Source organism: Hypanus sabinus, unplaced genomic scaffold (genome assembly GCF_030144855.1).
Source record: "Hypanus sabinus isolate sHypSab1 unplaced genomic scaffold, sHypSab1.hap1 scaffold_352, whole genome shotgun sequence".
Classification (NCBI taxonomy): Eukaryota; Metazoa; Chordata; class Chondrichthyes; order Myliobatiformes; family Dasyatidae; genus Hypanus; species Hypanus sabinus.
In genome coordinates, this window is record NW_026781253.1 from 232,399 (window position 1) to 304,487 (window position 72,089).

General features: G+C 49.8%; 1 protein-coding gene across 1 annotated transcript; it reads left to right on the forward strand.

Moving 5' to 3' along the window:
* Window positions 1-4,528: 4,528 nt before the first annotated feature.
* LOC132388571 (C-type lectin domain family 12 member A-like) lies at window positions 4,529-49,634 on the forward strand. Its single transcript, XM_059960947.1, has 10 exons — window positions 4,529-4,577; window positions 15,088-15,217; window positions 15,797-15,868; window positions 16,943-17,050; window positions 41,321-41,437; window positions 44,511-44,705; window positions 46,783-46,925; window positions 47,406-47,470; window positions 48,554-48,748; window positions 49,485-49,634. Exons 2-9 carry the CDS (start codon window positions 15,151-15,153, stop codon window positions 48,741-48,743), a joined length of 957 nt encoding a protein of 318 aa, XP_059816930.1. The 5' UTR covers window positions 4,529-4,577; window positions 15,088-15,150; the 3' UTR covers window positions 48,744-48,748; window positions 49,485-49,634.
* Window positions 49,635-72,089: the final 22,455 nt, after the last annotated feature.

Below are 72,089 nucleotides of genomic sequence, written 5' to 3' on the forward strand. Positions count from 1 at the left end.
CTATTCACATAGGGCATGCTCCCCATTCCAGGCAACATCATTGTAAATCACCTCTTCTATCTTTTTATGGCTTCCTCATCCGTTCTTCAGTGAGGCGAAAACAACTGAGCACAGTACTCCAATGGTTTGACCAGGGACCTATATAGCTGCAACATTACCTCTGGGCTTCTAAATTCAGTTCCACGATTGATGAAACCAATACACCAAGCGCCTTCTGAACCACTTTGAGCTGCTTTGAGCGTCCGATGGACTCGGACCCCAAGGTTCCTCTGATCCTCCACACTGCCAAGATTCTTACCATTAATACTATATTCTGCCGTCATATCTGACCTACCAAAATGAACCACTTCACACTTCCCTGTATTGATATCCATCTGCCACTTCTCAGCCCAGTTTTGCTTCACATCAAGGTCCCGTTGTAAACTCTGACAGCTCTCCACACTGTACATAACACCCCTAACCTTTGTGTCAGCAGCAAACTTCCAACCCAACCGCCACCTCCTCATCCAGGTCATTAAAAAAACATCTCTAAGTGTTAGGGTCCCTGAGGCACACTCCACTGCTGACCGACTTCCATGCAGAATATGATACGTCTACAATCACACATACCTTCTGTGAGCCAGTTTTGGATGCACAAAACAATGTCCCCTTGGTTCCCATGCCTCCTTATTTTCTCAATTATCATTACCTGGAGTACCTTATCAAATGCCTTGCTGAAATCCATATACACGACGTCTACTGCTCTTCCTTCAATCAATGTGTTTAGTCACATCCTCAAAAAATTCAATCAGGCTCGTAAGGCACACCTGCCCTTGACAAAGCCATGCTGACTATTCCTAATCATATTATACGTCTGAAAATGTTCAAAATCTTGTCTCTCAGGATTTCCTCCATCAATGTACAACCAGTGAGTGAAGACTCAATGGAATTATAATTCCTGGGCTATCTCTGCTCCCTTTCTTGACTAAAGGATCAATATTCGCAATTCTCCAAGCCTCCCGAACCCTTCCCGTCTCCATTGATGATGCAAGGATCATCGCCAGAGCTCAGCATCTCCTCCCTCGCCTGTCATTGTAGCCTGGTGCACATCTCATCCGGTCCCGATGAATTATTCCTTAATCCTGCCCAGCAAGGCTTCAGATGGCCCCTTCTGGCCCTCCTATTTACCTTATTAAGATCCTTCCTGTTAGCCTTAGAATCTTTTAGATATTACCTATCTTCCGAAACTTTTGCAAATTTCTCTTTTCTCCTTGACAGAGTTTCGCCTCTCCCTGATCTCTTCCGAACGAGACCAGCTGACTCTTGTGGAACAATATCAGGAGATGAACAGGACCCGGAGCCAATGTCGACTAAATGACCTTGAGTTGTATTCGTCCCTTGAATCCAGGACAATCGTGATTTCCCTTCTGGACTTATGCCAGATAACCTGTCTCAGGAATACGTGCATCGTCCAACAGAACAGCTCTATCCCCGAATGCAAATTATTCTGCCAACGTTGACCTGCAGGAAAGGTGAGGTGAAATCCCCCATTCCCCCGACGTACTCTCAAGGAGAGAGGAGAGAGAGAGAGAGAGAGAGAGAGAGAGAGAGAGAGAGAGAGAGGAGAGAGAGAGAGAGAGAGAGAGAGAGAGAGAGAGAGAGAGAGAGAGAGAGAGAGAGAGAGAGAGAGAGAGAGAGAGAGAGAGGAGAGAGAGGTTCAACCCGCTTGAACCCCATTCTCAAGGGAGAGACAGAGATGCGAAAGAGAGACAGAGAGAGGGGGGAGAGACAGAGGGAGACGTTGAGGAGAGAGATGGGCAGTCAGAGCGAGAGATAGAGAGAGATAGGATTACTCAGTCTGTGTTCTGGGCTATGCGTCTTGGGTCGATGTGGTGGGCATCACATCTATTGTCTGACTCCGCCAGACTAAGCCTCTGGAAGTTTATGAGGATCTATCTATGAAAATTGGACAAGTGGAGTCAGTGGATGTCGTGTACCTGGACTTTCAGTTAGCCTTTAATAAGGTCCCACTCAGGAGATTATTGGGCAAAATTAGAGCACATGGTATTGGGGGTAGAGTACAGAAATCGATAGAAAATTGTTTTGCTGCCAGAAAACAAAGAGTCGGGTTTAACGGGTCATTTTCAGAACGGCAGACAGTGACTAGTGGGGTACCGCAAGGCTCAGTGTTTGGGACCGCATCTATTTACAATATACGTTAATGATTCAGATAAAGGGATTAAAAGTAGCATTAGTAAATTTGCAGATGACACAAAGCTGGGTGGCAGTGTGGAAATATGAGGAGGATGTAAGGAGAATGCAGGGTGATTTGGACAGGTTGGGTGATTGGCCTGATGTATGGCAGATGCAGTTTAATGTGGATAAATGTGAGGTTATCCACTTTGGTGACAAGAGCAGGAAGGCAAATTACTATCTGAATGGTGTCAAGTTAGGAAAAAGGGAAGTACAATGAGATCTAGGTGTTCTTGTACATCAGTCAATGAAAGCAAGCATGCAGGTACAACAGGCAGCGAAGAAGCTAATGGCATGCTGGCCTTTATAACAAGGGGGAGTTGAGTATAGGAGCAAAGAGGTCTTTCTGCAGTTGCACACGAGCTCCTCGTGAGACCACATCTAGCGTACTCTTTGTTCAGGTTTTGGTCTCCAAATTTGAGAAAGGACATTCTTCCTATTGAGTGAGTGCAACATAGCTTCACGAGGTTGATTCACGGGATTGCGGGACAGTCGGGTGATGAAAGATTGGGAGAAACTGGACTTGTATACGTTGGAATTTAGAAGGATGAGAGGGGATCTGATTGAAACGTATTTGATTATTCAGGGATTGGTCACGCTAGAGGCGGAGGAACATTTTCCCGATGATGGGGGAGTGCAGAACCAAAGGCCACATTTTAAGGAGTAGCAGATTTAGAACGGAGTTCAGGAAAAAAAAATCACCCAGTGTGTTGTGGATCTATGGAATGCTGTGCCTCAGAAGGCAGTGGAGGCCAATTCAGTTAATGCTTTCAAGAAAGAGTTAGGTAGAGCCCTTAATGATAGCGCCGTCACGGGATATTGGGATAGCGCCGTCACGGGATATGGGAGAAGGCAGGAACAGAGTATTGATTGTGGATGTTCAGCCCTGATCACATTGAATGGCGGTGCTGCCTCGAAAAGACCAATGGCCCACTCCTGCATCTATTGTCTACTTCTAGAAGAATAGATTATAGGAGCAGGGGTGTTGATGTTGAAGCTCTATAAGGCACTGGTTAAGAACTCAGTTGGAGTGCTGTGTGCAGTTTTAGCCTCCTTATTTAAGAAAGGATGTGCTGACGTTGGCGAGGGTTCAGGGAAATTTCACTAGAATGAGTCCGGGAATAAGAGGGTAACATATGAGGAACGTTTGCCCGCTCTTGCACTGTAATCCTTGGAATTTAGAAGAATGAGGGGGACCTTATTGAACCATTTCGAATGTTGAAAGGCATGGACAAAGTGGATCTTGCAAAGTTGTTTCCCATGGTGGGGGAGTCCTATTACGAGAGGACATGACTGAAGTATTGAAAGGCGTCCATTCAGAACAGAGATGAGAAGAAATTCTAATAGCCAGAGGGTGTTGAATCTCTGGAATTTGATGTTACGGGCGGCAGTGGAGGCGGTCATTGGGTGTATTTAGGCAGAGATTGATAGGTATCTGAGTAGCCAGGGCATCAACGGTTATGATGAGAATTCGGGAGAAGTAGGACTAAATAGGTGAATGGGTCAGCTCATGATAAAATAGCGGAGCAGACTAGAAGGGCCCGAATGGCGAGCTCTGCTCCTGAGTGTTATGGTCTTAAATGTATCCAGCTGCAGCTTTAACACTCCGCGTTGAGGAGTTGGAAATGGAACTGGATGAACTCAGGGTCATTCGGGATGCCGAGGGTGTGATGGAAGGACCTATTGGGGAGGAAAGTTAAGCTGCAAAGTAATTCCAAAACATTCGAAAACACTTCTCTCTGTATGCATAACACCCTCCCTCTGCAAAATCCCTCTAAACCCCGTCAAACGTTCTCCCCTACACTCATTCCCGTCACCGTCACACACTGTCTGCAATGCACCACTCCCGTCTCTGTCATCCATCACTCCGTTCCAAGCAATCCCGTCTCCCAAACCCGTCTCCCGTGACCCAAACCCCCTCCTGCACACTTCGCCGTCTCCATCATTCCGTACGTACTCATATGTCCCATCCCAATCTCGGTGATACAGTCCTTGTGCTAAACGTTTCCCATATACGTCGTCTCTCCACTCTCCTCCCACTATGTGACACAGTTAATTGTGGGGTGTATTAGGAGGGATCATAGTTGGTGTTACACCTCCCCCCGTTCCAATGGGGCATCTATCACCAGGATCTGAATCTCTCCACTACTCTGCATGCACGGGGCCGGTCATGTGATTCCACACCACTTGCAACAGTGTTTGCAAACTCACCACCCTTTCCCTGGCCTCCTCTCTCCTCCCCTTCCTTCCTCTAACGGCAGCACACAGTCCGCTCACTCACACACACCATCTCCGAGAGACACACGCAATTCGAGACTGCTGGAAAGCCGAAAGGCTGGGTATTGGTGAGTAGGGGAACCGGAGGAGGGAGAGGGTTTCATACCTTTTCTGATTCTAGTAGAGTGTGCTGCGATGGTGTGGGAGGTACTTCATATGTCTAACCCAGAGAGTGAGATGGTATAATATTTAGAGAGATTCGCTGTTTCTCTGACCCCGGGAGTGTGTGACGGCTCGGCGTGGACTGAGCTTCACTCCTTGTAAGACCCCGGAGTGTGTGTTGGGACAATGTGGAGGGAACTGCACTCTGTGTGTGACCCCAGCAGTGTGTAATAGACCGTCGTTGTGGAGGGAGCGTTACTCAGTGTATTTTTCAAGGAGTGTGTGATGGGATAGTATGGAGGGATTCTTGCTCTGTCTGTGACTGCTAGTCAGTGGATTTCGGCGTATTAACATACTCCAATCAGGGATAAGGAGCATGAAAATGGTAACTCACATATTCTGCTGTAAAAGATGCAATCTGAACACCCTTTCTGTGTCTCCATTCTCCGCCCTCTCCTTTCTCTTTTCTCAGCACACCATTCCTTCTCTATGATTCTTAAGTAAGTGAGTAAGCAGCATATATCTACAAATGAAAAGTGTATGTATGGGAAGGTGGTTTTGCAAAGTGAGGTCAGGGATTTAGCTATTAAAGTCCAGGACCACTGGACTGGAGAGTTGCTGAAATTGAGTTGCAGGGGGATGGGATTCAGAACTCCAGAGCAGAGCAGAGCAGAGTCGATTTGGAGGCAGAAGTTGATACCGCAGAAATACTCAGATATCAAGAGTTTATGCATAATGGGACTGGTGCACTAAGCTCCATATATTTCAATGCAATAAATTATAAAAAAAGGCGTTTGAACTCAGGGAATGAACTAATACAGCGAATTATAAAATTGTGGACATTGCTGAGAATTGGGTGTCGGAGGAGCAAGCAGGAGAGCACGATATCTCTGGTATCCCTATTTTAGTCGTGAGAAAGAGGAAGGAATTAAAGGAGGAGGAGTGACATTACTGGGCTGAGAAAATATTACCGAAGTCAACAGTCAGGACAGGCAAGAAAATTCGTCTAACTGAGGCTTTATGGGTGGTAATAACAAATAAGAATTGTATTGTAATGTTATAACATAGAACACGGAATAGAACAACTCAGTACAGGCAACTGAGCACACAATGCTGTGCCGACCCTTAAACCATGCCCCCCTTCATATAACCCCACACCTTAAATTCTGCCATTTCCCTGTCTAGTAGTCTCTTAAATTTCACTGGTGTATTTGCCTCCACCTCTAACTCAGGCAGTGCATTCCACGCACCAACCACTCTCTGAGTAAAAGCACCTTCCTCTAATATTCCCTTTGAAATTCCAAACCCTTACCTTAAAGCCATGTCCTTTTGTATTGAGCAGTGGTGCCCTGGGGAAGAGGCGCTGGCTGTCCCTCTATCTATTCCTCTTAATATCTTGTATTCCTCAATCATTTCTCCTCTCGTCCCCCTTCACTCCAAAGGGTAAAGCCCCAGTTCACTTAATCTCTGATCATAATGCATACCATCTAAACCAGGGAGCATCCTGGAAAATCTCCTCCGTACCCTAGCCAATGCTTCCACATCCTTTCTATAGTGAGTCAACAAGACTGTACACAGTTCTCCATTTTTTTTGTTGCATTTCTTTGTTTTTTTTTCCAAGGAAGGTGGGATCTTTATAACCATATAACCCTAATGCGAGGATAAAGCAGTGGATGTTGTCTATATGGACTTTAGTAAAACCTTTGACATAGATCCCTGAGGCACACCACTGGTCACCGGCCTCCAACCTGACAAACAGTTATCCACTACTACTCTCTGGCATCTCCCATCCAGCCACTGTTGAATGTATTTTACTACTTCAATATTAATACCTAACGATTGAACCTTCCTAACTAACCTTCCATACGGATCCTTATCAAAGGCCTTACTGAAGTCCAAATAGACAACTTCCACTGCTTTACCCTAGTCAACCTTCCTCGTAACCTCTTCAAAAAATTCAATAAAATGTGTCAAACATGAGCAGCTTCCACGCAGAAATCCATGCTGACTATTCCTAATCAGACCCTGTTTATCCAGATAATTATATACACCATCTCTAAGAATACTTTCCATTAATTTACCCACCACTGACGTCAAAAGGACAGGATTGCCCACAGAAGGCTTGTTGCAGAAGGGTCATATTCTGCATGGAGGTCGGATAGTGCGGAGAGCCGTCAGAGGTTACAGCGGGGTATCGATTGCATTTTGAGGAAATTACAAGTAGGAGCCTATGGAATTACGGGAAATTGTAGGGCATTGAAGAATTCAGTAGAACAGATTGATCTAGGAATATTGGTGCATAGTTCCCCGAAGGTAGAATCTCATGTGGATAGGGAGGTGAAGAAAACTTTTGGTATGCTGGCCTTTATAAATCGGAGCATTGATTATAGGTGTTGGAATGTAATGTTAAAATTGTACAAGGCATTTGTAAGGCCGAATTTGATGTATTGTGTACAGTTCTGGTCACCGAATTATAGGAAAGATGTCAGCAAAATAGAGTTAGTACAGAGATTTACAACAATGTTACCTGGGTTTCAGCACATAAGTTATAGGGAAAGGCTGAACAAGTTAGGTCTTTATTCTTTCGAGCGTAGAATGTTGTGAAGGGGGGACTTGATAGAGATATTTACAATTATGAGAGGGAAAGATCAAGTTGACTTGGATAGGCTTTTTTCATTGAGAGTAGGGGATATTCAAACAAGAGGACATGATTTGAGAGTTCGGGGGCAAAAGTTTCAAGGTTACACGAGGACGAATTTCTTTACTCAGAGAGTGGTCGCTGGGTGGAATGAGCTTCCAGTAGAAGTGGTAGAGGCAGATTCGATATTATCATTTAAAACAAAATTGAATAGGTATATCGACAGGAAAGGAATGGAGGCTTATGGGCTGAGTGCGGGCCACTGGGACTAGTTGTGTGTAAGCGACAGCACGGACTAGAAGGGCCTTGATGGCCTGTTTCTGTGCTGTGATTTTTGTATGGTTATCTGGTTAAATAAACGGGCAGAATATTATATAAATAAGGAGAAAATTCAAAATTCTGAGATTCAACAGGATTTGGGTGTCCTCATGAAGGATACCCTTAATGTTATCCTCCAGGTTGAGTCAGTGGTGAAGAAGGCAAAAGCAATGTTGGCATTTATTTCTTGAGGAATAGAGTATAGGAGCAAGGATGCGATGTTGAAGCTCTATAAGGCACTGTTAAGACCTCACTTGGAGTACTGTGTGCAGTTTGGGTATACTTATTTAAAAAAAGTTTGAGCTGACTTTGGAGTGGTTTCAGAGAAGCTTCACTACAGTGATTCCGGGAATGAAAAGGGTTAACATATGAGGAACGTTTGGCCGCTCTTGGACTGTACTCCTTGGAGATTAAAAAAATAAGGGGGGGTGGAATTATAGAAACATTTCTAATGTTAAAAGGCATGGACAGAGTGGTGGTGGCAAAATTGTTTTCCATGTTGGGAAAGTCCAGTACGAAGAGGCATGAATTAAGGATTGAAGGGCCTCCCTTCAGAACAGAGATATTTTTTTTATATTCCAGAGGGTGGTGAATCTGTGGAATTTGATGCCACGGGCGGCAATGGATTTCAAGTAATTGGGTGTAATTAAGTCAGAGATTGATAGTCATCTAAATTCCCAGGGCATCAAATTATAAGGTGAGAATGCGGGGGAGTGGCACTAAATGAGATTAGCTCATGATAATATGGCGGAGCAGACTCGATGGGCCGAATGACCAACTTCTGCTCCTTTGTCTTATGGTCTTTTGGATGAAAAACTGGGCTCAGAATTGGCGGATTGCGTTCCACCCAGGTAAGTGGGAGGTGGTTCATTTGTGTAGGTTAAGTATAATGGCAGGATATATTACTAATGGTAAACCTTGCAGTGTGGACGATCAGAGGGATCTTGGAGTCCGAGTCCATCAGACACTCAGAGCTGCTGCGCAGTTTGACTCTGCGTTTAAGGTCCGATGCATTGGTAATCATCAACCGTGGAATTGAGTTCAACAGCGACAGGTAATGTTGCAGCCCGATAGCACACCGGTCAGACCCACTCCCCCCCACCCCCACCCCACCTTGGAGAACTGTGCTCAGTTCTCGTCAACACACAAGGATAATGGGGAACCTGTAGGAATGGTGCAGAGGAGCTTTACAAGGATTTGTGCATGGATTGGGGATCATGCCGTCTAGTAATAGTTTCAGTGAACTCGGAGTTCTCTCCTTGCAGCGACGGCGGATGTGAGGTGACCTGACAGAGGTGTATAAATGATGAGAGGCATTGTTCGTGTGGATAGTTAGAGACAACGCCACCAACATCATTCTCTTCGGCAAGGTTACTCACAGCTCCTTCTACATTCTCATACAAACCGCCACAAAGCAGAACGCAATCAAACTTCTCAGAGAGGTGTTCGCGGGTTCCACATCATCCTTCAATGTGGTCTGCAAACTGGACCTTGTCAAAAGCCTTGTTAAATTCCATGCAAGTTACATCTTCTATCCGTGCTTGATCTCCCTTCCCCGGTCAAATCAGACCGACTACTTTCCCTGCGTCTCACGCCATCTGGCACCTCCCTCCCCCTTCAATGTTCCACGCTCCCAATCTCCTCCTCTCTTTCCCTCTCTCACCACTCCAGTTCATGTCCGTCTCTCCCAATCTTCCATCTCCTTGGGTTTCTACCATCTGATATATTCTTAATGGACATGTCTGTGTTTATTGCACATAACAACTGAAAAACTAGCTCCTACACAATCAAATCAGCCGGTCATCTCTCCCTGTGTCCCACATCATTATTCCCGAAGGATTTACCCTGTTTTACAGAATTGGACTGTAATAGAATTTATCCCGGGATTAAACAGAAATAAAGACGCAAACCTCGGTGTACGGTTTACCGCTCAATAGGTGATCACGTTGCCTTACGACTCCACCAATGTCAAGTTATCTATTAAATGTATACAGTGAATTTTGGGCAACAGCCAACAGACAAAAATACTCAGTGAGCGATTTCAAGAAGCACTTGTTAGATATCATCTAGTTTACGAATGCTACCGGGAGGTGGACAAATTTAGAACTGCACGTCTACAGTCAGTTCCTCTTTTACCAAGACAGTGTGGGATTAAAGTGAACATTACCTCATTTTTGGTATGCAATGCTGCTAGCTTTTGTTAGCTCGCACAAGCAAGGCAGCGTCTGCAACTTATCCTGTGACCTTCGTGACCTCAGTCTTCAGCTAGTCCAGCTTGGCAAAATCATTTTTTTTTTCACATTCAAACAAAGTAACTTACCATGCGAACGTAGGATTTAGGAGCAGAATTAGACCATTTGTCTCATTTAGTCTGCTCCAGCATTTCAGCGTGCCTTATCTAATTTACTTCTCAGCCTCAATCCCATCCCCTCTTCCAGTATTCAAGAATCTCTGCCATAAATATATACAAGAAGAAAGCTTTGGCCTCCAAGGCCGGCTGTGGCAAAGAAATCCACAAATTCACCACAGTCTGGCTAAATAAATGTCTCCTTGTCCCCGTTCCAGAAGGACGCGCTGCTCTTCTAAGTATTTGTCCTCTGGTCTTCAACTCCCCCACCATAGAAAAAAATCCTCGCCACACCACCTCGATCAAGGCAGTTATATTTTCAATAGATTTCAATGGGATCGCTCTTCTTCCTTCTAAATTCCAATGGGTGCAGGCCTAGAGATTTCCAGCGCTTCTAATCTGGCGCCATTCAATCATGGAATCATTTTTGTGAACCTCGTTTGAACCATCTCCACTTTGAGCACCATCTTTCTAAGATAAGAGGCCCAAAACTGTTCACAATACTCCAGGTGAGGCCTCACCAGTGCTTTATAAAGTCTCAGCAACGCACCTTTCCTTTTAAATTCGAGTCGAAATGCTGACATGCATTTGCCCTCCTCACCACAGACTCAACCTGAGAAAGTTACATCATCGGCACGACATTGTGGGCGGAGTGGCCGGGAACGTGCTGTAGATTTCTGTCTGCAACCTGCAAATTGTCCTTTAGGGAATCCCGCACAAGGGTTTTAATGTCCCCGTGAATCTCAGATTTGTTTTCTTTGTGTTTTCTCTCCATTTAGAAAATATTCAACTCTTCAATTTTCTCCCAAAGAGCATGACCATACATCTTTTAACGCAGCAGTACATCTGCCATTTCTTTGCCCTGTCTAAGCCCTTCTGCAGCCTGTCTACTTCCTCAAAACTACGTGCCTCTCCACTTATCCTCATACCGTCTGGAAACTATGGAGCCATGTTCATGGAGCTACAAACACGGACCGTAAGATCCCTCTGCTCATCGGCACTGTCTTGTCTTTAATAGTGTGCTTTATCTTTCTATTTGTCCGGGTTGAACCCATCTGCCACTTCACCAAACATATCTGCAAGGGATTTCAACAGTGCAGCAATTGTTTTCGTTTCTAGGAAAAGATGAGGAAGTTGCAGGACCTGTGTATTCCAAAAATGAAGAAGTTATCAGTAGTCAAGAAGTATTCGATTTTGGCTGAAAAGGGAACTCAAAACTCTTGTAAAAGCTAAAGAAGGGGCTTACTAGAAAATAATAATGCAATCACCGGTTCGGCTCGCGTCTTCATCCGGGTGATGGTAGCCCCCGGCCCGAGAAACTTACGAAATCTCGTTTGGGTGGACGTTGTACTATGTTTACAAACAGTACACGATATGAGAGTAAACGATTCAGCTTTATAATTTGTCCATATGGTTTGTAAAGCAACATGTAAAAGGGGCATATTCTCATGAAACAGTCTAATGTGCAAACGTTGGAGCTGACAGTGTCGTCCATTTGTTCCCGTTGACCTTTTGCGAGCTTAGCCGACCCCCGGATCCACGCTCTTCAGACCACTCCGTCCACAGGTCCTAGAAACATAGAAACACATAATTCCTACAGCACAATAGAGGCCCTTCAGCCCACAAACTCTGTGATCATGTCCTTATCTTTGAAATTCCCTAGGGTAACCCATTGCCCTCTATTTGTCCCTGAGCTACATTTAGCTGTCTACGAGACTGTTAAAAGAGGCTGTCGTACCGGCCTCCACCAACATCGCCGGAAGAGCATTCCGCGTACTCAGCACTCTCTCCGGACAAAAAAACATACCCATGGATTCCCCTCTGTTCCTACTGCCAAGCACCTTAATACTGGGCCCTCTAGAGCTATCTATTTCAGCCCTGGGAAAAGCCCTCTGACTATCCACAAAATCAAAGCCTCTCATCATCTGATACACCTTATCATATCGTCAGTTATCTTCCGTCTCTCCAAGGAAAAATGGCCAGGATCGCTCAACCTATTCTCTTAAGGCATGCTCACGAAACCAGGGAACATCCTTGCAAATATCCTCTGCATCCTTTCCATCGTTTCCACACCCTTCCCTTAGAAAGGCGACCAGATCTGAACACAGTCCTCCAGGGAGCGTCTGGCCAGGATCCTATAAATTTGCAACATTGACACTCGGCTCCTAAACTCAATCTCACGATTGATGAAGGTCAATACACCGTACGCTTTCTTAACCACAGAGACAACCTGTGCAGCTGCTTTGAGCGTCCTATGGACTCGATCCCAAAGATCTCTCTGATCCACCACACTGCCAATAGTCTGACCATTAATACTATATTCTGTCATCATATTTGACCTACAAAAGTAAAAGCCTGTCGCCTACCCGAGTTGAATTCCATCTGCCAGTTCTCTGCCCAGATTTGCATCCTATGAATGACCCGCTGTCAGCTCTGACAGACCTAATAATTGGGGGTATCTACAACACCGCGAACCTTTTCATCTTCCACAAATTTAAGAACCACAGCTCCAGATCCCCATTCAAATCATTCATGCAATCACGTAGAGTTGAGGTCCAAGACCAGATCGCTGAGGAACCCCACTGTTCGCCGGCTTCCATGCAGAATATAACACGACTGCAACCTCTCTTTGCCTTCTGAGGGCAAGCCAGTTCTGGATCCACAAAGCAATGTCTCCGTCGGCGACGTGTCTCCTTACACGGGATACATCATCAAATGTGTAGATAAGCCCACAAAAGGAAAGGCTGCAATTCATTAGCTATTGGGAAATAAAACTGGTCAGGTGTTACACTTCTCAATCGGAGAGATTTTTGGAGATAGTGATCATTATCTCCTTTACGATGGCACTGGAGTGAGATCGGAACAGACAAGGTTTTTGTTGGAGTAAAAGGAATTATCAGGCTATCGGATAGGAAACTGCAAGATTAACTTGGAAACAGATTTTCTCAGGGAGAGGCATTGCAGAAATGAGGCAAATGTTCAGGGGATATTTGTGTGGAGCTCTGCATAGAAGAATATGAACTATCAAGTGTGACAGTCGCAAAGTCTGTAAGGAACCAGAGGAAATAGCAGAAACATAACGAATATTTTGCTTCAATATTCACTATGGAAAATGATCTGCGTGACAGTAGCAATCACTTGCAGCATGTTGGTATTAAGAAAGAGGATGAGCTGCAGCTTCTGGAAAGCATCAAGTTAGTAAGTCGCCGGGACCGGACGAGATGTACCCCAGGCTACTGTGGATGCGAGGGAGAAAATTACTGAACCTCCGGCGAATATCTTTGCAACATCAAGGGGGACGGGAAAGGTTCCAGAGGATTGGAGGGTTGCGGATGTTGCTCCTTTATTCCAGAAAGTGTTCGAGATAGCTCAGTGAATTATAGACCATGAGTCTTAACTCAGTGGTTAGTAAGTGGATGGAGATGATCCTGAGAGGCAGGATTTATGAACGTTTGGAGAGATATAAAATGATTGGGAATAGTCAGTATAGTGTTGTACGGCAGACCGTGCATAACGAGCCTGTTTCAATATTTTTAAGATGTGACTAAACACTTTGATGAAGGAAGAGAAGTAGATGTAGGGTAAATGAATTTCAGCAAGGCATTTGATAAGGTGTCCCTGGAGGGATTATTGAGAAAGTCAGGAAGCATGGAACACAGAGAGAACGAAGAAGTGAAGGAATAAGTGAGGTGGATGAAGAGGAGGAAATAGAGCATTTAATTTCGTTAAAGAAAGGTGTAGAGGAGAGGGGAAGTGGAGAGGGATGCTGTTTGATATGGAAGTCGTTGAGGTGGGGGAGGTGAGAGGGACAGAATGAGCCAGTGCCAGGCGAGGTAGGGAGAAGGAAGAGAGAGACAGGGAAACGAGAGGAAGAGGAAGATTGGGACAAGGGAGGAGGAAGGTGAGGTGGGAGACAGCGGGAAGCCCGGAGTGAAGGGAGGAGCGGAGGAAGGGACTGGGGAGATGGGCCGAAAGACATGTACCGTCGCAAGGGACGGGGGAATACAGTAAGCATCTTTGAGTGTGTAAGCACATCTGCGTTTCAGGGCGACAGGAGTCGGTCGTGGAGAGAAGAAAAAGAGAGGGGCAGATGGGGGAGAGAGTGGAATAAGATAATGGGGATGAGGAGACAGAGGGGCAAAGGTGGGCGAGAGGAGGTAGAGAAAAGAGCAAGGGTTGACGGGGGAGGGATATACGAACGAAAGAAAGAGAGAATGGTGGAGGGAAAGCGGAGAATGAAAAGGGGAGAGTTGGGAAAGCTTGTCGAAGGAGAACGAGAGGAAGAGACAGAGAGTGCCAGGAATAAGGAGAGAGAGAGAGAGAGAGAGAGAGTGAGAGAGAGAGAGAGAGAGAGAGAGAGAGAGAGAGAGAGAGAGAGAGAGAGAGAGAGAGAGAGAGAGAGAGAGAGAGAGAGAGAGAGAGAGAGAGAGAGAGAGAGAGAGAGAGAGAGAGAGAGAGAGTGTCACTGGACGAGGAAAGCGAGGAAAGCCTGTGGAGGGAACGAGTTTCGAGGTGAATTGTTCACCTCACTCGGAGGGAGTGTGGTAACGTCCAATGCGTAGAACAGGAACCAGCTGGGGGTGCATCAGTCCTGGCTAATTGAGGCTCTGTATGAGTGTAATAATCCCTCGGACTTTCTCTCCCTCATTCCTACCCTCCATCACAACTTACCTCCAACAAATCATTTCCTTTCTCTGTTCCTACTTCGATTCCTCAGTCCTCCCAGAATCCCTCTTCCATCTCCACCGCGCTCTCCATCAATCCTCTCCTCCTCTCCGCTGTCTTGCTCCATCCTGACCTCACTCGCTTAACTCCGTTCACAGACCCTCTCTCCCCAATCACTCTCCAAACCTCCCGCCTTCATTTCTCCGTCTGACACTCTCTCCGCTCACATTTCCCCATCTCCATCACTCCTTCCGCTCTCCTCTCTCCACACACACCTTCTCAAGTTCCCTTCTCCCCAGTCTGTTCATTGTCACCCTCCTCTCTATCTCTACCCGACCCTGAATCCTCCCCTATTTTTCACCACTCTCATTACTCTCCCCGCAACCACTCTCATTTCTCACGACCTCCCTCTGCAACACGCCATTCCTCCCTCTGCTCTCGCTCTCTAAATGTATCAGTTCTTCATCCGGCGTTGGTTGTTACCGGTCTAACCCGCTTGTTAACACAGGTTTCCTCAGACAACGGTTGCTTCCCCTTTCTGAGCTCAGAGACGCAGAGAATCCTCGGCAGGATGGACCGCAGCGAGAGCTACGTAACTGTGAAGTTGGGAAAAAAGGACACACGGTCTCCTTCCCGAGGTGAGTGCGGCACAGAGACAGGCGACTGATCCTTCTTCAGGTTATCCTGGTGTGTGTGACCAACTGGTGGAGGGAATTTCACACTACGTCAGCCCGGGAGTGTGTGATGAGTCAGTGTGGAGAGAACTTCACTCTGTGTTTGACCCCGGGAGTGTGTGATGGGACGGTGTGGAGGGTTTTTCACTCTCTGTCTGATCCACTGTGTGTGTGATCGGACTGGTGGAGGGAGTTTCACTCTGTATCTGACCCCGGGAGTGTGTGATGGGACGGTCTGGAGGGAGATCCACTCTGGGTCTGACCCAGGGAGTGTGTGATGGGACGGTGTGGAGGGAGTTTAAATCTTGTGTCTGATCCCGGGAGTGTGTGATGGGACGGTCTGGAGGGAGATTCACTCTGTGACTGACCCTGGGAGTGTGTGATTGGACGTTGCGGAGGGAGATTCACTCTGTGTCTGATGCCGGGAGTGTGCGATGGGAGGTTGGGCGGGAGCTTCACTCTAAGCCAGACTCTGGGAATGTGTGATGGGACGGTGTGTAGGGATCCTCAATCGGTCTCTGACCCTCTCTGTTCTGTCCCCAGCTGAACCTGATGTATTATACGCGCAAGTTAATTTCAAGACCCCCTCGGCGTCTCGGGTCCAGACAGATAGAGGTCAGTTTCATCTTTGTTTGTTTGACCGTGTTTAGCTGATGTTTTCAATCTTGTCGAGAGATCGCAGGGCAAAAGTACCTAATGATTGCCTGGCTGAGCATAAGACGGAGGGAACGCGTGGGAGAGAAGATGGGGGACTGTGGGGATGGTGCCGTGGGATGATTTGAGGAGAATGTGCTGTGAGAAGGGTCGGTGAGGGGAGATCGCATGGGATGTGCCGTGTGGAGGAAGGGGCGATGAGGAGCGAGCACTGTGGGACGGGGTTGGGGAGATCAGTGAGCACCGTGTCCGTGTGGTGAGGAGGGAACGCGGTATGAATTCATAACCCTCTCACACTTTTCTTAACCCCACTCACTTTCCCTTCTTTCCACTTATCTCCCCTTCCTCACCTCCTCACACCCTCTCCGCTCTCCCTCTCTCCCCTCCTAATTCTCCCCGTTTTCCCCACTGTCTACCACTGTCCCGTTCTCTTCGCCTCCAATTGCCCCCTCTCCCTCCCGTCTCTCCCACTCGCGCTCGTTCCCTCTCTCTCCGCTCCGTCTCATATTTCCCAGTCCGCCCCTCCCGGTCTTCCAACCTCGCTCTGTCCCTAATGTTGTTCCTCAACTCCTGTCAAGCCCTCTGCTCCTCTCTATCCCCGTCGCTTTTCCTTTCCCCGACGCTCTCTCCCCTCGCATCTCTCTCTCTCTCTCAAATTCTCTTCTTCTCTCTTCCCCATCCCTGTCCCACTTTTCCACCCCTCATTCTCCCTTCTCAATCCCCCTCTCTTTCTCTCTCTCTCACACCTCTCCCTGCCCTCTCACTGTTCCCGACTCTCTCCCGTGTACCTCACCCTCTGTCTCAGCCTCTCATTCCCATTCTTTCTGTTACATCTTCCCCCCATCGCCCCTGTCGATTTCTCCTACTCTTTCCTACATCGCCCTCCTCTGCTGACTCCTGTATCTCTCCTCTCTCTACCCTTATCCCTCATCCTCACTCTTCTGTCACCCCTCTCTCTTCTCTTTCTTCCCGAAACCCTACTCCATTCTGACCGCTCTCACTCTCTCACTTATCTGCTCTCTCTCCCTCTCCCAGACGGTCTGAACTCCACCTACTCAGATCTGAACTTTCAGAGAAAGGAAACCCGCATCGATGAGGGCGAAGGTCCTCCCATTGCCTCGGGATCCAGCACAGCACAAAAAGGTCAGAGTTCAGAACGATGTCGTCATCTGGATGAGTCACGTATCAAACTCCCAAGTGTCCAAATTTCTAATGCATCCGCTTCGACCACTCCCTCTGTCAGCTCGTCCCATAGACTGACCACAAGCTTGTGACTCGGCTCCCTAATTAAATCCCACTAGCCTCTCACCTCAGACTTTTGCGCTCTGGTCCTCGATTCTCCACGTCTACGGAAAGTAACTGTACACACTCACCACTCTTGGTTTCCTACGTCTCTCTAAGGTCACCCCTACACACCAAGGAATAAAGTCACAAATTGCCCGACCTCTAGCCATTAATTCCTCACTCCAATCCGGCAACATCCTTGTTCTCCTCCTTCTCTCACTCCCCAATCGTCCCGCACTACTCACCTCACTCTCTCTGTCCGTCTCCTCCTCTACTCGGTTCCCGATTCTCCGCAACCACTCTCCTACAAGTCTTTCGTCATCTAGCCCTTCTTTCTCCCCAGTCTTCCCCCTCCGCCCCACTCTGTCCGTTTCTCCTCCCATTCCCTCCCCCTCATTTTCAATGTTCCCCTCTCCCGCCCCGTCTATCTCCTTCAGTCTCCCGCCCACATCTCTCTCCTTCTACGCCACCCACTCTTACCTTAATCCTCTGTCCTTTGGTTACCTATACCCCAGACCTGAGGAACGTCTGTGCTCTTTCACCCTACGTATGTCCCTTGTGGTTTTATACAACTCTGTACGGTCACCATTGCCATTCACGGAATTAAATCCCGACCTCCCTGATCACTCGCCATGCCTCACTCCCCCGAGTCCAACATCCTCGTGAACCTTCCAGCACAGTAGCCTTTCCTATATCAGGGCGACCGACACCGAACAAGAGCGGCGTCACTGAACATCTACCACGTGACCTCCCGACTCCTGAACCATCATCTTCCAAAACAGTTTAACATCTGAGACCTTGTTAAAGTCCAGGTAGATTACATCTACACCCCGTGCTTCGTCTGTCTTTCCCGATCATATTAGCCCGATAAATCTATGGGTCTCAGGCCATCCAGTATCTCCCTCCCTCCTCCATCTTCCACACTCCGGATCTCCCCCCTCCCCTTTCTCACCGCTCCTTTCTTTCACCGTCTCTCCTTCCCTGTCTCTCTTCAATCTCCCAGAGTGATCTACTATCAGGGATATTTTGTCAGTATTTGTTAAATTCAGTGTACATTTTATCTAACGATCAAGACAAACTGGTCCTCCGCAATCAAATCAGTCAGTCTAATCAACCCTGGCCCCACCCCTTTACGCAGAGCAGCCCAACAATAGATCATGAAGTCCCTATCCATCACGTCTAGTACACTGCCCGAATCAGTCTAATCTCCCCTGCCCCCCCCCCCTTACGCAGAGCAGCCCAACAATAGATCATGAAGTCCCTATCCATCCACGTCTAGTACACTGCCCAAATCAGTCTAATCTCCCCTGGCCCCACCCCCTTACGCAGAGCAGCCCAACAATAGATCATGAAGTCCCTATCCATCCACGTCTAGTACACCGCCCGAATCAGTCTAATCTCCCCTGGCCCCACCCCCTTACGCAGAGCAGCCCAACAATAGGTCATGAAGTCCCTATCCATCCACGTCTAGTACACTGCCCGAATCAGTCTAATCTCCCCTGCCCCCCCCCCCTTACGCAGAGCAGCCCAACAATAGATCATGAAGTCCCTATCCATCCACGTCTAGTACACTGCCCGAATCAGTCTAATCTCCCCTGGCCCCACCCCTTTACGCAGAGCAGCCCAACAATAGATCATGAAGTCCCTATCCATCCACGTCTAGTACACTGCCCGAATCAGTCTAATCTCCCCTGGCCCCACCCCTTACGCAGAGCAGCCCAACAATAGATCATGAAGTCCCTATCCATCCACGTCTAGTACACTGCCCGAATCAGTCTAATCTCCCCTGGCACCACCCCCTTACGCAGAGCAGCCCAACAATAGATCATGAAGTCCCTATCCATCCACGTCTAGTACACTGCCCGAATCAGTCTAATCTCCCCTGGCCCCACCCACTTACACAGAGCAGCCCAACAATAGATCATGAAGTCCCTATCCATCGTCGTCTAGTACACTGCCCAAATCAGTCTAATCTCCCCTGGCCCCCACCCCCTTACGCAGAGCAGCGCAACAACAGATCATGAAGTCCCTATCCATCCACGTCTAGTACACTGCCCGAATCAGTCTAATCTCTCCGGGCCCCACCCCCTTACGCAGAGCAGCCCAACAACAGATCATGAAGTCCCTATCCATCCACGTCTAGTACACTGCCCGAATCAGTCTAATCACTCCGGGCCCCACCCCCTTACGCAGAGCAGCCCAAGAACTGATCATGAAGTCCCTATCCATCCACGTCTAGTACACTGCCCGAATCAGTCTAATCACTCCGGGCCCCACCCCCTTACGCAGAGCAGCCCAAGAACTGATCATGAAGTTCCTATCCATCACGTCTAGTACACTGCCCGAATCAGTCTAATCTCTCCGGGCCCCACCCCCTTACGCAGAGCAGCCCAACAACAGATCATGAAGTCCCTATCCATCACGTCTTGTACACTGCCCGAATCAGTCTAATCTCCCTTGGCCCCATCCCCGTACGCAGAGAAGCCCAACAATAGATCATGAAGCCCCTATCCATCACGTCTAGTACACTGCCCGAATCAGTCTAATCACCCCTGGCCCCACCCCCTTACGCAGAGCAGCCCAGCAATAGATCATAAAGTCCCTATCCATCCACATCTAGTACACTGCCCGAGTCAGTCTAATCTCACCGGGCCCCACCGCCTTACGCAGAGCGGCCCAACAATAGATCATGAAGTCCCTATCCATCGTCGTCTAGTACACTGCCCGAATCAGTCTAATCTCCCCTGGCCTCACCCCCTTACGCAAAGCAGCCCAACAATAGATCATGAAGTCCCTATCCATCCAAGTCTAGTACACTGCCCGAATCAGTCTAATCTCTCCGGGCTCCACCCCCTTACGCAGAGGAGTCCAACAATAGATCATGAAGTCCCTATCCATCACGTCTAGTACACTGCCCGAATCAGTATAATCTCCCCTGGCCCCACCCCCTTACGCAGAGCAGCCCAACAATAGATCATGAAGTCCCTATCCATCCACGTCTAGTACACTGCCCGAATCAGTCTAATCTCTCCGGGCCCCACCCCCTTACGCAGAGCAGCCCAACAATAGATCATGAAGTCCCTATCCATCACGTCTAGTACACTGCCCGAATCAGTCTAATCTCCCCTGGCCCCACCCCCTTACGCAGAGCAGCCCAGCAATAGATCATGAAGTCCCTATCCATCCACGTCTAGTACACTGCCCGAGTCAGTCTAATCTCACCGGGCCCCACCCCCTTACGCAGAGCGGCCCAACAATAGATCATGAAGTCCCTATCCATCGTCGTCTAGTACACTGCCCGAATCAGTCTAATCTCCCCTGGCCTCACCCCCTTACGCAAAGCAGCCCAACAATAGATCATGAAGTCCCTATCCATCCAAGTCTAGTACACTGCCCGAATCAGTCTAATCTCTCCGGGCCCCACCCCCTTACGCAGAGGAGTCCAACAATAGATCATGAAGTCCCTATCCATCACGTCTAGTACACTGCCCGAATCAGTCTAATCTCCACTGGCCCCACCCCCTTACGCAGAGCAGCCCAACAATAGATCATGAAGTCCCTATCCATCCACGTCTAGTACACTGCCCGAATCAGTCTAATCTCTCCGGGCCCCACCCCCTTACGCAGAGCAGCCCAACAATAGATCATGAAGTCCCTATCCATCACGTCTAGTACACTGCCCGAATCAGTCTAATCTCCCCTGGCCCCACCCCCTTACGCAGAGCAGCCCAGCAATATATCATGAAGTCCCTATCCATCACGTCTAGTACACTGCCCGAATCAGTCTAATATCTCCGGGCTCCACCCCCTTACGCAGAGCAGCCCAACAATAGATCATGAAGTCCCTATCCATCCACGTCTAGTACACTGCCCGAATCAGTCTAATCTCTCCGGGCCCCACCCTCTTAAGCAGAGCAGCCCAACAATAGATCATGAAGTCCCTATCCATCACGTCTAGTACACTGCCCGAATTAGTCTAATCTCCCCTGGCTCACCCCCTTACGCAGAGCAGCCCAACAATAGATCATGAAGTCCCTATCCTTCCACGTCTAGTGCACTGCCCGAATCCGTCTAATCTCCCCTGACCCCACCCCCTTACGCAGAGCAGCCCAACAATAGATCATGAAGTCCCTTTCCATCACGTCTAGTACACTGCCCGAATCAGTCTAATCTCCCCTGGCCCCACCCCCTTACGCAGAGCAGCCCAACAATAGATCATGATGTCCCTATCCATCACGTCTAGTACACTGCCCGAATCAGTCTAATCTCCCCTGGCCCCACCCCCTTACGTAGAGCAGCCCAACAATAGATCATGAAGTCCCTATCCATCCACGTCTAGAACACTGCCCGAATCAGTCTAAACTCTCCGGGCCCGACCCCCTTACGCAGAGCAGCCCATCAATAGATCATGGTGTCCCTATCCATCACGTCTAGTACACTGCCCGAATCAGTCTAATCTCCCCTGGCCCCACCCCCTTACGCAGAGCAGCCCAACAATAGATCATGAAGTCCCTATCCATCACGTCTTGTACACTGCCCGAATCAGTCTAATCTCCCTTGGCCCCATCCCCGTACGCAGAGAAGCCCAACAATAGATCATGAAGCCCCTATCCATCACGTCTAGTACACTGCCCGAATCAGTCTAATCACCCCTGGCCCCACCCCCTTACGCAGAGCAGCCCAGCAATAGATCATAAAGTCCCTATCCATCCACATCTAGTACACTGCCCGAGTCAGTCTAATCTCACCGGGCCCCACCGCCTTACGCAGAGCGGCCCAACAATAGATCATGAAGTCCCTATCCATCGTCGTCTAGTACACTGCCCGAATCAGTCTAATCTCCCCTGGCCTCACCCCCTTACGCAAAGCAGCCCAACAATAGATCATGAAGTCCCTATCCATCCAAGTCTAGTACACTGCCCGAATCAGTCTAATCTCTCCGGGCTCCACCCCCTTACGCAGAGGAGTCCAACAATAGATCATGAAGTCCCTATCCATCACGTCTAGTACACTGCCCGAATCAGTATAATCTCCCCTGGCCCCACCCCCTTACGCAGAGCAGCCCAACAATAGATCATGAAGTCCCTATCCATCCACGTCTAGTACACTGCCCGAATCAGTCTAATCTCTCCGGGCCCCACCCCCTTACGCAGAGCAGCCCAACAATAGATCATGAAGTCCCTATCCATCACGTCTAGTACACTGCCCGAATCAGTCTAATCTCCCCTGGCCCCACCCCCTTACGCAGAGCAGCCCAGCAATAGATCATGAAGTCCCTATCCATCCACGTCTAGTACACTGCCCGAGTCAGTCTAATCTCACCGGGCCCCACCCCCTTACGCAGAGCGGCCCAACAATAGATCATGAAGTCCCTATCCATCGTCGTCTAGTACACTGCCCGAATCAGTCTAATCTCCCCTGGCCTCACCCCCTTACGCAAAGCAGCCCAACAATAGATCATGAAGTCCCTATCCATCCAAGTCTAGTACACTGCCCGAATCAGTCTAATCTCTCCGGGCCCCACCCCCTTACGCAGAGGAGTCCAACAATAGATCATGAAGTCCCTATCCATCACGTCTAGTACACTGCCCGAATCAGTCTAATCTCCACTGGCCCCACCCCCTTACGCAGAGCAGCCCAACAATAGATCATGAAGTCCCTATCCATCCACGTCTAGTACACTGCCCGAATCAGTCTAATCTCTCCGGGCCCCACCCCCTTACGCAGAGCAGCCCAACAATAGATCATGAAGTCCCTATCCATCACGTCTAGTACACTGCCCGAATCAGTCTAATCTCCCCTGGCCCCACCCCCTTACGCAGAGCAGCCCAGCAATATATCATGAAGTCCCTATCCATCACGTCTAGTACACTGCCCGAATCAGTCTAATATCTCCGGGCTCCACCCCCTTACGCAGAGCAGCCCAACAATAGATCATGAAGTCCCTATCCATCCACGTCTAGTACACTGCCCGAATCAGTCTAATCTCTCCGGGCCCCACCCTCTTAAGCAGAGCAGCCCAACAATAGATCATGAAGTCCCTATCCGTCACGTCTAGTACACTGCCCGAATTAGTCTAATCTCCCCTGGCTCACCCCCTTACGCAGAGCAGCCCAACAATAGATCATGAAGTCCCTATCCTTCCACGTCTAGTGCACTGCCCGAATCCGTCTAATCTCCCCTGGCCCCACCCCCTTACGCAGAGCAGCCCAACAATAGATCATGAAGTCCCTTTCCATCACGTCTAGTACACTGCCCGAATCAGTCTAATCTCCCCTGGCCCCACCCCCTTACGCAGAGCAGCCCAACAATAGATCATGATGTCCCTATCCATCACGTCTAGTACACTGCCCGAATCAGTCTAATCTCCCCTGGCCCCACCCCCTTACGTAGAGCAGCCCAACAATAGATCATGAAGTCCCTATCCATCCACGTCTAGAACACTGCCCGAATCAGTCTAAACTCTCCGGGCCCGACCCCCTTACGCAGAGCAGCCCATCAATAGATCATGGTGTCCCTATCCATCACGTCTAGTACACTGCCCGAATCAGTCTAATCTCCCCTGGCCCCACCCCCTTACGCAGAGCAGCCCAACAATAGATCATGAAGTCCCTATCCATCCACGTCTAGTACACTGCCCGAATCAGTCTAATCTCCCCTGGCCCCACCCCCTTACGCAGAGCAGCCCAACAATAGATCATGAAGTCCCTATCCATCCACGTCTAGTACACTGCCCGAATCAGTCTAATCTCTCCGGGCCCCACCCCCTTACGCAGAGCAGCCCAACAATAGATCATGAAGTCCCTATCCATCCACGTCTACTACACTGCCCGAATCAGTTTAATCTCTCCGGGCCCCACCCCCTTACGCAGAGCAGCCCAACAATAGATCATGAAGTCCCTATCCATCACGTCTAGTACACTGCCCGAATCAGTCTAATCTCCCCTGGCCCCACCCCCTTACGCAGAGCAGCCCAACAATAGATCATGAAATCCCTATCCATCCACGTCTAGTACACTGCCCAAATCAGTCTAATCTCTCCGGGCCCCACCCCCTTACGCAAAGCAGCCCAACAATAGATCGTGATGTCCCTATCCATCACGTCTAGTACACTGCCCGAATTAGTCTAATCTCCCCTGGCCCCACCCCCTTACGCAGAGCAGCCCAGCAATAGATCATGAAGTCCCTGTCCATCACGTCTAGTACACTGCCCGAATCAGTCTAATCTCCCCTGGCCCCACCCCCTTACGCAGAGCAGCCCAACAATAGGTCATGAAGTCCCTATCCATCCACGTCTAGTACACTGCCCGAATCAGTCTAATCTTTCCGGGCCCCACCCCCTTACGCAGAGCAGCCCAACAATAGATCATGAAGTCCCTGTCCATCCACGTCTCGTACACTGCCCGAATCAGTCTAATCTCCCCTGGCCCCACCCCCTTACGCAGAGCAGCCCAACAATAGATCATGAAGTCCCTTTCCATCACGTCTAGTACACTGCCCGAATCAGTCTAATCTCCCCTGGCCCCCACCCCCTTACGCAGAGCAGCGCAACAACAGATCATGAAGTCCCTATCCATCCACGTCTAGTACACTGCCCGAATCAGTCTAATCTCTCCGGGCCCCACCCCCTTACGCAGAGCAGCCCAACAACAGATCATGAAGTCCCTATCCATCCACGTCTAGTACACTGCCCGAATCAGTCTAATCTCTCCGGGCCCCACCCCCTTACGCAGAGCAGCCCAAGAACTGATCATGAAGTTCCTATCCATCACGTCTAGTACACTGCCCGAATCAGTCTAATCTCTCCGGGCCCCACCCCCTTACGCAGAGCAGCCCAACAACAGATCATGAAGTCCCTATCCATCACGTCTTGTACACTGCCCGAATCAGTCTAATCTCCCCTGGCCCCATCCCCGTACGCAGAGAAGCCCAACAATAGATCATGAAGCCCCTATCCATCACGTCTAGTACACTGCCCGAATCAGTCTAATCTCTCCGGGCCCCACCCCCTTACGCAGAGGAGTCCAACAATAGATCATGAAGTCCCTATCCATCACGTCTAGTACACTGCCCGAATCAGTATAATCTCCCCTGGCCCCACCCCCTTACGCAGAGCAGCCCAACAATAGATCATGAAGTCCCTATCCATCCACGTCTAGTACATTGCCCGAATCAGTCTAATCTCTCCGGGCCCCACCCCCTTACGCAGAGCAGCCCAACAATAGATCATGAAGTCCCTATCCATCACGTCTAGTACACTGCCCGAATCAGTCTAATCTCCCCTGGCCCCACCCGCTTACGCAAAGCAGCCCAGCAATAGATCATGAAGTCCCTATCCATCCACGTCTAGTACACTGCCCGAGTCAGTCTAATCTCACCGGGCCCCACCCCCTTACGCAGAGCGGCCCAACAATAGATCATGAAGTCCCTATCCATCCACGTCTAGTACACTGCCCGAATCAGTCTAATCTCTCCGGGCCCCACCCCCTTACGCAGAGCAGCCCAACAATAGATCATGAAGTCCCTATCCATCACGTCTAGTACACTGCCCGAATCAGTCTAATCTCCCCTGGCCCCACCCCCTTACGCAGAGCAGCCCAGCAATATATCATGAAGTCCCTATCCATCACGTCTAGAACACTGCCCGAATCAGTCTAATATCTCCGGGCTCCACCCCCTTACGCAGAGCAGCCCAACAATAGATCATGAAGTCCCTATCCATCCACGTCTAGTACACTGCCCGAATCAGTCTAATCTCTCCGGGCCCCACCCTCTTAAGCAGAGCAGCCCAACAATAGATCATGAAGTCCCTATCCATCACGTCTAGTACACTGCCCGAATTAGTCTAATCTCCCCTGGCTCACCCCCTTACGCAGAGCAGCCCAACAATAGATCATGAAGTCCCTATCCTTCCACGTCTAGTGCACTGCCCGAATCCGTCTAATCTCCCCTGGCCCCACCCCCTTACGCAGAGCAGCCCAACAATAGATCATGAAGTCCCTTTCCATCACGTCTAGTACACTGCCCGAATCAGTCTAATCTCCCCTGGCCCCACCCCCTTACGCAGAGCAGCCCAACAATAGATCATGATGTCCCTATCCATCACGTCTAGTACACTGCCCGAATCAGTCTAATCTCCCCTGGCCCCACCCCCTTACGTAGAGCAGCCCAACAATAGATCATGAAGTCCCTATCCATCCACGTCTAGAACACTGCCCGAATCAGTCTAAACTCTCCGGGCCCGACCCCCTTACGCAGAGCAGCCCATCAATAGATCATGATGTCCCTATCCATCACGTCAAGTACACTGCCCGAATCAGTCTAATCTCCCCTGGCCCCACCCCCTTACGCAGAGCAGCCCAACAATAGATCATGAAGTCCCTATCCATCCACGTCTAGTACACTGCCCGAATCAGTCTAATCTCCCCTGGCCCCACCCCCTTACGCAGAGCAGCCCAACAATAGATCATGAAGTCCCTATCCATCCACGTCTAGTACACTGCCCGAATCAGTCTAATCTCTCCGGGCCCCACCCCCTTACGCAGAGCAGCCCAACAATAGATCATGAAGTCCCTATCCATCCACGTCTACTACACTGCCCGAATCAGTTTAATCTCTCCGGGCCCCACCCCCTTACGCAGAGCAGCCCAACAATAGATCATGAAGTCCCTATCCATCACGTCTAGTACACTGCCCGAATCAGTCTAATCTCCCCTGGCCCCACCCCCTTACGCAGAGCAGCCCAACAATAGATCATGAAATCCCTATCCATCCACGTCTAGTACACTGCCCAAATCAGTCTAATCTCTCCGGGCCCCACCCCCTTACGCAAAGCAGCCCAACAATAGATCGTGATGTCCCTATCCATCACGTCTAGTACACTGCCCGAATCAGTCTAATCTCCCCTGGCCCCACCCCCTTACGCAGAGCAGCCCAGCAATAGATCATGAAGTCCCTGTCCATCACGTCTAGTACACTGCCCGAATCAGTCTAATCTCCCCTGGCCCCACCCCCTTACGCAGAGCAGCCCAACAATAGGTCATGAAGTCCCTATCCATCCACGTCTAGTACACTGCCCGAATCAGTCTAATCTTTCCGGGCCCCACCCCCTTACGCAGAGCAGCCCAACAATAGATCATGAAGTCCCTGTCCATCCACGTCTCGTACACTGCCCGAATCAGTCTAATCTCCCCTGGCCCCACCCCCTTACGCAGAGCAGCCCAACAATAGATCATGAAGTCCCTTTCCATCACGTCTAGTACACTGCCCGAATCAGTCTAATCTCCCCTGGCCCCCACCCCCTTACGCAGAGCAGCGCAACAACAGATCATGAAGTCCCTATCCATCCACGTCTAGTACACTGCCCGAATCAGTCTAATCTCTCCGGGCCCCACCCCCTTACGCAGAGCAGCCCAACAACAGATCATGAAGTCCCTATCCATCCACGTCTAGTACACTGCCCGAATCAGTCTAATCTCTCCGGGCCCCACCCCCTTACGCAGAGCAGCCCAAGAACTGATCATGAAGTTCCTATCCATCACGTCTAGTACACTGCCCGAATCAGTCTAATCTCTCCGGGCCCCACCCCCTTACGCAGAGCAGCCCAACAACAGATCATGAAGTCCCTATCCATCACGTCTTGTACACTGCCCGAATCAGTCTAATCTCCCCTGGCCCCATCCCCGTACGCAGAGAAGCCCAACAATAGATCATGAAGCCCCTATCCATCACGTCTAGTACACTGCCCGAATCAGTCTAATCACCCCTGGCCCCACCCCCTTACGCAGAGCAGCCCAGCAATAGATCATAAAGTCCCTATCCATCCACGTCTAGTACACTGCCCGAGTCAGTCTAATCTCACCGGGCCCCACCGCCATACGCAGAGCGGCCCAACAATAGATCATGAAGTCCCTATCCATCGTCGTCTAGTACACTGCCCGAATCAGTCTAATCTCCCCTGGCCTCACCCCCTTACGCAAAGCAGCCCAACAATAGATCATGAAGTCCCTATCCATCCAAGTCTAGTACACTGCCCGAATCAGTCTAATCTCTCCGGGCCCCACCCCCTTACGCAGAGGAGTCCAACAATAGATCATGAAGTCCCTATCCATCACGTCTAGTACACTGCCCGAATCAGTATAATCTCCCCTGGCCCCACCCCCTTACGCAGAGCAGCCCAACAATAGATCATGAAGTCCCTATCCATCCACGTCTAGTACACTGCCCGAATCAGTCTAATCTCTCCGGGCCCCACCCCCTTACGCAGAGCAGCCCAACAATAGATCATGAAGTCCCTATCCATCACGTCTAGTACACTGCCCGAATCAGTCTAATCTCCCCTGGCCCTACCCCCTTACGCAGAGCAGCCCAGCAATAGATCATGAAGTCCCTATCCATCCACGTCTAGTACACTGCCCGAGTCAGTCTAATCTCTCCGGGCCCCACCCCCTTACGCAGAGCAGCCCAACAATAGATCATGAAGTCCCTATCCATCACGTCTAGTACACTGCCCGAATCAGTCTAATCTCTCCGGGCCCCACCCCCTTACGCAGAGCAGCCCAACAACAGATCATGAAGTCCCTATCCATCCTTGTCTAGTACACTGCCCGAATCAGTCTAATCTCTCCGGGCCCCACCCCCTTACGCAGAGCAGCCCAACAACAGATCATGAAGTCCCTATCCATCCACGTCTAGTACACTGCCCGAATCAGTCTAATCTCTCCGGGCCCCACCCCCTTACGCAGAGCAGCCCAAGAACTGATCATGAAGTTCCTATCCATCACGTCTAGTACACTGCCCGAATCAGTCTAATCTCTCCGGGCCCCACCCCCTTACGCAGAGCAGCCCAACAACAGATCATGAAGTCCCTATCCATCACGTCTTGTACACTGCCCGAATCAGTCTAATCTCCCCTGGCCCCATCCCCGTACGCAGAGAAGCCCAACAATAGATCATGAAGCCCCTATCCATCACGTCTAGTACACTGCCCGAATCAGTCTAATCACCCCTGGCCCCACCCCCTTACGCAGAGCAGCCCAGCAATAGATCATAAAGTCCCTATCCATCCACGTCTAGTACACTGCCCGAGTCAGTCTAATCTCACCGGGCCCCACCGCCTTACGCAGAGCGGCCCAACAATAGATCATGAAGTCCCTATCCATCGTCGTCTAGTACACTGCCCGAATCAGTCTAATCTCCCCTGGCCTCACCCCCTTACGCAAAGCAGCCCAACAATAGATCATGAAGTCCCTATCCATCCAAGTCTAGTACACTGCCCGAATCAGTCTAATCTCTCCGGGCCCCACCCCCTTACGCAGAGGAGTCCAACAATAGATCATGAAGTCCCTATCCATCACGTCTAGTACACTGCCCGAATCAGTATAATCTCCCCTGGCCCCACCCCCTTACGCAGAGCAGCCCAACAATAGATCATGAAGTCCCTATCCATCCACGTCTAGTACACTGCCCGAATCAGTCTAATCTCTCCGGGCCCCACCCCCTTACGCAGAGCAGCCCAACAATAGATCATGAAGTCCCTATCCATCACGTCTAGTACACTGCCCGAATCAGTCTAATCTCCCCTGGCCCCACCCCCTTACGCAGAGCAGCCCAGCAATAGTTCATGAAGTCCCTATCCATCCACGTCTAGTACACTGCCCGAGTCAGTCTAATCTCACCGGGCCCCACCCCCTTACGCAGAGCGGCCCAACAATAGATCATGAAGTCCCTATCCATCACGTCTAGTACACTGCCCGAATCAGTATAATCTCCCCTGGCCCCACCCCCTTACGCAGAGCAGCCCAACAATAGATCATGAAGTCCCTATCCATCCACGTCTAGTACACTGCCCGAATCAGTCTAATCTCTCCGGGCCCCACCCCCTTACGCAGAGCAGCCCAACCATATATCATGAAGTCCCTATCCATCACGTCTAGTACACTGCCCGAATCAGTCTAATCTCCCCAGGCCCCACCCCCTTACGCAGAGCAGCCCAGCAATATATCATGAAGTCCCTATCCGTCACGTCTAGTACACTGCCCGAATCAGTCTAATATCTCCGGGCTCCACCCCCTTACGCAGAGCAGCCCAACAATAGATCATGAAGTCCCTATCCATCCACGTCTAGTACACTGCCCGAATCAGTCTAATCTCTCCGGGCCCCACCCTCTTAAGCAGAGCAGCCCAACAATAGATCATGAAGTCCCTATCCATCACGTCTAGTACACTGCCCGAATTAGTCTAATCTCCCCTGGCCTACCCCCTTACGCAGAGCAGCCCAACAATAGATCATGAAGTCCCTATCCTTCCACGTCTAGTGCACTGCCCGAATCCGTCTAATCTCCCCTGGCCCCACCCCCTTACGCAGAGCAGCCCAACAATAGATCATGAAGTCCCTTTCCATCACGTCTAGTACACTGCCCGAATCAGTCTAATCTCCCCTGGCCCCACCCCCTTACGCAGAGCAGCCCAGCAATAGATCATGAAGTCCCTGTCCATCACGTCTAGTACACTGCCCGAATCAGTCTAATCTCCCCTGGCCCCACCCCCTTACGTAGAGCAGCCCAACAATAGATCATGAAGTCCCTATCCATCCACGTCTAGAACACTGCCCGAATCAGTCTAAACTCTCCGGGCCCGACCCCCTTACGCAGAGCAGCCCATCAATAGATCATGATGTCCCTATCCATCACGTCTAGTACACTGCCCGAATCAGTCTAATCTCCCCTGGCCCCACCCCCTTACGCAGAGCAGCCCAACAATAGATCATGAAGTCCCTATCCATCCACGTCTAGTACACTGCCCGAATCAGTCTAATCTCCCCTGGCCCCACCCCCTTACGCAGAGCAGCCCAACAATAGATCATGAAGTCCCTATCCATCCACGTCTAGTACACTGCCCGAATCAGTCTAATCTCTCCGGGCCCCACCCCCTTACGCAGAGCAGCCCAACAATAGATCATGAAGTCCCTATCCATCCACGTCTACTACACTGCCCGAATCAGTTTAATCTCTCCGGGCCCCACCCCCTTACGCAGAGCAGCCCAACAATAGATCATGAAGTCCCTATCCATCACGTCTAGTACACTGCCCGAATCAGTCTAATCTCCCCTGGCCCCACCCCCTTACGCAGAGCAGCCCAACAATAGATCATGAAATCCCTATCCATCCACGTCTAGTACACTGCCCAAATCAGTCTAATCTCTCCGGGCCCCACCCCCTTACGCAAAGCAGCCCAACAATAGATCGTGATGTCCCTATCCATCACGTCTAGTACACTGCCCGAATCAGTCTAATCTCCCCTGGCCCCACCCCCTTACGCAGAGCAGCCCAGCAATAGATCATGAAGTCCCTGTCCATCACGTCTAGTACACTGCCCGAATCAGTCTAATCTCCCCTGGCCCCACCCCCTTACGCAGAGCAGCCCAACAATAGGTCATGAAGTCCCTATCCATCCACGTCTAGTACACTGCCCGAATCAGTCTAATATTTCCGGGCCCCACCCCCTTACGCAGAGCAGCCCAACAATAGATCATGAAGTCCCTGTCCATCCACGTCTCGTACACTGCCCGAATCAGTCTAATCTCCCCTGGCCCCACCCCCTTACGCAGAGCAGCCCAACAATAGATCATGAAGTCCCTTTCCATCACGTCTAGTACACTGCCCGAATCAGTCTAATCTCCCCTGGCCCCCACCCCCTTACGCAGAGCAGCGCAACAACAGATCATGAAGTCCCTATCCATCCACGTCTAGTACACTGCCCGAATCAGTCTAATCTCTCCGGGCCCCACCCCCTTACGCAGAGCAGCCCAAGAACTGATCATGAAGTTCCTATCCATCACGTCTAGTACACTGCCCGAATCAGTCTAATCTCTCCGGGCCCCACCCCCTTACGCAGAGCAGCCCAACAACAGATCATGAAGTCCCTATCCATCACGTCTTGTACACTGCCCGAATCAGTCTAATCTCCCCTGGCCCCATCCCCGTACGCAGAGAAGCCCAACAATAGATCATGAAGCCCCTATCCATCACGTCTAGTACACTGCCCGAATCAGTCTAATCACCCCTGGCCCCACCCCCTTACGCAGAGCAGCCCAGCAATAGATCATAAAGTCCCTATCCATCCACGTCTAGTACACTGCCCGAGTCAGTCTAATCTCACCGGGCCCCACCGCCTTACGCAGAGCGGCCCAACAATAGATCATGAAGTCCCTATCCATCGTCGTCTAGTACACTGCCCGAATCAGTCTAATCTCCCCTGGCCTCACCCCCTTACGCAAAGCAGCCCAACAATAGATCATGAAGTCCCTATCCATCCAAGTCTAGTACACTGCCCGAATCAGTCTAATCTCTCCGGGCCCCACCCCCTTACGCAGAGGAGTCCAACAATAGATCATGAAGTCCCTATCCATCACGTCTAGTACACTGCCCGAATCAGTATAATCTCCCCTGGCCCCACCCCCTTACGCAGAGCAGCCCAACAATAGATCATGAAGTCCCTATCCATCCACGTCTAGTACACTGCCCGAATCAGTCTAATCTCTCCGGGCCCCACCCCCTTACGCAGAGCAGCCCAACAATAGATCATGAAGTCCCTATCCATCACGTCTAGTACACTGCCCGAATCAGTCTAATCTCCCCTGGCCCCACCCCCTTACGCAGAGCAGCCCAGCAATAGATCATGAAGTCCCTATCCATCCACGTCTAGTACACTGCCCGAGTCAGTCTAATCTCTCCGGGCCCCACCCCCTTACGCAGAGCAGCCCAACAATAGATCATGAAGTCCCTATCCATCACGTCTAGTACACTGCCCGAATCAGTCTAATCTCCCCTGGCCCCACCCCCTTACGCAGAGCAGCCCAGCAATAGATCATGAAGTCCCTATCCATCCACGTCTAGTACACTGCCCGAGTCAGTCTAATCTCTCCGGGCCCCACCCCCTTACGCAGAGCAGCCCAACAACAGATCATGAAGTCCCTATCCATCCACGTCTAGTACACTGCCCGAATCAGTCTAATATCTCCGGGCTCCACCCCCTTACGCAGAGCAGCCCAACAATAGATCATGAAGTCCCTATCCATCCACGTCTAGTACACTGCCCGAATCAGTCTAATCTCTCCGGGCCCCACCCTCTTAAGCAGAGCAGCCCAACAATAGATCATGAAGTCCCTATCCATCACGTCTAGTACACTGCCCGAATTAGTCTAATCTCCCCTGGCCTACCCCCTTACGCAGAGCAGCCCAACAATAGATCATGAAGTCCCTATCCTTCCACGTCTAGTGCACTGCCCGAATCCGTCTAATCTCCCCTGGCCCCACCCCCTTACGCAGAGCAGCCCAACAATAGATCATGAAGTCCCTTTCCATCACGTCTAGTACACTGCCCGAATCAGTCTAATCTCCCCTGGCCCCACCCCCTTACGCAGAGCAGCCCAGCAATAGATCATGAAGTCCCTGTCCATCACGTCTAGTACACTGCCCGAATCAGTCTAATCTCCCCTGGCCCCACCCCCTTACGTAGAGCAGCCCAACAATAGATCATGAAGTCCCTATCCATCCACGTCTAGAACACTGCCCGAATCAGTCTAAACTCTCCGGGCCCGACCCCCTTACGCAGAGCAGCCCATCAATAGATCATGATGTCCCTATCCATCACGTCTAGTACACTGCCCGAATCAGTCTAATCTCCCCTGGCCCCACCCCCTTACGCAGAGCAGCCCAACAATAGATCATGAAGTCCCTATCCATCCACGTCTAGTACACTGCCCGAATCAGTCTAATCTCCCCTGGCCCCACCCCCTTACGCAGAGCAGCCCAACAATAGATCATGAAGTCCCTATCCATCCACGTCTAGTACACTGCCCGAATCAGTCTAATCTCTCCGGGCCCCACCCCCTTACGCAGAGCAGCCCAACAATAGATCATGAAGTCCCTATCCATCCACGTCTACTACACTGCCCGAATCAGTTTAATCTCTCCGGGCCCCACCCCCTTACGCAGAGCAGCCCAACAATAGATCATGAAGTCCCTATCCATCACGTCTAGTACACTGCCCGAATCAGTCTAATCTCCCCTGGCCCCACCCCCTTACGCAGAGCAGCCCAACAATAGATCATGAAATCCCTATCCATCCACGTCTAGTACACTGCCCAAATCAGTCTAATCTCTCCGGGCCCCACCCCCTTACGCAAAGCAGCCCAACAATAGATCGTGATGTCCCTATCCATCACGTCTAGTACACTGCCCGAATCAGTCTAATCTCCCCTGGCCCCACCCCCTTACGCAGAGCAGCCCAGCAATAGATCATGAAGTCCCTGTCCATCACGTCTAGTACACTGCCCGAATCAGTCTAATCTCCCCTGGCCCCACCCCCTTACGCAGAGCAGCCCAACAATAGGTCATGAAGTCCCTATCCATCCACGTCTAGTACACTGCCCGAATCAGTCTAATATTTCCGGGCCCCACCCCCTTACGCAGAGCAGCCCAACAATAGATCATGAAGTCCCTGTCCATCCACGTCTCGTACACTGCCCGAATCAGTCTAATCTCCCCTGGCCCCACCCCCTTACGCAGAGCAGCCCAACAATAGATCATGAAGTCCCTTTCCATCACGTCTAGTACACTGCCCGAATCAGTCTAATCTCCCCTGGCCCCCACCCCCTTACGCAGAGCAGCGCAACAACAGATCATGAAGTCCCTATCCATCCACGTCTAGTACACTGCCCGAATCAGTCTAATCTCTCCGGGCCCCACCCCCTTACGCAGAGCAGCCCAAGAACTGATCATGAAGTTCCTATCCATCACGTCTAGTACACTGCCCGAATCAGTCTAATCTCTCCGGGCCCCACCCCCTTACGCAGAGCAGCCCAACAACAGATCATGAAGTCCCTATCCATCACGTCTTGTACACTGCCCGAATCAGTCTAATCTCCCCTGGCCCCATCCCCGTACGCAGAGAAGCCCAACAATAGATCATGAAGCCCCTATCCATCACGTCTAGTACACTGCCCGAATCAGTCTAATCACCCCTGGCCCCACCCCCTTACGCAGAGCAGCCCAGCAATAGATCATAAAGTCCCTATCCATCCACGTCTAGTACACTGCCCGAGTCAGTCTAATCTCACCGGGCCCCACCGCCTTACGCAGAGCGGCCCAACAATAGATCATGAAGTCCCTATCCATCGTCGTCTAGTACACTGCCCGAATCAGTCTAATCTCCCCTGGCCTCACCCCCTTACGCAAAGCAGCCCAACAATAGATCATGAAGTCCCTATCCATCCAAGTCTAGTACACTGCCCGAATCAGTCTAATCTCTCCGGGCCCCACCCCCTTACGCAGAGGAGTCCAACAATAGATCATGAAGTCCCTATCCATCACGTCTAGTACACTGCCCGAATCAGTATAATCTCCCCTGGCCCCACCCCCTTACGCAGAGCAGCCCAACAATAGATCATGAAGTCCCTATCCATCCACGTCTAGTACACTGCCCGAATCAGTCTAATCTCTCCGGGCCCCACCCCCTTACGCAGAGCAGCCCAACAATAGATCATGAAGTCCCTATCCATCACGTCTAGTACACTGCCCGAATCAGTCTAATCTCCCCTGGCCCCACCCCCTTACGCAGAGCAGCCCAGCAATAGATCATGAAGTCCCTATCCATCCACGTCTAGTACACTGCCCGAGTCAGTCTAATCTCTCCGGGCCCCACCCCCTTACGCAGAGCAGCCCAACAATAGATCATGAAGTCCCTATCCATCACGTCTAGTACACTGCCCGAATCAGTCTAATCTCCCCTGGCCCCACCCCCTTACGCAGAGCAGCCCAGCAATAGATCATGAAGTCCCTATCCATCCACGTCTAGTACACTGCCCGAGTCAGTCTAATCTCTCCGGGCCCCACCCCCTTACGCAGAGCAGCCCAACAACAGATCATGAAGTCCCTATCCATCCACGTCTAGTACACTGCCCGAATCAGTCTAATCTCTCCGGGCCCCACCCCCTTACGCAGAGCAGCCCAACAACAGATCATGAAGTCCCTATCCATCCACGTCTAGTACACTGCCCGAATCAGTCTAATCTCTCCGGGCCCCACCCCCTTACGCAGAGCAGCCCAAGAACTGATCATGAAGTTCCTATCCATCACGTCTAGTACACTGCCCGAATCAGTCTAATCTCTCCGGGCCCCACCCCCTTACGCAGAGCAGCCCAACAACAGATCATGAAGTCCCTATCCATCACGTCTTGTACACTGCCCGAATCAGTCTAATCTCCCCTGGCCCCATCCCCGTACGCAGAGAAGCCCAACAATAGATCATGAAGCCCCTATCCATCACGTCTAGTACACTGCCCGAATCAGTCTAATCACCCCTGGCCCCACCCCCTTACGCAGAGCAGCCCAGCAATAGATCATAAAGTCCCTATCCATCCACGTCTAGTACACTGCCCGAGTCAGTCTAATCTCACCGGGCCCCACCGCCTTACGCAGAGCGGCCCAACAATAGATCATGAAGTCCCTATCCATCGTCGTCTAGTACACTGCCCGAATCAGTCTAATCTCCCCTGGCCTCACCCCCTTACGCAAAGCAGCCCAACAATAGATCATGAAGTCCCTATCCATCCAAGTCTAGTACACTGCCCGAATCAGTCTAATCTCTCCGGGCCCCACCCCCTTACGCAGAGGAGTCCAACAATAGATCATGAAGTCCCTATCCATCACGTCTAGTACACTGCCCGAATCAGTATAATCTCCCCTGGCCCCACCCCCTTACGCAGAGCAGCCCAACAATAGATCATGAAGTCCCTATCCATCCACGTCTAGTACACTGCCCGAATCAGTCTAATCTCTCCGGGCCCCACCCCCTTACGCAGAGCAGCCCAACAATAGATCATGAAGTCCCTATCCATCACGTCTAGTACACTGCCCGAATCAGTCTAATCTCCCCTGGCCCCACCCCCTTACGCAGAGCAGCCCAGCAATAGATCATGAAGTCCCTATCCATCCACGTCTAGTACACTGCCCGAGTCAGTCTAATCTCACCGGGCCCCACCCCCTTACGCAGAGCGGCCCAACAATAGATCATGAAGTCCCTATCCATCACGTCTAGTACACTGCCCGAATCAGTATAATCTCCCCTGGCCCCACCCCCTTACGCAGAGCAGCCCAACAATAGATCATGAAGTCCCTATCCATCCACGTCTAGTACACTGCCCGAATCAGTCTAATCTCTCCGGGCCCCACCCCCTTACGCAGAGCAGCCCAACCATATATCATGAAGTCCCTATCCATCACGTCTAGTACACTGCCCGAATCAGTCTAATCTCCCCTGGCCCCACCCCCTTACGCAGAGCAGCCCAGCAATATATCATGAAGTCCCTATCCATCACGTCTAGTACACTGCCCGAATCAGTCTAATATCTCCGGGCTCCACCCCCTTACGCAGAGCAGCCCAACAATAGATCATGAAGTCCCTATCCTTCCACGTCTAGTGCACTGCCCGAATCCGTCTAATCTCCCCTGGCCCCACCCCCTTACGCAGAGCAGCCCAACAATAGATCATGAAGTCCCTTTCCATCACGTCTAGTACACTGCCCGAATCAGTCTAATCTCCCCTGGCCCCACCCCCTTACGCAGAGCAGCCCAACAATAGATCATGATGTCCCTATCCATCACGTCTAGTACACTGCCCGAATCAGTCTAATCTCCCCTGGCCCCACACCCTTACGCAGAGCAGCCCAACAATAGATCATGAAGTCCCTATCCATCCACGTCTAGAACACTGCCCGAATCAGTCTAAACTCTCCGGGCCCCACCCCCTTACGCAGAGCAGCCCATCAATAGATCATGATGTCCCTATCCATCACGTCTAGTACACTGCCCGAATCAGTCTAATCTCCCCTGGCCCCACCCCCTTACGCAGAGCAGCCCAACAATAGATCATGAAATCCCTATCCATCCACGTCTAGTACACTGCCCGAATCAGTCTAATCTCCCCTGGCCCCACCCCCTTACGCAGAGCAGCCCAACAATAGATCATGAAGTCCCTATCCATCCACGTCTAGTACACTGCCCGAATCAGTCTAATCTCTCCGGGCCCCACCCCCTTACGCAGAGCAGCCCAACAATAGATCATGAAGTCCCTATCCATCCACGTCTACTACACTGCCCGAATCAGTTTAATCTCTCCGGGCCCCACCCCCTTACGCAGAGGAGCCCAACAATAGATAATGAAGTCCCTATCCATCACGTCTAGTACACTGCCCGAATCAGTCTAATCTCCCCTGGCCCCACCCCCTTACGCAGAGCAGCCCAACAATAGATCATGAAATCCCTATCCATCCACGTCTAGTACACTGCCCAAATCAGTCTAATCTCTCCGGGCCCCACCCCCTTACGCAAAGCAGCCCAACAATAGATCGTGATGTCCCTATCCATCACGTCTAGTACACTGCCCGAATCAGTCTAATCTCCCCTGGCCCCACCCCCTTACGCAGAGCAGCCCAGCAATAGATCATGAAGTCCCTATCCATCACGTCTAGTACACTGCCCGAATCAGTCTAATCTCCCCTGGCCCCACCCCCTTACGCAGAGCAGCCCAACAATAGGTCATGAAGTCCCTATCCATCCACGTCTAGTACACTGCCCGAATCAGTCTAATCTTTCCGGGCCCCACCCCCTTACGCAGAGCAGCCCAACAATAGATCATGAAGTCCCTGTCCATCCACGTCTCGTACACTGCCCGAATCAGTCTAATCTCCCCTGGCCCCACCCCCTTACGCAGAGCAGCCCAACAATAGATCATGAAGTCCCTTTCCATCACGTCTAGTACACTGCCCGAATCAGTTTAATCTCCCCTGGCCCCACCCCCTTACGCAGAGCAGCCCAACAATAGATCATGATGTCCCTATCCATCACGTCTGGTACACTGCCCGAATCTGCCGTCCTACTGTCTTACTCCAAAGATGGAAATCTGACATGTTCTCTCCGTGGACACCGTCTACATTTCCTGCTGTCTCCGTGAAGCAGCCAGTATAACCAGAAACCACGACCCAACCCAGTCCGACTCCCTCCCACCGGGGAGAAAGGTACGAAAGCACGTTCCACCGGTCTCAAGGACGGCTTATGCCCCGTTTCTATCGGATTATAGAATGGCCCCCCAGGACGACCAGATGGACTGAGACCTCACAATCTAAATCGTTGAGGCCGCTTACACTTTATCGTCGTCATGCACTGTCCTCTCTCTGTAACTGAGACGCGTTATTCTGCAGGACCTCTCCTGTTTGAGATGTATATAGAAACATTGAAACACAGGAAACATACAGCACAATACAGGCTCTTCGGCCCACAAAGTTATGACGAACATGTTAGAATCTTAGAACTACCTGGGATATAAACATAGCCCTCTATTTTTCTACGCTTCATGTAGCCATCCAGGAGACCCATGAAATACCCTATCGGTTCCGCCTCAAACACGCCGCCTGAGGCCTATTGCATGCACTCACCACTCTCTGAGTAAAAAAAAAGCTTACCCCTGAAATCTCCACTGTACCTGCTTCCAAGCACCTTAAAAGCGATTTCAGTCCTGGAAAAAAGCCTCTGATTCTGCGCACGATCAATGCCTCACATCAACCTGTTCATCTCTATCTGGTCATCTCTCAAACTCCGTCGCTTCAAGGAAAAAAGGCTGAGTTCACTCAACTTATTCTCGTAAGCCATCCTCTCAAATCCTGTCAACATTCTTGTCAATCTCCTCTGCACCCTTTCAATGGATTCCACGTCCTTCCTGTAGTGAGGCGACCAGAACTGTGCACAGTTCTCCAGGTAGGGTCTGACCAGGGTTCCATATAGCTGCAACATTACCTCTCAGCTCCTAAATTCAATTCCTATGATTGATGAAGGCCAATACACCATAAGCATTCTTAATCACAGAGTCATCCTGCGCAGCTGCTTTGAGCTAGTACCCCACGATCGCTCTGATTCTCCACACTGCCAAGTGTCTTACCATTAACTCTATATTCTGACATCGTATTTGACCTATCAAAATGAACCACTTCACAAGGGTTTCGGTCCGAGACGTCGTCACTACCTGCCCCCATAGATGCTGTCCAGCCTTCTGAGTTCTGCCAACATTTTGTGTTTTTATTTATTTCCATCATCTGCAGATTCACTCGTCGTGCACTTCACACATAACTGGGCTGAACTCCATCTGCCACTTCTCAGCCGGTTTTTCATCCCGCTGTAACATCTGACAGGCCTCCAACAGTCCACAAAACCCCAAACATTGTGTCATCCGCAAACCTACGAACCCATCCCTCCACATCATCATCCAGTTCATTTATAAAAGTCACGAAGAATACGGGTTCCAGAACAGATCCCTGATGCACCCCACTGGTGACTGACTTCCATGCAGAATATGACCAGTCTACAATCACTCTTTGCCTTCTGTGGGCAAGCCAGTTGTGGACCCACAAAGCAATATCCCCTTGGATCGCATTCCTACTTACTTTCTCAGTAAGCCTTGCATGGGGTGCCGTTTAAAATGCTTTGCTGAAATCCATATGCACTGCATCAACTGCTCTTCCTTATCAATGTGTTTGGTCACGTCCCCACACAAATGCGATAAGTCTCGGAAGGCACGATCTGCCCTTTACAAAGCCATGCTGACAACTCCTAAACATGTTTTACCTCTCCAAATTTTCATAAATCCTGCCTCTCAGGATCTTCTCCATCAACTTACCAACCGCTGAGTTAATACTCACTGGTCTATAATTTCTTGGGCTATCTCTTCTCCCTTTCTTGAATAAAGGAACCACATCCAGAACCCTCCAATTCTCCGAGGCCTCTCACGTCTCCATTGATGATGCAAAGATCAACGCCAGAGCCTCAGAAATCTCTTCCCTCGCCTCCCACAGTAGACTGGGGTATATTCCGTCCGGTTCCGGCGATTAATCTAATTTGATGCTTTCCAAAAGCTCCATTATTTCCTTACTCTTAGCATCTACATGCTCATACTTTTCAGTCTGCTGCAAGTCATCACTACAATCACTAAGATATTGAAGTAGTGCATTCATTAAGTAGCTCCCATGGTCTTATTAAATATTTATTGTGATCTTATGGTCGTATGGCCTCTCCACAGCTGCGCAAGAACGGGAGTCGAAAGTGAAGATCGGAAATAGACCGTACCGTCTGATCTGCCTACTCTGCCTAGTTACATCCGCCCTAATCGTGACAGTGGCCAGTCTCTCGATCCATGGTGAGTGGAACGTCTGTGGGTGGAGTCAGACCGGAAATTAAGAAAGTGTAATATATTGAGATTGTAAAACTCAACAGTGAAACCAACCCCCCCCCCCCTCCACCGCCTTACCGTAACACCGATGGAAGAAGGCAGCATACATGCGGTTTCGGAAGCAAGGATCATATGAGTCTATTGAGGAAAATAGCTAAGTAAGAAAAGAGATGAAGAAGGGGCTGTAGACAGAAAGAAGGGAGCAAGAGAACGTCTTGTTGAGTAGGGTAAAGGAAAACCCCAAGACATTCTTCAATTATATGAAGAAAAAAATGGATGATAGGAGTGAAGGGTGGAGCGGTTTGTGAGAAAGGTGGGAAGACGTCCCTGGAGACTTTGGAAGTGAGCGAGGTCCTCAAGGAATACATCTCTTCGATATTCACCAATGAAAGGGAACTTGATGACGGTGAGGACAATATGAGGGAGTTTGATGTTCAGGAGCATGCTATATTAGGGGAGAGGATCTGTTGCAGTTGATTAAATACAGTCGGACCGATAATTCCCCGGGGCCTGACGGAATATTCCCCAGGCTGCTTTACGAGGGGAGAGAAGATATTGCTGAGCCTCTGGCAAGGGTCCTTATATTCTCGATGCCAACGGGAAAGGCACACGGGAGGATTGGAGGAGGCGAATATTGTCCTCTTCTTCTAATAATATTGTAGACATTGCCCGGGTAATTATAGACCAGTGGGCCTTACATCTGTGGTGGGAAAGCTGTAGGAAAAGATTCTTAGAGATAGAATCTATGGGCATTTGGAGAATCATGGTCTGAACAGGGACAGTCAGCATTTCATTGTGAAGGGCTGATCGTGTCTAACAAGGCTGACAGAATTATATGAGGAGTTGACCAGGCATATAGATGAGGATAGTGCAATCGATGAGACATTCATGAAATTTAGTAAGGCATTTGTCAAGGTTCTACGCGGGAGAGCTTATTTAGAAAGACGGAAGGCATGGGATACAGGGAAGTTTGGAAGGTGGATTTAGAATTGGCTTATCTGCAGAAAGCAGAGTGTCGTGTCGGAGGGAGTACATTCGTATTGGAGCGGCGTGACTAGTGGTGTTCCACAGCGTTCGGTTATAGTACCTCTGCTTTTCGTGATTTTATTAACGACATGGATGTGGGGGTATAAGGGCGGTTTGGCACGTTTGGAGACGACAAGAAGAATGGTGGTGTTGCGGATAGTGTTAAGGATTGTCGACGATTGCAGAGAGACATTGACAGGATGCAGAAGTGGGCTGAGAAGCTGTAGATGGAGTTCAACCCTGAGAAGTATGAGTTGGTACACTTTGGAAGGATAAACTCCACGGCAGAGTACAGACTAAATGGCAGGTTACTTGGTAGTGTGGTGGAGCAGAGGGAACCGGGGTTACATGTCCACAGATCCCTGAAAGCTGCCTCACAGGTAGATAGGGTAGTTTAGAACGCTTATGGTTGTTAGCATTCATAAGTCAAGGGATAGACTTTTAGAGTCACGAGGTAATGCTGCAGCTCCATACATCTCCGGTTAGGCCGCACTTGGAGTTCTGTTTCCAGTTCTGATCTCCTCACTGTAGGGAGGATGTGGAAGCATTGGAAAGTGCACAGAGATTTACCAGGATGCTGCCTGGTTTAGAGAGTATGCATTATGATCTGAGATTAAGGGAGCTAGGTCTTTACTCTTGGTGAGAAGGATGATGCGAAGAGACATGATAGAGGTATACATGATATTAAGGGGAATAGACAGAGTGGACAGGCAGCGCCTCTTTCCCAGGGCACAACTGCTCAATACAAGAGGACATGTCTTTATTGTAAGGGGAGGGAAGTTCAAGGGGGATATTAGTGGACGGTTTTTCACTCAGAGTGTGGTCGATGCGTGGAATGCACTGCCTCAGTCAGTGCTGCAGGCAGATACACTAATACACTAGTGATATTTAAGAGACTACTAGACAGGTAGGTGGAGGAGTTTAAGATTGTGAGTTATACGGCAGGCAGCGTTTAAAGGGGTCGGCAAAACATTGTGGGTCGAAGGGCCTGAACTGTGCTGCACTATTCTATGCTCTATAACACGGACACACACCAAACCGTGATAAAAACACGGCCTTTACCGTAACACAATCAAGACTCATGCTGACACCGACACGCCATTCACTATAATATCATCAATACTGTAACCGTAGCACGGTCACAACCTTCATCGAGACTCAGATACACTCCTAACCGCGACACTGACACGACCATCGCCGTGACTCACACGTGGCTGTCGCACTGACCGCACTGTAATATCGACAGGCCCCTGACCGTGTCAGTGATAAACTCCGCATTTGACACCGACACACACCTCACAGTGACACCGACACGCTCTTCACCGTAACGCTGAGGTACCGTACACCGTGGCACCTTCACGCACCTCAGCGTGATCTACTCTTCACCGCATCGTGTCAAAGACTCATAAGTCACTGTAATACCCCTTACCGAGACAGTATCACTCCAAATCATAACACTGATGCACCGCTCACGGAGGCAATTACCCTCACCTCAACCTGACGCAGGCAAGCCCCTTAGCAGATACCGACAGCTAAATTCACAATGACACAATGACATTGACATAGAAGTCTCCATTGCACCGACACACACCTCAGCGTGTCACTCTCACACACAGCGTGGCCATAACATGTCTGTCACCGTGGCACTGACGGACCCTTCTCTTTGCAACCAGCTCACCCCACACCATGAGACCCTGACACGTATTTATCATCTCTCGCCGGGGCACGGAGACTCCTATCACAGTGACACCGACACGTTCCTCTCAGCAACTCGGACATGCCCCGCACGATATTGACGCATACCCCCATGGTAACAACAATACCTTCAACGGAACATTGATATACCCCCTAGCGTGATATAGACACACTTTTCAGGGTGGCGCCGGCACCTCTCACTGTGCCCAGAGCATCTCCTTCACTGTGGCACCCTTCGCCCTGACACTGACACAACAATCTGTTCGGTAGCGTGACGCTGATTCACATAAGGCTAAACATACTTCACCATCTCTCTCAGTGTTACAGATTCGTCAGTCTAAGAACACCTCCGACCAAAACTGCCATGAGTTAAACTCAACCCTTCAATCCAAGCTTTCTGCACTCAACTCTAATCTGTCCGTTCTCCGTCTCCAGTTCACTGAGATGGAAACGAAGTACAGATCTGTCAACGAAACCAAGGCTCAGATCTGTGAATTATTGACCAGCAGAAGAGGTGAGGCATCATCCCCCTCTTTCACCCGCTCATCATCACAGGGCAGACATGGAGAGAGGATGCGTCACTCTGTGCTTCACATCGGGAGTGTGGGAAGTGATGGTATGGAGGGTGATACACTCTGTGTTTGATCCGGTGAGTGTGTGATGGGGCCGCGAAGCGGAAGTTTCCATCTATATCTGAATCCTGGAGAGTGTGATGGGACGCTGTGGAGATGGATTCACTCTGTGTCTGACCACAGGATTGTGAGACGTAACAATGCAGCTTCGCTCTGTATCTGACTTGGGGATTCTTTGATCGATCGGTATGGCACCCGCTACACTTTGTGTCTGACAGCGGGATCGTGTGATGGGAACTGCCGTGAGAGTTTCACCCAATGTCTGAACTCTGAAGAGTGTTATAGGACCGTGCACAGAGACTTTCACTCTGTGTGACGAAACGGTACATAGAGGATTTCACTCTGTGTCTGACTCCGGGAGTGAGTGATGGGACGGTGTGGAGGGAGATTCACTCTGTGTCTGAGTCCGAGAGTGTATAAAGGGATTGTAGGGAGACTGAGTTATTGTGTCTCACTCGAAGAGTTTGTGATGGGACAGTGCAGAGGAACCTTCATTTATGTGACACCGGATTCTGTGATTGGATGTTGTGGAGGGAGTCCCCCGTTAGTGAACTTCACTTTGTGTGTGAACACAGCGAGGTAGAGTGAGACGGTACAAAGAGAGCTTCATTCTGCGACTCGCCAGAGAGTGAGATGGGACGTAAGGAGGGGGACCCGTGTTAGACTCTGAAGTGAGTGATGAGACCGTGAGGTGGCAGCTTCCCTCTGTGCCTGACACTCCGCTCTGTGGTGTGTTTGGAAGCTGTAGAGTGAGAGTCGTGATGGGGCCGTGGAGAGAGAGATTCACAGTGTGTCTGACACTCCGCTCTGTGGTGTGTTTGGAAGCTGTAGAGTGGGAGTCGTGATGGGGCCGTGGAGGGAAAGATTCACACTGTGTCTGACACTCCGCTCTGTGGTGTGTTTGGAAGCTGTAGAGGGAGAGTCGTGATGGGGCCGTGGAGAGAGAGATTCACAGTGTGTCTGACACTCCGCTTTGTGGTGTGTTTGGTAGCTGTAGAGGAAGAGTCGTGATGGGGCCGTAGAGAGAGAGCTTCACTCTGTGTCTGACCCCGGGTGTGTGTGATGGGATGGTGTGGAGGGAGATTCACTCTGTGTCTGACCCCGGGTGTGTGTGATGGGACGGTATGGAGGGAGATTCACTCTGTGTCTGACCACGGGAGTGTGTGATGGGACAGTGCGGAGGGAGATTCACTCTGTGTCTGACGACGGGAGTGTGTGATGGGACGCAACATTTGACAGTGAGCAACGTGCAGTCTGAAACCATCTGCGTCTGATGCGGCCGTGGAGAGAGAGAGAGAGAGTGTGTGTGTGTGTGTGTGTGTGTGTGTGAGAAAGAGAGAGAGAGAGAGAGAGAGAGAGAGAGAGAGAGAGAGAGAGAGAGAGAGAGAGAGAGAGAGAGAGAGAGAGAGAGAGAGAGAGAGAGAGAGAGAGCATCACTCAGGGTCCGACCCCGGGGGGTGTGCGATGAGAGAGAGTGGAGGGTACCTCACTCTGTGTCCGACCCAGAGGCTGCGTGACCAGTCGCAGTGGAGTGAGCTTCACTCCGTGTTTGATCCAAGGGTCTGTGATGGGACGGTGTGGAGGAAGTATCGCTCTGTTTCTGACTCACCGACAGTGTGATGGGACGGTGTGGAGCGAGCATCAGTTTGTGAGTGTTTCAGCGGTGGGGTAGAGGTAGCCTCAATAGGTACCAGACGGCAGATTCTGTGTCTCTCCCCGGGCGTGTGCGATAAGAGAGTGTGGTACGAAATTCACTCTGTGTCTTGACACCGGAAGTGCGTGATGGATGGTTTGGAGGGAACTTCACTACGCCTGAGCCTTTTAATTTGTGCGATAGTACGGTGTTGGTGGAGATTCACTCTGTGCCTGACCTCAGGTGGGCGTGATGGGACCGCATGGAAGGAAATTTACTCTGTGTGTCAGCCGGGTGTGTCACCGTTCCTTGTTCCTGATTTTCAGAGCAAACGTGTTCCGAGGACTGGGTCACCAATGGAGATCGGTGTTATTACGCATCCAAGTTTGAAACATCTTCCCGCCAAGCGATTCAAGAATGTTCAAACCGTGACTCAAGGCTGCTGGAAATCAATACAAGGGATGAAGCGGTATGTGTCACAGCACGGGGAGATCGCACAGTAACGCAGGAAACATCAGACACCAGCGGGGTCAGATACAAAATGAATCTCCATCCACCCCGTCCATCACACTCCAGCGGGGTCAGATACAAAGTGAATCTCCCTCCACACCGTCCCATCACACACTCCCGGAATTAAACACAGAGGAATACCCACCATACACTCCGAGCCCACACTCCCGGGGTCAGACACAGAGTGAAGCTCCGTCCACACCGTCCCATCACACACTCCCGGGGTCAGACACAGAGTGAATCTCCCTCCACACCGTCCCATCACACACACCTGGGGTCAGACAGAGAGTGAATCTCCCTCCGCACCGTCCCATCACACAATCCCAGGGTCAGACACAGAGTGACGCAGCCATCACAGATTCCTGTTGTAATCAACGGACAGAAGCTACGTAAATAATCTTCAACTCTTGGCATTAATGAAATAAATTTATTTTCCCAGAGTTTTGTATCGCGCAGAGTTTTGTATAAAACCTATCCATACTGGATTGGAAAATGCGAAGTCGGGTGAGATTTGGACTGCTCTCTGGGTTGGGGGATGGGGTTTGTTTACTGAATGAAGTGGTTTTGTGGGAACAGGTAGGGGGTTTGGGATTTGTTTGTGGACTGACGTAGGTATAGGGTTGTGTGATTCACTGGGGGAGGATGGTACAAGTACAGGGCAGTGGGAATATTTCGGAAACGGGCAGGTGCTGCGGCGAAAGATCAGTACACAGGAATTATTCAGGTACTGACGCATGTTGCTGAAGAGAGCGGGGTGAGGGATTATTTTGGAGATAGTCGCCGGGCTGTGAGAAGAGAGAGCAACAGTGGGATTATTTTAGTGAGTGACTTCGATCTGAGGGGCGGGAGAAGGAAAACTGGATTAGTTTGGAGACCGATGCAGGGTGGTGGACGCACAGTGGGTTAGCGGGATTAGTTGGCGAACTGACGCAAGGATGTGTGAGAGAGGGTGCCAGTGGTGTAAGCTTGGAGGCGGACCAGAGGCCGAGGGTAGAGCGCGGTGTAGTGGGATATGTTAGGAGACAGACAGGAAGCTCTGGGTAGAGGGAGGGGCAACGGGATTAATCTGGGTGCGGCACAGTGTTGAGGGAAGAGTGTGGAACAGTGAGATTCATTTCGGGACAGACATAGGTCTGTGGGGAGACGGTGGCACTCTGGGGTTTGTTCAGTGACTGAAACAGATCAGAGGGGAGAGTGTGGAACAGTGAGATTCATTTCGGGACAGACATAGGTCTGTGGGTTGACCGTGGGACTGTGGGGTTTGTTCGGGGACTGAAACAGATCAGCGAAGAGCGGGTGGACCTGTTCGATTCGTATGGGGACTGACAGAGGATTGTGGTGAGGAAGAGGCTTGATGGGATTAGATTGGGGACAAAGGACTGTGGGGAGACATTGGAACTGGGTATTTGTCTGGGTACTGGCACAGGGCCGTGCGGAGAGAGTGGTTGAGTGAGATGAGTTTAGGGACTGACACAGTCTGTTAGGAGAGAGCGAATTCATGGGATTAGCTTGGGGACGGACTCTCGACTCGGGTTCTCTGCGGGAGCTGATTTTTCTCTGTTGAAATTGTTTAACTCTCTTTGATAGGAATGTGAGCTTGGGCCTCATGCACAATGTGCCCCCGGGGACGTTCAACTGCAAATACTGCGAGTCGTACGTAAGAGATAGTCCTTGTAAACATGTTCGTCGTTTCATCTGCGAGAAGTCGGCACCTTTGTTCCCGGATGTTCCTGCAAAGATCCAGGGTCTCTGCCAACAGCCAGTGGAGTCAACATAAATCAAGTGAATACCCCCATTTTCTCCTCCTTCTCTCTCCTTCACTCTCACTCCTAAATCCTTTCAAATTCCCTCCTCACCCTCTCTGCCAGTCCCTCCTACACTATCTGCTTCTCTTGTCGCCATCATGTTCTCCCCACCAGACACTGACAAATCTCTCGCCGTCGATGCTCTTCGTTATCGCCATCCCCCCCTTCCCGCTCTTCCCCGCTCCCTCTACTTTTCTCTCTACCCTCTCACCTCCCCTTATTTCCTCGAACTTTCTCCGCCCGCACTTTCTCTTCTCCCTCTGCACACCTCTTAAACATTTCTCACCTTCGCTCCCCCAGACAATCTCTCTCTCCCCTCCCCGTTCTCTGTAAACCCTCCGACTCTCTGATCTCTCTCTCTCTCTCTCTCTCTCTCTCTCTCTCTCTCTCTCTCTCTCTCTCTCTCTCTCTCTCTCTCTCTCTCTCTCTCTCTCTCTCTCTCTCTCTCTCTCTCTCTCTTTCTGTTTTCCACTCACTCTCACCTCAATCCTGTGTTCTCGATAACCCGACCCTGGGTGAAAGTCTGTCCGCATTCCCGCTGTCTGTGCCCCTCTCGGGTTTATGCAACTCTGTGAGGTTATAACTACGTACCAGGGAATAAATTCCCAACATTCCCTGCCTCCCACCATAACTCAGTGCTCCGAGTTTCTGCAATAGCCCCGTAGAACTCCCTGTACAATATATCCAGTTCACTGATTTTTTTCCTAAAGCAGGGCGGCCTCACAACGTCTTGCCCACGGCAGCGTGACCTCCCGACTCCTGTACTCAGTGTGACTGGTGAAGACCGGCGGGTCAAGTGTCCTGTCCACCCTATCGGATGTTTTCCAGCGGAATCGTTATTTCATTTATTATCTGAAGCTCATAACCACTGGAATTTGTTCTTTTGAAGCATCAGTACGGAGCAAAGATATCCAATTAATGGAAATTACAACTATTAATAAACATCACAGAAATGTGCTGATGCATTGAAAGTTGTGATGGGGCAGGGGAAGACACTGTTCCTGAATCGTTGTGTGTGTGTGTTCTGTCTCCCGGAGCTGTCAAATACTCCTCCTATAATCCACGTCCAATCCCGTTATCATTCCCGTGAACCCACTCCAATGTCTCTCTTCCCCTGTGATCGAGACTTGCTCACAAAACACCAAATGTGTCCTCACCAGTGACGTCTTAAACTTGAGAATGACGTCAATGCTTTTCCGTCCCAGCCCTCTCGAAATGAATGCTGTCATCGCATTTGCTTCCTCACCGCCAGCTCAAGCTGCAGGTTAAATAAACTTCTGGGAAAGCTGCACGAAGTCTCCCAAATCACTCTGCACCGCAGATTGTTTTTAAACCTTACATATTTTGCCGATCATGTTTCACCCCTTTTGGCACTTGACAACAGTAAAAACACCCTGATGGTTTATACCTTTGTACAGGTGTTACAAATGTTTGTACATTGAGGCTGCTCCGGGTCGAATTTGACGCGTATTTATTGAAATGGGTTTTAGATATCCGGAGAATTAATGAAATATTCATCACCCATTTATTAACGTCAGAAAGGCTATTCATACATACTAAGTAGATCTGCCGTTCAAACTTTGTATAGACACTTGTTATCAGGGGATGCTTGGAAAAATTGACCCAGACCATTCTATGAAGGTATAGAATATTAGAGATTGCCTGGGTTAAAAAAAAAATCCCTCCCTTTAGAAAATATTCTACGATTTTATTTCTTGTTTTTTTGTTGAATGACCATACGATTCCCGGTACTGTATTCTGTCTGCCACGTCCATTCCCATTCTCCTAATCTGTCTGAGGGCTTCTGCAGCCCCCCCCCCCAACCCCGCTTCCTCAACACAACCTGTCCCTCGGTAACGTTGCTACCGACTGTGGTTTCAGGCTGAGGGAGTCTATCATCCCGTTGCAGAGGGACGAACCCCAGCCCGGGATTTGGAGTCGGTGATTAAAACTGGGAGCACGTGCGCGCTGAATAATCCATATCCTGTCACGCGCACTCACAGTATCCGGGACAGAATTCCAGACGACAAGGATGGCGGAGTTCTGGGGAATGCTGAGAGGGGAGAGTGGAGGACGGAGGAGTTGAGCTCTCCTATTGATTTGGGTAGTGTGTGAATTGATTGTGCGGGTTCTGAGCTGGAGAGTTGTAGTTGAACGAAACAGTATCTGAATCGTGAGGGTGTGAAGGGATGGGGAACAGGGAATTCACTCTGTGTCTGTACCAGAAAGAATGTAATGAGTCAGAGTCGAGGGAGCATCACGTGTTTGATGCCGGGATCTACCATGGGACGGTGTGGTGGGAGCTGCACTCTGTGTCTTCTCTAAAAAGTGTGTGACGGGACGGTGTGGAGGGATCTTCACACTGTGTCTGATCCCGGGAGTGTGTTTTAGCACGGCGTAGGGGGAGACGCACTTTGTGTCTGACCCTAGCAGTGTGTGATGGGACAGTGTGGAGGGAGATTCAGTTTCTCTCTGACTCCGGAAATACGCTATACGACTGTGAGTGGGAGCTTCACTCCTTTTCCGAAAATTTGGGGCAGAGCGGAGGGAGCTTCACTCCTTGTCTGACCCGGAACTTGTGTGATGTAATGTTGGTGAGGGAGCTTCACTCAGTGTCTGACTCCGGGTGTGTCTGTTGGGATGGTATGGAGGAGTCTCGCTCAGGGTCTGACTGACGGTGTAAGAGAGTCATATATTTTTCAACATGGGATAGCCTCCAATCAGAGTTCGCGAGCGAGGAAATTTGTGTTTTATAAACCAGACCCTCACTTTTGTTTGAACAGCAACCGATCGGCAAGGCGGGTTCATCAGCATGAGAAATTAGAGATAGAAACATTGGAACATAGAAAGCCTACATCACAATACAGGCCTTTCGGCCCACAATGTAGTGCCGAACACCTCCCAACCTTAAAAAAATACTAGGCTTACCGATAGCCCTCTATTTTTCTAAGCTCCATGTACCTATCCGAAAGCCTCTTAAAAGACCCTGTCGTATCCGCCTTCACCACCGTTGCCGGCAGCCCATTCCACGCACTCACCACTCTCTGAGTAAAACTTACCCCTGACTTCTCCTCTGTACCTACTCCCCAGAACTTTAAACCTGTGTCCTCTTGTGGCAATCGTTTCTGCACTGGGAAAAAGCCTCTGACTATCCACACGATCAATGCCTCCCATCATCTTGTCGTTATACGATGACTCTCTGTCAGGTCGTATTGGGAGGAAAACAGACCGAATGTTCAGTTCTTCGGAAACATGGGTGACGGTCTGGAGATTCAAAGGTTTAAGTAATCCAGGCCCAGTACAGCGTCCCCCTGTGGCCAAGCGGCTCAATAACAGGTATACCAGTTTGTCTCCTGGTCGGGAGAGACAGGTTAAAATGGCCAAGTGGAGATATATCTCACAGGGCAGGACGACACATGAACATCCATGAATACAGCCAAAGGAGACAGCGTTAGTCCAGAAACAAGGTACAAAATACATTGTCAGCATTCAGACACGGCAGAAAGCACAAAAATATGTATAAAATAGAAAAATATACCAACGCATTTGGAGGCCTTGCGTCAGCTGAATACCACTGATACCACTCAGCAGAGGCTGTATTCTACCGAGCGAACACTGGGGGGCAGCACAGACTCCTGCCTGGAGGCCACGCCACTCCGCCCCACCGTGCGCAGCTCCTTCACATCCTCTGCCAGCGAGCAACTCTCTCAGTTTACACAGCAGCTTGAGTTGAAATAATATCTCAGCGGGATTTTCTGGCATAAAAGAGGTAATAAAACTAGAGGTACGGGGGGGGGGGGGTGAAAACCGTAATGCCATCACAGATAGAAGAAAGTTTGTTGAGACAGTTGTAGTTAAGGACTCAGATGAAGTCAGGAAGTAAAAGGTTGAGCCTGCTGGGGCTCATGTTCTGAGCTGCCTACGTTTCAATGCATTAAGTATTGCACGAAAAGCAGATGAGCTCAGGGCGGAGGGTCAAAGTCTGGAAGTATAGCATTGTAGCTAGTAGTGAGACTTTGTTGCAGGAGAGGCAGGACCGTTAGCTTAATATTCTGGGATTCGGCTGTTTTAGACGTGCTAACGCGCAAACAATGCAAACATGAGGGGCGGCTTTGCGTCAGGGAAAATGTCACGGCGGTGCTCAGTCAGGACAGAATGGGGAACCCATCCCGGTGAGGTTTTTTGGGAGGAACTGAGGAATAAGAAAGGTATGAATTCGATCATGGGGCCATATTTTCAATCACCTAATAGTCCCGGAGATTCAGAGGAACAAACCTGTAGCGAAACATTAGGTTGTGATATTGTGTGATTTTAACAGGTATTATCTGTGAGCTCCAGACCGTGAAAGGACCAGTGGGGTAGCTTCGCAAATGTTTCAAGAAAGTTTTCTTACTCAGTAGGTAGATAATTCCAACCAGAGAGTGCAATACTGGATCTCCTCCTGCGGAATGGAACAAGGCAGGTGACAAAGGTTTGTGCAGGTGAACATTTTGCATCTCGTGATGATATTGCCATTAGATTCAAAGTGATTAGAAAAGGGTATTTATGACATGGGATTAGTTCTAAATGGAATGAAGACTGACATTTTTGGGAGGCATGAATGATCTGGCAATTGTGGATTCGGCCAGGCTGTTTTCTGGCAAAGATGTAGCTGCGAAGTTGGAGCCCAGGCGCTGTTTCATGAGAATACTGGGAGGTGTTGGATCACAAGCAACAGCGCTGGAAATGGATTTCCTACGGTTGAGCACTGAGCGCTCAGCACTAGCGCTTGAATTACAAACTTTCCAGGAAGGTTTGTGACAGGCAGAAACTGTCAGTCCGAGTCTTAAAGTGAAAGTGATAGGGAAGCACACTCCAAATAAGGCCACACAAGAGCCTTAAAATTAAATCCTTGCCCGGGAGAGGAATGTGAACCTTTTATGAGCTTCCTCACCACCGAGTCCTTGAACAGTCCCGCCTGGTGGTGGCAAAGGTTTCCAGTGGCCCAGCAGGTAGACATTCGGAACCCGGGGACCGGCGAGTGTTCAGTCATCTGACTGATGATTCTCACATCGGCCTTCGGGCCAGAGGTCACAGAAGAGAAGGGAGCGAGCAGAGCCGAACTTGGTGCCCCTATCGAACGTCTTTTTCAACTGCGAGTTGCCTTCTCAACTCGAATACTTACTCAAATACAACCTTCGTCTCTTTCATCTCATTCCTCTCTGGCATCCGAACAGTTTTATGTTACCCCATCCACCCGCTAAAACCTACCCCGACCCCCTGAGTCCCCCTTACTGTGCACCACTACCCATTTCAGTTGTTCCCACTTCTCCCACTATTCCTCTCCTCCGTCTCTGTCAATCTCTCCCTCTCCCCCGGTCTCGGTTGGTCTCAGGACAGATCCACTGAGATCCTGACACCCGGCAACACAGGAACCTAAAATCAGACCATGAGATCAGGCCATCGAGTCTGTCTGATCCAGGTTCCCCTCTGCCCCAATCTCCTGCCTTTTCACCGTATTCCTTCATGCCCTGAGTAATCAAGAATCTATCAACCTCTGACTTAAATACACCCACTGTGGGAATCCACAGCCCTCTGTGTAATCTGTTCTACATATTTACCATACTCTGGCTGAATATATCCCTCCCAATCTCCGTTCTAACAGGACGGATCTCCATTGCGATGTGGGTCCTCCGGTCTCGCCACGGGGAAACTTCTCTCCACATCAACTTTGTCGAAGCCTTTGAACATTCGATCGATTTCAACAACAACCCTCTCCCCGCCGCCCCCTCATTCTTCTGAGGTCCAGTCACCAAACGCTCCTGATCTGATAAATGTTTCAATCCCGGAATTATTCCCGCGAACCTCCTTTCAACCCTTCTCAATGCCAAGCTCATCTAGCCGGTGCAGATAAGGGACCCAGAACCGCTCACAGTTTTTCCAAGTGAGGCCTCACCAGTGTTTCCATGAAGCAACGTTGACGAGCGATAATTGTCAGTCTGACCCTTAAAGAGAAAGTGACATCTCATCTCATTCCTACATTCAAATGTGTGATGCGTAGGTGAAGAAGGTGTTCCAGGATCGTTGAGCTTTCAGTCTTCTGTGTCTCTTTCCCGATGGTAGTACTGAGCAGGGAGCTGGTCCCCGGGGTGAGGGGCCTCGCTGATGGATGCGGCCTTGTCGAGGCATCGCATCTTGACGATGTCCTCGATGCTGGGGAGGTTGTGCCCGTGATGGAGCTGTTTGATTCTACACCACTCGCACGCCTCTGGTGACCTTGTGCGTTGCAGCCTCCACACCAGGCGGCGATGCAACAAGTCGGAATGCTCCCAGCGATCACTTTCTCGTCTTCAATGAAAGATCAAATCCTCTCCAACTTCAACCTCTGTAATTCCTTCTGGAACGAGAGATCTATAGTGGTGATGGGAAGTGTAGAGTATGGTCTGGAGCACACTGAAACGTAGACTCGAAATAAACAGGACGACAGTAAAGACATCTAAAGTTTATATCACAAAGGATAGTTCTCGAAATGGATTTCCTACGGTTGAGCACTGAGTGCTCAGCTCGGTGACGTCAACGACAGACTTTCCATGAAGCAATGTTGACGGGTAATAATTGTCAGTCTGACCCTTATAGGGAAAGTGTCAGCTTTCCACACTCCGGGGAATGGGCGTGCCGGCTTCTAGAAGCCTGGCGCTGTTCAGTCGGGAATATGACACTTCTCCGTGTTTGCATGAATGTGTTGGTCCCACCAGGACAGATCCGCTGAGAAGCTGACACCCGGCAACACAGGAACTAAAATCAGACCATGAGATATAGGAGCAGAATTAGGCCATCGAGTTTGCTGCGTCATTTCATCATGACTGATCCAGGTCCCCCTCAGCCCAGTCTCCTGCATTTCCACCGTATTCCTTCATGGTCTGAGTAATCAACAATCTGTCAATCTCTGACTACAATATATCTGAAGTCAGGCTCCAGAGACGCCCGTGTAACCCATTCCACAGATTTACCACACTGTGTGGAAATACATTCCTCCTGTGATGGGATCTTATGTTTCATTCGCTATGGACTGTGCCTTTAAGTGGAGAGAGAGAGAGAGAGAGAGAGAGAGAGAGAGAGAGAGAGAGAGAGAGAGAGAGAGAGAGAGAGAGAGAGAGAGAGAGAGAGAGAGAGAGAGAGAGAGAGAGAGAGACGGAGTAGTCTTCTACTACTGCCCGAGTTGCTATGGAGAGAGAGGAGGAGTTACATGATGGACAGCTGATGTTCAGCTGTGTAAGGTCGACTGTCTTTCTGGCAGACAAACAGAAGAGACTCACAGAGGCCGGTGACGAAGGAGTCACTGGGTGAACTCTTCGAGTGCACACGAGGGTGGGTTGAGGATCGCTCAAGTGAGATTGATCACAGGCCGCCACAGTGAGTGCAAGGGGAACGCTGTGCAAACTACCGGTGTGTTTAACCCTGGCCTGGGTGAGTAGATTTACCACTTGAAGACGGTACCTTTAGGGGAGTCACATTTGACTAACTTGAAGAATTCAGAGGAGAACGGCAAGACCGACGACCCCTGTTTATTCAGATTACAAACACCTTTCTCTCACCTCAGTTCTGTGGATTGAACTGAACTTTCTTACAGACCATCGTCAGACTGTAACTCTTGCCACACCGAACTTGAATGAGTTTGGGAACTTTATTTTATTCGCCTCTATCAGCATAACTCTGCTAACGTTCGATTTACCTGGTTTAAGAAGCTATATTTAGTGGCTGCTAACTGAATAATGCTTGCTAACAGCAAAACCAGACTCCAGGTCTGTTCTATTGCTGCTGATGGTTTTATCACACACATTTACGTGTACCTAACACTCCCAATCTCCGTTCTGAAAGGACGGACCGCCATTCCGATGTGCGTCCGCTGGTATTGACTGTTCCGCCACGGGGAACCTTCTCTCCACATCTACTTAATCGATGCCTTTAAACATTCAATCATTTCCAAAAACAACACCCATCCCCCTCATTCTTCTGAGATCCGGCCATCAATGGCATTACATGTTTGACTATTTTGCTTTAACTCTGTGTAATGTTCAATTCAATGGGCATTTCAAACCAGCAGACACCCCTACACAGTGTCACAGGGCAAAAATAATTTCGAACAACTCACAAAATGGCTGCCTCCCGCATAAAGTTTGAAGAATACTGGTGAAAAGTTCAGGGAGCATTGGTTCTGAAATTATCTCTGAATGAAACAACCTTCAGATATCTAACAACTCCAAACCACTGAATCTGTTCGCATCCTCAGAGTAGTGTGTGAGGACATATTTGCCAAAACCAGTAAACATTCACATACTGGCCTGCACGCTCCTCGCTCATCAATGAGCGTTACAAATATGTGTGCACCTCTATATTGCCGGACAGATCACTACATCTGTTCACATCCCCAGACTGGTGTGTGAGGGCATATTTGCCGACACCGCCCTAAATCTGCGTAATCCCAAAAATCAGTGCTCTCTCCATACACGCTGATTCTCCAACATGCATAATAGATTATCACAGAGGGAATCATTTCAAATCGACCAGAAAATGACTGCTTCGACATTAAAATCAGCACGAATCTCAAAATGCATCTGCAACTCCAGATCGTTTGACACACACATCTGGGTGTAACCAGTGCACCTCCATATTAGACAACAGACGCCTAAATTTGCGCACGTTCCCAAGTCCGTATTCAACCATAAATCTGTTCGCATGACCGAGTAAGAGCTCGCCCTAAATCCATACAGACCCCAATTCTGACGCAAACCCACATGCACGCTGGATTATCCGAAATCACGAGTCACGTCAAACAGTTCACAAAATATCTTCGCGTTCAATAAACTAAAACAAACTTCCAAGTTCTATTATTAAAGTATCTATAAGTGAAACAACCTTGTAATTCGTCACGCCCTACCCAATCCACCGACACACCCAAATCTGTGTGTACCCAAACTCGCCGCGCACATGTCTAAATCTCTGAGAACCCCCAAATCCGTGTCCGCCCATACATGTACAATTGTTTATCCTAGAGAGAGAAACATTTTAATTATTTCACAAGATTGCTTAATCCACTTTAAGAAATAGCAAGAACAAGGCTCAACGTTAAAGTGCATTATTTATCCGAGTATCTGTAAAATAAACAATTTGTATTTTGGCATTATACCCAATTCCTCAGACAACCAAAAGCCACGTGCACTCCCAAATCGGGATGCACACCCAAATGGGTGCGCGCACCGAACGTGTCAACACCTCCCACTTACAGATTATCCGAGATGAGAAATAATTTCACATAGTTCAGAAAGTTATAACTTCCAACCAAAAAATCACAGCAAGAGCAGAGTAGAAAACCGGAAGTGTATTTATTAATAAAGTACCTACCAATGAAACAACCGTGAGATTCGTCAGGACCCCAAATCTCAGAGCATCTGAGATCGTGTACATCACCAAACCTGCTGATACTCACGTGAACACATCTGATTTTCCCAAAGGAGGAGTCACCTTAAAGAGAGGGCATAGTGCAGCTATTATTAAAGACACTAAAAATGAAATGACTTTGAGATTTACCACAACCCCACTTCGACCGACACTAGCAAATTCATGTACACCCAGACGCGCCGACACGCACCTAAACCTGTCCTCGTCCCCAATCGTCAGGCAACCGTGTGTACCCCAAATCCATACTGACGTTCTGTGCACCCATATTGGTTCCTAATCGTGTGCAACCTCCCAGTCAGAAAGTGATTTTTGATCACTTCCAAATCCACACATCACTGTGCACATGTACTCGCCGAAACTCTCCTAAAGAGACCAAATCTGTGTGTACCCACAAATTCGCTAATTTCACTAAATCCGTTCGCATCGCAAATCGGTTGCCGCTCATATATGCCGAAGCAGCCCTAAATCTGCGCAAACACAAAATCGGCGCGCACCCCAAACTCTCTGACACCCGAGATGCATAATGGATTATCCCAGATAAACAACATTTCAATCAATTCAGAAAATTCAGAAGGTGGTTAGCAAGCCATACGTGCGCCAAATTCCTTTTGCAGATCGACGACACACCCAGATCCGTGTGCAGCTCCGTATTCAAGACTACACCCCGAATTGGATCACTAAAATCCGTCCGCAACCTCAAATACGAGCGCACCCCACAGGCATATTAGATGACCCAGACGGATAATCTTTGCAAACACAAAATGGCTGTCTGGTAAAAACCACCACGTATCCCAAAGTCCCTACGTATGTCACCAAATCGATATGCACTCACAAAAACGTGGGGACTCTACTCTAAATTTGCTCTCCCTAAAAAGGTGCGCACCCCGATATCGGAGCACTCCGCTAAATCAGTTTGGAAACCTTTATTAGAGAACGCTCCTAACTCCAGGCACAACCCCAGATCCACATGAACCACAAGACAGTGAGCAACCCATACCCGCCGACAAAAAACAAAATAAAAATAAACATAAAATAAAATAAAAAATAAAATTGCGCAATCGCAAGTTCAGTGCGCACCCTAAACCCGCGGACTCCGCCACTTGTACATCAGATTTTCCCGGAGCAACAAACAAATAGAAACATTTGAGAAAATGGCAGCCTCGACATCAATAATCCGCACGTAAATTTTGATCCGTCAACTCACCAAATCTATGTGTTTCCCATGATCGAAAAGGCAACCGAAATCAGCGCACATCATCATGTGCATCGTCAAATTGGTGCGCATCACCAAATTCATGTGCATCGTCAAATTGGTGCGCATCACCAAATCCATGTACATCGTCAAATTGGTGAGCATCACCAAATCCATGTGCATCGTCAAATTGGTGCGCATCACCAAATCCATGTGCATCGTCAAATTGGTGCTCATCACCAGATCCATGTGCATCGTCAAATTGGTTCTCATCACCAGATCCATGTGCATCGTCAAATTGGTGCGCATCACCAAATCCATGTGCATCGTCAAATTGGTGCTCATCACCAAATCCATGTGCATCGTCAAATTGGTGCTCATCACCAAATTCATGTGCATCGTCAAATTGGTGCTCATCACCAAATCCATGTGCATCGTCAAATTGGTGCTCATCACCAAATCCATGTGCATCGTCAAATTGGTGCTCATCACCAAATTCATGTGCATCGTCAAATTGGTGCTCATCACCAAATCCATGTGCATCGTCAAATTGGTGCTCATCACCAAATCCATGTGCATCGTCAAATTGGTGCTCATCACCAAATTCATGTGCATCGTCAAATTGGTGCGCTCCAACAAATCCATGCGCAGCCCAAACACGCAGAAATCCCGACAGTCATTTGTGGGGCTCGTTGTACACAGATTTTGTCAACTTCTGAATGTCTATTTTTTTTTCTTTTGAGATAATCTAATTTGCGGGTGTGTGTTCACAGTTTTGAAGTTGTGGGGATGCATTTGCATTTGGACATGCACACGGATTTCTCACGTATTTGGGGTGTCTGCGGTTTGGAGAGTTTGGAGAGTTGCTTCATTTCGATCACGTGAATAATGAAGTTAATTTAAATGATAATTCCTCTGGGATAATCTAATGTGCAAGTGGGTTTCTCCGCGGGTATGATATTCGCATGAATTTTAGGGTGCGCTCCTAGTTGTAGATGAGGTGCCCACATTTGAGGTGTACATGGATTTGGGATTGTGTACATGTAAACACGGATTTGGGGTGAAATAAAGATTTGGGCGTGTTGGCGGATCTGAAGTTGCACATGCAGATTTTAATGTCGAGGCATCCATTTTATGAATTCTTGAAAGGATTCTAAACTGCATGTCAGGATGTCAGCTGACTCACGCGAAACATCCTTCACCATCTCTCTCAGTATCTCAGATTCGTCAGTCTAAGGAAACCTGTCACCGAAACTACCATGAGTTAAACTCAACCCTTCAATCCAAGCTTTCTGCGCTCAACTCTAATCTGTCCCTTCTTCAAGGAATGCAGAGCGATCTCCGACACCAGTTCACTGAGATGGAAACGAAGTACGGATCTGTCAACGAAACTCAAATCTGTGAATTGTTGACCAGCAGCAGAGGTGAGGCATCATACCCCTCTTTCACCCGCTCCTCGTCACTGGGCAGGCATGGAGAGAGGAAGCGTCACTCTGTGCTTGACATCGGGAGTGTGTGAAGAGATGGTATGGAGGGTGATTCACTCTGTGTTTGACCTGGTGTGTTTGATGGAGCTGGTTGGAGGAAATTTCACTCTATCACTGAATCCAGGAGGGTGTGATGGGACAGTATGGATCCAGGTTCACTCTGTGTCTGACAATGGGATGGTGTGATGGGACAGTGTCCCGAGAGATTGAACCCATGTCTGACCCCTGAAGCGTGTTATGGCACCGTGGAGAGAGCGTTTCACTCTGAATGTGGAGTACGTGATGGCTCGGTGTAGCTGGGGATTCACTCTGTGTCGGAATCCAGGAGTGTGTGGTGGGATCGTGGAGAGACAGCTTCACTATGTGTCTGATTCGAGAGGTGAGTGATGGGACGTAGCAGAGGGAGCTTCACTCTGTGTCTGACTCCCGGAGTGTGTAATGGGATCATAGAGACAGAGAGCGTTTGTGTTTGATTCCAGGAGTGTGTAATGGGATAGTGCAGAGGGACATTTATTCTGTGTGACACCGGCATGTGTGATTGGATATTGTGGAGGGAGTCTGACCCTGTGAGTGTGCCATGGGAGGGTACGGGCAAGAGCTTCGCTTTGTCTGAAAACACAGGTGGGTGTGATGGAACGGTTCAGAGATAGACTCACTCTGTGACCCGCCAGGAGATGCTTGATGGGACTTAAAAATGGAGATTCACACTGTGCTTTACTCGGCAGTGTGAGATGGGGTCCTGTGGAGGCAGCTTCACGCTGTGTCTGAAATTTGCTATGTGGTGCGTTGGGAAGCTGACGATGAAGAATCACTCTCACTCCAATATTCGTCGTGTGAACTGATGGAGTTTCTTTCAGTGTCTCACCGCTGGAGTGTGTGATGGGGCCGTGGGGAGAGAGATTCAGCATGTGTCTGATCAAGCTGTGTGTGATTGGACTTTGTGGAGGAATCTAAATTCTATTCTCTGATCCAGGGAGTGTGTGAGGGGCATTGTGCAAGGAGTAACACTCAGAATCTGACTCCGGAAGAGTGTGACCGGACAGTGTGCAAGAAACTTCAAATCACGTCTGCCCGCTGGAATGCGGGCCTGTGTCTGACTCCGAGAGTGTTTGTTGGGACAATGTCGGCGGAAGCTTCACTCCACGTCTGACCCCGGGCGTTTATAAAAGGCAGTGTGCATGGAGCTTCACTCCACGTTTGAGCCCCGGCGGTTATAAAAGACAGTGTGCATGGAGCTTCACTCCACGTCTGACGCCTGGAGTGTATGATGGGTCCGTGGGGAGGGAGATTCAATCTGCGTCTGACCGTGTGAGTGAGTGATCGGACGGTGCAGGGATCTTAAAGCTCTGTCTCACCTCGTGTATGTATGATGGGACTCTGTGTTTGACACAGTGTGCATGTGATGAGAAGCTATGGCAGGAAGTGGTGGTGGGTGGGAGATTTTGGGAGTGGGGTCATGTGTGTGTCTGACAGAGGGAACGGTGACACACGCCTGGAGAGGAGACGTGATAGAGGTATACAAGATATGAAGTGGAATAGATAGTGTGGACTGCCAGCACGTATTCCCCAGGGCACCACTGCTCAACACGGAAGGACATGGCTTTAAGATAAGGGGAAGAAAGTTCACCAGCGTTATCAGAGGAAGGTATTTCACTCTTAGAGTGTTTGGTGCGGGAGTGCACTGCTTGACTCAGTGATGGAGGTAGATACACTAGATAAGCTTAAGAGACTACCAGACAAGTATATGGAGGAATTTACGGTCGGGGGATATATGGGATGAAAGGTTTGAGGGTCGGCATATCATTGTGGGCCGAAGGGCCTGTAATGTACTGTGCTATTCTATGCTCTATGTTTAACAGTCGCGAGGTAATGATGTAGATCCAGAAAAGTTTGTTTAGGCCACACTTGGAGTACCGTGTCCTGTTCTGGTTGGCTCACTACAGGAAGGATGCGGAAGCATTGGAAAGGGTACAGAGGAGATTTACCAGGATGCTGCCTGGTTTAGAGAGTGTGGATTATGATCAGAGATTAAGGGAGCTCGGGCTTTAAAAAGAGAGAAGGAGGATGAGAGGAGACATGTTAGAGGTGTACAAGATATTAAGAGGAATGTGTCGAGTGGATAGCTGGCGCCTCTTTTCCAGGGCGCCACTGATCAGTACAAGAGGACATGGCTTTAAGGTAAGGGGCAAGAAGATCAAGAGAGATATAAGAGGAAGGTTTTTTACTCAGAGGGTGGTTGCTGCGTGGAATGCACTGCTGAGTTAGTGGTGGAGGCAGAAACACCAGTGAAGTATAAGAGACGACTGGACAGGTATATGGAGGAAATTAAGGTAGGGGGATATTTGGGAGGAAGGGTTTAAGTGTCGGCACAACATTGTGGACCACACGGCCTGTACTGTCCTGTATTATTCTATGTTATATTCACCCAGGAGTCTGTGATGGATGGTGTGGAGGGATCTTCATTGTATCTGAACCTTGTTAATTTACGATGGGACGTTGCGGAGGGATATTCACTCTGCCTGAACTCAGGTGCGCGTGATGGGACCGCGTGGAGGGAATTTCACTCTGTGTGTCTCCATGGGTGTGTGTGATGGGGAATTGTGAAGGGAGATTCACTCTTTGTGTCACTGTTCCATGTCCCTGATTTTCAGATCAAAGTTGTTCCAAGGACTGGGCCACAAATAAAGACCGGAGTTATTACGTATCCAGGTTTGAAATATCTTTCCAAAAAGCGATGCAAGAATGTTCAAACCGACATTCAAGGCTGCTGGAAATCAATTCAAGGGAAGAAGCGGTATGTGTCACAGCACGAGAAGATCCCACAGTAACACAGGAATCATCACACACCCCCGGGATCAGACACAGAGTGAATCTCCCTCCTCACCGTCGTATCACGCACTCCCGGGGTCAGACACGGAGTGAATCTCCCTCCACACCGTCCCGTCACAAACTCCCGTTGTCAGAGACAGAGTGAATCTTCCTCCCACCGTCCTATCACACACCCCGGGTTCAGACACGGAGTGAATCTACCTCCACACCGACCCATCACACACTACCGAGGTCAGACACAGAGTGAATCTACCTCCAGGCAGACCCATCCCAGATTAATGTTGTAATCAACTGCGAGAAGCTCTGTACATACTTTTCGATTTTAGGCATTAATCAAGTAAATTTATCTTCACAGAACTTTGTATCCCTCAATGTTCTGGGTAACAACCTTGCTTACTGGATTGAAAAATGCGAAGACGGGTGAGATTTGGACTGATCTCTGTCGGTGGGGTGAAGATTGGTTATTGACATTGGTTAGCGGGATTATTTTGCTAACTGAGGCAAGAACGTGGGAGAGAGGGTGCCGGTGGAATAATTCTGGAGGCGGACGAGAGGCTATGGAGAGAGCGCGGTGAACTGGGGTATGTCAGGAGACAGAAACGAAGCTCCGGGTAGAGGAAGAGACAACGAGATTAACCTGGAACCACACAGGGCTGAGGGAAGGGTGTGGAACAGTTGGATTCAATTCAGGACAGACATAGCTCTGTGGGGCGACGGCGGGATAGTGGGGCTTGTTCGGGGACTGAAACAGATCAGAACAGGGAGGGTGGGCCTGTTCTATTCGTATGGGGACTGAAAGGGGACTGTGGCGGGGAAGCAGTTCGGTGGGATTAATTTGGGGGAGACAGGGCAGTGGGGAGACATTGGGACAGTACGATTAATTTGGAGACTGACACAGGATTCTGGGGAGACATTGGGACCGTGGTATTTTTCTGGGTACCGGCAAGGGGCTGTGAGGAGAGAGTGGTTGTGTGGGATGAGTTTGGGGACTGAAAGGGGACTGTGGTGAGAAAGCGGTTCGGTGGGATTAGTTTGCGGGAAACGGGGCTGTGAGGAAAAATGGAGTCAGTACAATTAATTTGGGGACTGACACAGGATTCTGGTGAGACATTGGGACCGTGGTATTTTTCTGGGTACCGGCACGGGGCTGTGAGGAGAGAGTGGTTGAGTGGGATGAGTTTGGGGACTGAAAGGGGACTGTGGTGAGAAAGCGGTTCGGTGGGATTAGTTTGCGGGAAACGGGGCTGTGGGGTAAAATTGGGTCAGTACGATTAGTTTGGGAAATGACACAGGATTGTTGGGAGGCATTGGGACCGTGGTGTCTGCCTGGATACTGGCACTGCCGTGGGGGAGAGTGGTTGAGTGGGATGAGTTTGGGGGCTGAAAGGGGACTGTGGTGAGAAAGCGGTTCGGTGGGTTTAGTTTGGGAGACACGGGGCCGTGGGGAGACATTGGGTCAGTACGATTAGTTTGGGGACTGACACAGGATTGTTGGGAGGCATTGGGACCGTGGTGTCTGCCTTGGTACTGATACGGGGCCGTGAGGGAAGAGTGGTTGACTGGGAAGAGTTTCGCGACTGAAAGGGGACTGTGGTGAGAAGGCGGTTCGTTGGGATTATTTTGGAGGATACGGGGCTGTGCGGAGACATTGGGTCAGTAAGATTAGTTAGGGACCTGACACCGGGAGGTGGGGAGACATTGGGACCGTGATATTTTTCTGGACACAGACACGGGGCCGTGGGGGAGAGTGGTTGACTGGGATGAGTTTGGGGACTCACACGGGCAATTAGGAGAGAGCGAATTAATGGGATTAGCTTGGGGACGGACTCCGCTCGGGTCCTCTACTGAAGCTGTTTTGTCTCTGTTGAAATTGTTTAACCCTCCCTGATAGGATTGAGGGCCGGAGTCTCGTACAAGTGGCCCTGTGGAACGACCTTCTGCAGTCAGTGCGTAATGAGGAACCCTTGTGATGGTGATCGGAGATTCATCTGCGAGAAGTCGGCACCTTTGTTCCCGGATATTCGTGAAGAGATCCAGAGCCTCTGCCAACGGCCAGTGGAGTCGACATGAATCCAGTGACCACCCCTATATTCACTTCCTTCTCTCCGCTTCACTCTCACTCCGAAATCCTTTCAAATTCGCTCTCTGCCCCTCCCTCCTACATATCCTCCTCTTGTCGCCATCATATTCTCCCCACCAGACACCGACAAACCCCTCTCGCCGTCTATCCCTTTCCTTCTCGCCATTCCCCCCGTACCGCTCTTCCACGCTCCTTCTACCTTCCTCTCTACCCCTCAGCTCCCCTTATTCCCTCGAACCTTCTCCGCCCGCAGTTTCTCTGCTCCCTTGGCACTCCTCTTTCACCTATTTCCCCTTCCCTCCTCAGGAACTCTATACCTCCCCTCCCCGTTCTCTCTAAACCCTCCGTCTCCCTGATCTCATTCTCTTTCTATCTTTCTTGTTTCCACTAACTCACACATCAATGCTGTACGTTTTGGTTCTCGATATCCCTACCCTGGGTGAAGGTCTGTGGGCATTCCCTCTGTCTCTGCCCCTCTTGGGTTTATGGAACCCTGTAAGGTTAAAACTACGCTCCAGGGAATAAAGTCCCAACTTTCCCTCCCTCCCACCATACCTCAGCCCTCCGAGTACCGGAAATATCCCCGAAGATCTCCCTGTACAATATATCCAGTTCAGTGGCATTTTTCCTGAACCAAGGCTGCCTCACCGACTTATTGTACCACGGCAAGGTGACCTCCCGACTCCTGTACTCGGTGTGACTGGTGAAGACCAGCGGGACAAGTGTCCTGTCCACCCTATCGGATGTTTTCCACCGGAAACTTTATTACAATTATTATCTGAAGCTTATAACCCCTGGAATTTGTTCTTATGAAGCATCAGTACCGAACAAATCTGTACAATTAATGTAAATTGCAAATATTAATAAACACCGCAGAAATGTCGAGTTCTTGCTGATGCATTGAAAGATGTGATGGCGCAGGGGGAGAAGCTGCTCCTGAATCGCTGTGTGTGGGTGCTCTGTCTCCCGGAGCTGTTAAATACTCCTCCTATAATACCACGTCCAATCCCGTTATCATTCCCATGAACCGTCTCCAATGTCTCACATCCCCTGTGAGTTAAGCGATCGAGACCTGTTCAAAAAGCTCCAAATGTGACCTCACCAGTGACGTATTAAGACTGAGAATGACGTCCTTTCTTTTACGTCCCAGTCCTCTCGAAATGAATGCTGTTATCGTATTTGCCTTCCTCACCACCGGCTCAAACTGCAGGTTTAACTTTTGTGAAAGCTACACGAGGTCTCACAAATCCTGATGCACCGCAAATTTATTTTACTCTCCATTTAAGTATAGTCTACCATTTTTATTTTTTTCAAATTGCTTGTCCAACCAATTTCCGGCAGTATATTCCATCTGCCACGTATATTACCATTCTCCTGATCTGCCTGAGCGCTTCAGCAGCCCCCTGCTTCCTCAGCACAATCTGTCGCTCGGTATCGTTGCTACCGACTGTGGTTTCCGGATGAGGGAGTCTGTCATCCGGTTGCAGAGTGATGGACCCCAGCCCGGGATTTGGAATCGCTTATTAAAACTGGGAGCACGTGCGCGCTGAATAATCCACATCCTGTCATGCGCACTCACAGTATCCGGGACGGAATTCCAGACGACTGGGATGGCGGAGTGATGGGGATTGCTGAGAGGGGGATGGTGGGAACGGGGGTTTGGCTCTCCTATTGACTTGGGTAGTGTGTGATGTGATTGTGCGGGTTTTGGCCTGGGAGATGCAGTTGAACTAAAAAATATCTGAACCGTGAGTGTGTGAAGGGATGGGGAACAGGGAATTCACTCTGCGCCTATACCAGAAAGAATGCGATGGGACAGTGTGGAGAGAGTTCACTCTGTGTTTGACCAAAGGAGTGTGTGCTGGGACGGTGTGGAGGGAGCTTCACTCTGTGTCTGACGACGGCAGTGTGTGATGGGACGGTGTAGAGGTAGATCCACTCTGTGTCTGACCCAGGGAGTGTGTGCTGGGACAGTGTGGAGGGAGATTCAGTCTGTGTCTGACCCTGGGAGTGTGTAATGGGACGGTGTGGAGGTAGATTCACTCTGCATCTGATCCCGGGAGTGTGTGATGAGACGTTGTGGAGGTAGGTTCACTCTGTGTCTGACACCGGGAGTGTGTGCTGGGACAGTGTGGAGGGAGATTCAGTCTGTGTCTGACCCTGGGAGTGTGTAATGGGACGGTGTGGAGGGAGCTTCACTCTGTGTCTGATGGCGGCAGTGTGCGATGGGACGGGGTGGAGGTAGATTCACTCTGTGTCTGACCCCGGGAGTGTGTGCTGGGACAGTGTGGAGGGAGATTCAGTCTGTATCTGACCCTGGGAGTGTGTAATGGGACGGTGTGGAGGGAGCTTCACTCTGTGTCTGACGGCGGCAGTGTGCGATGGGACGGGGTGGAGGTAGATTCACTCTGTATCTGATCCCGGGAGTGTGTGATGGGACAGTGTGGAGGGAGATTCAGTCTGTGTCTGACCCTGGGAGTGTGTAATGGGACGGTGGGGAGGGAGCTTCATTCAATGCTGTGGGTGACAGTCCGGAGAATCAAAGGGTTTAAACATCCAGGCCCAGTGCAGCGTCCTCCTGTGGATTTGGAATCGCTTATTAAAACTGGGAGCACGTGCACGCTGAATAATCCACATCTGGTCACGCGCACTCACAGTGTCCGAGACAGAATTCCAGACGACTGGGATGGCACAATGTGTAATGGGACTTTGGGGAGGGAGCTTCATTCAATGTTGACCCCGGAAATGTGTTATACGACTGTGAGTGGGAGCTTCACTTCTTTTTCCTAACGTTGAGACAGCTCGGAGGGAGCTTCACATCTTGTCTGACTCCGATGTTGTGTAATGTAATGTTGGTGAGGTAGCTTCACTCAGCGTCTGACTCCGGGTTTGTATCATGGAGGAGTCTCGCTCAGTGTCTGACCGACGGTGTCAGAGACTCATATGTGTATTTTCCCCATGGGAGAGCCTCCAATCAGAGTTCGGGAGCGGGAATTGAGTGCATGATAAAACCAGTGCCTCGCGTTTGTTTGAACAACAACCAATCAGCAAGAGAAAATAATGATAGATAGAAACATAGGAACATAGAAAAACTGCAGCACAATGAAGGCCCTTCGGCCCAATATGTTATGCCGAACATTTCCCAACCTTAAAAAAACTACTGGGTTCACCTATAACCCTCTATTTTCCTAATCTCCATGTAACTATCTAAAAGCTTCTTAAAAGACCCTATTGTATCCGCCTCCACCACCGTTACCGACAGCCCATTCCACGCACTCACCACTCTCTGAGTAAAAAAACTTACCACTGAAATCTCCTCTGTACCTACTCCCCAGCACTTTAAACCTGTGTGCTCTAGAGGCAACCATTTCGGCCCCGGGAAAAAGCCTCTGACTACCCACACGATCAATGCCTCTCATCATCTTGTCGTTATACGATGACTCTCTGTCAGGTCATAAGGGGAGGAATCTGGACCGAATGTTCAGTTCGCAGGAAACTGGGTGACAGTCCGGAGGTTCAAAGGGGTTAAGCTTCCAAGCACAGTACAGCGTCCCCCGGTGGCCAATCGGCTCAATAAGAGGTTCACCAGTTTATATGCTCTGGGTGGGAGAGACGGTTTAAAATGATGAAGTCCAGGTCTGTCTGCCAGGTTCAGGACGACACATGAACATCCATGAATGCAAAGGCGACAGCGTTACTGCAGAAACAAGGTGCAAAACACGATATCAGCATTCAAACACAAATATTATGGATAAATTAGAAAAATACCAACGCATCATGAGGCCCTGAGATAACTGAATACCTCTGATATCTGCAGTTGACCACAACAGAGCCTGTCTTCTGTCGAGCGAACACTGGGGGCAGCACAGACTCCTGCCTGGAGGCCACGCCAAACCGGCCTGCCATGCGCAGCTCCTTCACTTCCTCTGCCAGCCAAAGGCTCTCACAGATTACACATCAACGAGTTGAATTGATATCTCAGGGGGGATTTTTGCCATAAAAGAGGGATGGGGTGGACATTAAACAAGAAATACATGGGGATGAAAACCGTAATGCCATCACAGACAGAAGAAAGGTTGTTGGACAGATGTAGTTAAGAACTCAGACTAAGTCAGGAAGAACAAGATTGAACCAGTTGGGGCCCATGTTCAAATCTGCGTGTTCCTCTCAATGCAGGAAATATTGTACGGAAGGCGGATGAGCTCAGGACAGGGGCCAATATCTGGAAGTATGATATTGCAGCCAATAGTGTGACCTTGTTGCAGGAGAGACAGGACCGTTAGCTTAACACTCCGGGATTCGGCTGGTCTTGTCGCGCTACTGCCCAAATAATGCAAACGTGACAGGCAACTTTACAGTCAGGGAAAATATCACGGCAGTGGTCAGTCAAGACAGACTGGGGAATCCGTCCCGGTGAGGTTTTCTTAGGAGGAGCTGAGGAATAATGGAGCGATATTATAAATATTATAAATTATAAATAAATTATATAATTGTAAATTATATTATATTATAAATCACCGAACAGTCCTGGGGATTCAGAGCAACAGATCTGTAGAGAAACACGAGGCTGTCACATTCGGCGATTTTATTTTCTCTGTATTGAATGTGAGCCCCATACCGTGAAAGGACCAGTGGTATGGTTTGTCAAATAATTCCCTAATCAGTAGGTAAAAATTCCCAACGGGAGAGTGCGATAGAATGGGACGAGGCAGGGGACAGAAGTTTGTGCAGGCGACCACTTTGCATTTATTGATAAGAATGCCATTAGATATAAGGTAATTATTGTAAAGGATATTTTTGACCGGGTTCGGTTTCTAAATTGAATGAAGGCCGACATTTTTGGGGTCCGGAATGATCTGGCAAGTGTGGATTCGGCCAGGTTGTTTGCTGGCAAAGATTTACCTGCTATGTTGGAGCCCAGTCGCTGTTTAAGCTCAGTGTGGAAGGGAAGGGCATGAAGTTTAACAATGGGAGGTGTTGAAAGAGAGCGCAGCTTCAAGGTGGAGGATTGGGGTTCACACACTGTGAATGGGGAAGAGTGCCGGGAAACCCCGGGGCGGAGCAGATAGGAGTTGGGACTGGGTTTGACGTTTCGGAGCTCCCTGATTAATTTCTGACGTTCCGATGAAGGAAATGTGTGGGGGTCTTTGGAGAGGATCAAGAAGGGATTCATTAGGATGCTGCCGGGAGGCAGAGCACTATCTATAGGCAGTAGCCAGAATTTTTGGTTTCCTTTGTCTGTAGCGGCGAAGGCTGAGGGGACAAATGGTAGATGTTTATATCGCGACGAGACACGATGGAGCAGACAGCGGGTGCTCTTACCGCAGGATAAAAATGTCTTATACCACAGAGCATACATTAAGGTGAGAGGGGTAAGTCCAAAGGGGATGAGGTTGGCAAGTTTTTCATTCACACAGAGACTGGTGGGTGATTGCACTGTGCTACCAGAGATGGTGGGGAGGGCAGATCGATAGAGGTGTTTCACTATCTCGACAGGAGGGTCAGGGAATGTTTTGAAATCATTGGCTGGGAAACTCAGGGGACGGTGTAAGTGAAGGAAAATGACGCTGCATTGAGAAACTCAGAGAACGACATCCCGACATGGTCAGTGTAAGAGCCACACAGCCCTCACTACTACAAAGACACAACCGGCAGCATGACACCGGCACAGCTCACAACGGGACATGACCAAGCCCCTCATCGTGACACCGGCGCACCGACACGCCTTGGAGCATAACACCAACCCACCGCCCAACGATACCACACACTGTCACGTCCATCACCATAGCAGGGACATAATCACCCCGTATGGAAACCGCCTCCCTCTCCAAGACTCCTCTCCATCTCCGTCTACACTCGTTTTCCTGCACTACTCCCTGTCTCCGTCTCACACTCCCTACTTTACTCCACTCCCGACCCCGGCACCGTCCCTCCCTTACAAGCTGACCCGACGTCGTGCACACTCCCTCTCTGCAAACATCACTGTCTCCATTATCTCCTGTCTGCCCACCGCACTACCCGTCACGATGCCCCGCTGGATCTCCTAAAGGTGCAGTGAGATAATCTGGATAATGACGCGGGGTCGTGGAGAAAGAGCGGTGCATTGGGAATAGTTTTGAGACCGACCTGGGGCTGCGGGCAGATCCCGGTGCAGTGAGAGTCTGGAGACTGGCACGGGCCGTGGATAGAGTGGAGGAGTGGGAATATTTCCAGAAGACTCTCTGGGTTGCCTACTGGATCTATGTTGCTTCTGCTGATATTGTCTAACTCTTTTTGATAGGAAAGTGGCCTC

Excerpts from the sequence above, each read along its gene's own strand:
- LOC132388571 (XM_059960947.1), top strand. The coding sequence starts at position 15,151 with ATGGACCGCAGCGAGAGCTACGTAACTGTGAAGTTGGGAAAAAAGGAC. Across the intron at positions 15,869-16,942 it reads TCGGGTCCAGACAGATAGAG|ACGGTCTGAACTCCACCTAC; the intron begins GTCAGTTTCATC and ends TCCCTCTCCCAG. Across the intron at positions 46,926-47,405 it reads TCAATACAAGGGATGAAGCG|AGTTTTGTATCGCGCAGAGT; the intron begins GTATGTGTCACA and ends TTATTTTCCCAG.